Source organism: Lampetra fluviatilis, chromosome 43, assembly GCF_964198595.1.
Source record: "Lampetra fluviatilis chromosome 43, kcLamFluv1.1, whole genome shotgun sequence".
Classification (NCBI taxonomy): Eukaryota; Metazoa; Chordata; class Hyperoartia; order Petromyzontiformes; family Petromyzontidae; genus Lampetra; species Lampetra fluviatilis.
Genome location: NC_136317.1, coordinates 2,968,977 through 3,041,065, shown reverse-complemented (window position 1 = coordinate 3,041,065; position 72,089 = coordinate 2,968,977). Strand labels below are relative to the sequence as shown.

At 48.7% G+C, this 72,089-nt stretch overlaps 1 protein-coding gene across 6 annotated transcripts; it reads left to right on the top strand.

Moving 5' to 3' along the window:
* Positions 1-24,352: 24,352 nt before the first annotated feature.
* EMSY (EMSY transcriptional repressor, BRCA2 interacting) lies at positions 24,353-60,131 on the top strand. 6 transcript variants are annotated; one of them, XM_078876153.1, is made up of 20 exons: positions 24,354-24,662; positions 25,741-25,835; positions 27,203-27,377; positions 28,507-28,682; positions 29,881-30,147; positions 31,211-31,647; positions 32,063-32,312; positions 32,804-32,968; positions 34,219-34,359; positions 34,539-34,670; positions 35,463-35,620; positions 40,759-40,941; positions 44,306-44,480; positions 45,816-45,986; positions 48,160-48,290; positions 49,154-49,384; positions 51,934-52,053; positions 55,115-55,365; positions 56,385-56,487; positions 58,048-60,131. In XM_078876153.1, the coding sequence occupies exons 2-20, from the start codon at positions 25,766-25,768 to the stop codon at positions 58,420-58,422; spliced, it is 3,711 nt and encodes a 1,236-aa protein (XP_078732279.1). In that variant the 5' UTR covers positions 24,354-24,662; positions 25,741-25,765; the 3' UTR covers positions 58,423-60,131. The 6 variants fall into 6 exon arrangements, with proteins under 6 accessions (XP_078732283.1, XP_078732279.1, XP_078732278.1 ...); XM_078876152.1 differs by having other exon boundaries at positions 34,216-34,359; positions 34,542-34,670; XM_078876154.1 differs by having other exon boundaries at positions 34,216-34,359; positions 45,816-45,923.
* Positions 60,132-72,089: the final 11,958 nt, after the last annotated feature.

Sequence of the window (72,089 nt, the reverse complement as noted above, 5' to 3'; positions counted from 1 at the left end):
GTTGTCTGTGTGTGTCTGTCTGTGTGTGTGTCTGTGTGTGTCTGTGTGTGTGTGTCTGTGTGTGTGTGTCGGTGTGTGTGGCTGTGTGTCTGTGTGTCTTTGTGTCTGTGTATGTCTGCGTGTGTGTGTCTGCGTGTGTGTGTCTCTGTGTGTGTGTCTGTCTGCGTATGTGTCTGTGTGTGTGTCTGTGTGTGTGTGTCTGTGTGTGTGTGTCTGTCTGCGTGTCTGCGTGTGCGTCTGTGTGTGTGTCTGCGTGTGTGTCTGTGTGTGTGTCTGCGTGTGTGTCTGTCTGCGTGTGTGTGTCTGCCTGTGTGTGTCTGCGTGTGTGTATGTGTATGTGCGTCTGCGTGTGTGTGTCTGTGTGTGTCTGTGTGTGCCGTACCGGCCTTCATATGTGCTCGCTAACAGCACTTGCCCCAGCAGTCTTGTTAAAGGCTACCCGGGGGTTCTTTGTATTTGTGACCACATCAGTGATGTCTCTTCTCGGCAGGGTTCTTGGCTCGGATCACTGAATGAGTTTCATTAAAGTGCGCGACGGGCCTTTCATCTATTTATCATCTATCTATCGTTTATTTGAATACTACTCACAGGTAAATACAAAGACACAGACCCCCCCCCCCCCCCCGTATTAGCCTTTTAACAGGCTGCCGGGGGGCAAGTGGGCGGTGTCCCCAAGCACAGCGCCCGGCCGCCTTTGTCTTCCCAAGCGGCGATGTTTTTTGCTAAGTCGACCTAGGGAAGGCCAGACATTCGTCGTCCGCGAGCGGGAATCGAACTCGGGTCGCCGGGTTCGCGTGCGAAATGTTTCCAAGCCGCTCGAATTACGGCTCCAACGAGCGGGTGGGTGAAGAAGCCAACGTTTGTGTGGCTCGCCACAAGGCGCCGAAATGCCGAATACGAAACAAATGTTGGCATCTTTCAATCGTTAAGATGTCTAAACGATTGAAAGGGTCGGTTTAGTCCCACAAGCAAGTGAACTTTGTAGTATTCATTAAAATCGAGTTTTTTTTGTTGTACATATTATTTCGATTTAAAGCTTTCGTGACTGCAGGGATTCATCTTCTTGGTTCTTTCGGTAAAGTCACGTAGAATGGAAATAATAAAATAATAAAAATAAAACATAATCAAATAATTCTCACGACGTTTCGGCCACAACGCAAGCAGCTGTCCTCAGGTGGAGAGCAGGTCTGTCGAGTAGACAGAGTCTACGTGACTTTACCGAAAGAACCAAGAAGATGAATCGTTAAGATGTCTAAACGATTGAAAGGGTCGGTTTAGTCCCACAAGCAAGTGAACTTTGTAGTATTCATTAAAATCGAGTTTTTTTGTACATATCATTATTATTAAGTGTGTTCATGAAGATTACTTTGTAACGGTTGTTGCCAGGGTCGGATTAAGATGTTGTAGGCCCCTGAGCTACAGGGTACTGTGAGCACCCCCCCCCCCCCGCCCCCCAGTAATATTTTCAAAAGGAAAACAAAGTTAAAGAAACATAAAATGTATTTTTACAAGGCTAACAACAAATACAATTCAGCATTCACGAATGAAATCACTTTTTACTTCATCTCTGCAGGCCGCTCCAGCTGGTGGCGGCTTCCTGGTCTGTAGCCCCTAAAGCCCCCCACGCCTGAATCCGGCCCTGGCTGTTGCTTTGTGGTCAGGTCGAGATGATTTCGAAAAGTGTTTTGGTTTAGCCATGTTTGTTTGTTGTAGTACAGAGTTAGACTGATGGCCTTAATCTAACGATCTTAAATTTGGAGCTTTCGTGACTGCAGGAATTACTCTTTGGTTCTTTCGGTAAAGTCACGTATAAAGATAAAATAATAAATTAAAGAATAGTATACGACGTTTCGATTGCAACACAAGCAATCATCATCAGGTATAAATGAAATAGCAACAACAATCTAACAAGAAAACTATAGACAGACATATAAGCAGACAGATATTACCAAGATACATAGAGAGAGAGTAACACAGGCTAAGTTGTCTTGTGGTTGTTGTTGGTTGTTTGACTTGCATCACACTGGGATTTTTTCACAGCGTTGGTGTACGGTGATTTTTTTCTGCGATATTTTGCTGTCTTTTCTTGGATTTTCTGTTTGCACTTAGTCACATATTCACTTTAAGATTTGTTTTGTTCATGTTTTTGTTTTTTGTTTGTTGCGGTTGCACCCGATTCAAGAGCCGAATGGCTCACAGGGCTATACCTAATAAATAAACTTGAACTTGAATCGTGACGAGAGGCGCAGATGCCACCACCGCATCTTCTAACGCCTGATCCCACAGCAGCAGCTGCTGCTGCAGAGTCGAGACACGCAGAGGCCTCTCCCAAGATCAGCCCTGACAATCATCTCTCACCGCCGTCTCAAGACAACTTGGTTATTTTTCTGGAGGGTCTCGCCTGGATGGGCAACGCGGGGGAGGAGAATGGAGCCACGTGTTTAATCCCAAATGGTGCCACGTGTTTAATCCTCAATTGAGTGACACGCAGGATTGAGATGTTTGCCGTTGTGCGTGTTTTCATCCCTTCTTTTTACAGTTGCACTGTTACGATTTTTTTTTGCCGATAGGACGAACCCAGCGAACCCGGATGAAACCCATTGCAGAACAGAGGGGAGAGGACATTTAAACTCGATACAGAAAGGCGCCCGATTCGGGATTAGAACCCGGGAAAGTGTTGCTGTGAGGCACGAGTGTTACCACTGCGCCACCGTGCCTCCAAAAGGTTTACTGCGGGTAAACCCGCGGTCTTTTCACGAACATTCTTCCCTTATCAAGATTCAAGACCCGAGTTGCAAATATCGGCCAAACACCGCTGCTGATGCCACCACGAACACCGCCACCACCACCACACCTCATCGCCTCGTCCCCCACCTCGAGATCTCACAGCTGTCACTGCACAGCAGCAGCAGCAGAGACACGCAGCGACCTCCGAGGCCACCACCACCATCTGTGCGTGATCCACCAACCCTCGCTGGACTCCAGGCAGCAGCCACGTGCGGTGATTGGCAACGCGCCGAGCACTCCGTGTTCCAACGAGCAGGAGACATTCGATATCTTTGCAAGCCTGATGCACACTCGCCTCCTTTTTCTCATTGACAAAAACTATGTAGCATGTTTCCCACTGCGTCATTGCCCAGTTCCAACTCGCATTGGAAATAAGAGTGAGTCTTGGGATACCCCCCCCCCCCATATAGACACAATCAGTTGGACCGGAAATCCACCGTCATAATGATGATGATTGCTATTTGTATCATCATCATCGTTTGGAATTATAGTCATCAATATCGTCATTAATCTAACACGTACAGGTCTTCGCAGGCCACGTCAAGATTCGTCTATGTTTATTTTTCTGGGGAGGGGGGGGGGGTGGTTAGGCCACGAGATGATCTGACAAAATTTGTGTCGTCAATGACCCTACACCACCCGACGTAGCTAAAGAAATTGAAATTGTGACGCGCAGAAGCCTTTAACGGCGCAACAATTATCACCATCGCTTGAGTTCGCTCCCCGGCTCAGTCAAACAACGGTCCTCAAAGCCAAACTTTAGCAGCGATGAGATACCGCGACGTTTCGCGGCAAGCATCATCAGCAGGGCAAGTTCCAGGAGAGTCAGACCGGCAGTGTTGCGGCGTAGGAATTGCATCTTAATTTCTAAATCAGACAATTGTTCAGTCAGACAATTGCTCAAATTAGGCGTTACAAGTCTCCCCTTCGTCGATGTCCCCCGGCCTGGGCCTGCGAGGTTATTCGGTGCGGACCCAAATGCGACCACGTGCACTGCCATCGTTGGGGCTTCACCATTGGTGCTCCGTGCAACACCACGTGGTCGCTGCGCACGTGGGGAGCGGTGGCGCAGCAGTTAGCGCGCGGGCTGCCGCAAACTCGACGTCGATTTCACGCTCGCGGTCGATATCAGCGAGGAACATTTTGAATCGGACTTGGGCTTCCCCTTAGTCGACTCAGTCTGAAACTAGTACCTGGTGCGGTGCGTAAGCATCGGCAATGGGGGGACAAAGGCGGTCGGGCGTGGTGCTGGGCACGCACCCCCTTCGCGTGCCGTGCCGACCTTCACAGGTGCTGCTTGCTAACAGCACTTGCCCCAGCAGTCCCTTGAAGGCTACACGAGGTGGGGGGGGATCTTTGTCTTTGTGTGCATCGTGGTGTGCGTGTCTCTTATTTATTTTGCCCGCCAGATTGCGCACTTCAAAGCGTCATTTTTGAAATTCATGACGGTTCTTCTATCAGCAGTGGGACCGAATAGATAATGTTTAATCTCGATGGAGACAATTCTGTCATTTGTGACAACACACGACCCAAGACACTCACACACACACGAACAAAGACGCACACAGACACACACACAGACAAAGACACAGACAGACACAGACACACAGACAGACACATACAGACGCACAGACACACACAAAGCGACAGACAAAGACACAGACACACACAGATAGACGCACAGACACACAGAGCTACACACAGACAAAGACGCAGACACACACAGACACACAGAAAAAGACAGACGCACACAAAGCTACAAACAGACAAAGACACAGACACACACAGATAGACGCACAGACACACAGAGCTACACACAGACAAGACGTAGACACACACAGACACACAGACAGACACAGACAGACAAAGACAGACGTACAGACACAGACAGAGCTAAACACACACAAATCCGCAGTCAAATACACAAAGACACACACACAAACGCACATACACAGAGACGCACACACACATAGAGCCACACACGGACATAGACAACAAAACAAAAACACCCGCGCGGGTGCGAAACGAGAAACGCATCTTAATTAAAATCCAAAATAATAAATAGAAAAAGAAAACACAAATGTAAATGTGGTATAAATGTATATACATTTCGCTGGGAGGGGGGGGGGGTGTGAGTGGTGGGGGGTTTGTGGGGGAGTTAGTGGAGGGGGGAGTGGGGAGGTTAGTGGGGGGGGGGTGGTTAGTGGAGGGGGGTTAGTGTGGGGGGGTGTGAGTGGTGGGGGGTTAGTGGGGGGAGTTCGTGGGGGGGAGTGGGGAGGTTAGTGGGGAGGTGGTTAGTGGGGGGGGGGGGGTGAGTGGGGGGGTGAGTGGGGGGGGGTGTTAGTGGGGGCGGTGAGTGGGGGGGGGTTAGTGCGTGGGAGTGGGGTGGTGTTAGTGGGTGGTGATAATGGGGGGGGGGGTTAGTGGGAGGGGGGTGAGTGGGGTGGTGTTAGTGGGTGGTGTTCGTGGGGGGGGGGGGTGAGTGGGGGGGGGGGTGAGTGGGGGGGGTTAGTGCGTGGGAGTGGGGTGGTGTTAGTGGGTGGTGATAATGGGGGGGGGGGGTTAGTGGGAGGGGGGTGAGTGGGGTGGTGTTAGTGGGTGGTGTTCGTGGGGGGGGGGGGGGTGAGTGGGGGGGGTGAGTGGGGGGGGGGTTAGTGCGTGGGAGTGGGGTGGTGTTAGTGGGGTGGTGTTAGTGGGTGGTGATAATGGGGGGGGGGGTTAGTGGGAGGGGGGTGAGTGGGGTGGTGTTAGTGGGTGGTGTTCGTGGGGGGGGGGGTGAGTGGGGGGGGGGTGAGTGGGGGGGGTTAGTGGGGGGGTGAGTGGGGGCGGGGGTTAGTGGGGGGGGGGGGTGAGTGGGGTGGGTGTGTAAGGCGTTAATCATCTCTTCCGCGCCCTTGTACCACGAGGAGGGGGGGGGGGGTGGAGGGATCGCGTTTGATATTTCATGGCGCTCTATGTAATAATATCGCGAATGAACAAAAAATGTAACCGATGATTGTGGCGGTGATTTGGACAAAGCGTGCGTTTAACGCGGGCGGGGTGACGGCCGCGCGACTGGAGATTGGCTTGGCAAATCTTCTCCGGCGTTTGAACATAATCCGTCTGAGTTGTTTTTTTTATTTCCTTTGCCGAGCGCCGGGGAAAAAAAGAGAGACTGAGAAATAAATGTCCCGCTGATCATAACACCGATTCCCTCGAGGCTAAAGGCTTCAAAACCACATGGCTCTCATATTCCCTTCTAAAATAAAAAAAAGACTCCTTTGATAACGACCGCTCCTCCTGATATTCTCGATATTGAATTCCCACGATTTGTACCCCACCACGCGAGATTATGCGTGTTGCTGTTGCTGCTTAAGTCCTGGCAACAACAAACGAACCGCACGTCGTTTGGACGTGATCGTCAGCCAGGAAGTCAGCCAGCCAAACCTTTTTTTTCTAACGCTCTATAGAAATAAATATGAATAAATAATCAACCCTTGCCGTGTTCGTCATTAACGTTAGCTTATAAATTTCACTTGTTGTTCTTTTTTACTCTGAACACATTCCTCAATAACACTGCGTGTGGCCTTAAAATTTAAAAATATATATAACAGGCGACGTTTCGGACAATGGTTCTGCTTCATTGCACACAAGTAATGGCCCCTTCATACGCTGTGAAGAAAGGTAATTGATCGTCTTGGTTCTTTCGGTAAAGTAACGTAGAAGGGAAATAATAAAATAATAAAAATGAAACATAATAAAATAATTCTCACGACGTTTCGGCCACAACACAAGTAGCCATCCTCAGGTGAAGAACAGGTCTGTCGGAAAAGCTGTCTTGTGTTGTGGCCGAAACGTCGTGAGAATTGTATTTTATTATGTTTTATTTTAATTATTTTATTTTTTCCCTTCTACGTGACTTTACCGAAAGATCCAATAAGATGAATCCCTGCAGTCACGAAAGCTTTAAATCGAAATTTAAAGGTAATTTATTTTTTATAACGCGTTGAGTGTTGACTGTTGTTGACTCTGCTTGTGCACTACTACCAAACGCGGCACCAACAACGTCACCACGACATAGGCAGACGTTCCAGGCAATGCCCCTATTTCAGGAGTTTACATTAGAACAAAAAAAACTCATCAGGACGCTTGCAACCCTGTACGCATACAAACCACCTGTTCATAGTTTGTGCAGTACACAAAGTTTACAATTACGAATAGCACCCCAAGTCATGTCGAATGTGCAAGTCGGTTTGACCATACTTCACCACGCCAGTCAGTTTGCGTCGGTGGCGTGGCGGCAAGGGTCAGTGAAGAAGTCACTCGCCACTGATGTTATGTCAGGAGCCCAGGGAATTGAACTTATCTTAATTTGGAGCTTTCGTGACTGCAGGAATTATTCTTTGATTCTTTCGGTCAAGTCACGTATGAAGATAAAATAATAGTATGCTATTATTGAATTTATTATTTTATCTTTATACGTGACTTTACCGAAACAACCAAAGAGTAATTGAACTTATGTTTCCACGTTCATTGAGCAGTGCGCTACCACTCCCACAAAACGTTTAACAATTCTTAAATCATCATCATCATCATAATCAGCCGTGATATATCCACTGCTGGAAGAAGCCTGGACAAAGGCATCGCCAATTTCTCACTGCCTCGCGATGCAATAATCCAACCAGCGCCTGCACACGAGCTGATATTATCGCTCCGTCTCCGTGATGGTGCCCTTCCCGGCGTGTCCCTTCAATTGGCTGCGACTCCCTCATTAGTCGTGACCAGCGGTCATCATCCTCCCGCACCTCTGATTAGCAAGGTTGGCTACGTACGGTGTGACAGAAGTTCAACATCCTGCAGAACCCCTGTTCACGACCACCCCTGTTAATGACTAATCGCTTAACGACGGGCTTCCATAGAGCCCAATGTGTAGTGTATAGTGTAGTGTATAGTAGTGTATAGTAGTGTATAGTGTAGTGTATAGTAGTGTATAGTGTAGTGTGTAGTGTATAGTAGTGTAGTGTATAGTGTAGTGTATAGTAGTGTGTAGTGTAGTGTGTAGTATATAGTAGTGTAGTGTATAGTGTAGTGTATAGTAGTTTAGTGTATTGTATAGTGTATAGTAGTGTAGTGTATAGTGTATAGTAGTGTAGTGTATAGTGTAGTGTATAGTAGTGTAGTGTATAGTGTAGTGTATAGTGTAGTGTATAATAGTGGAGTGTATACTCATGTACAGTAGTGTATAGTAGTGTAGTGTATAGTAGTGTATAGTAGTGCATAGTAGTGTCGTATATAGTAGTGTAGTGTATAGTAGTGTATTGTATAGTAGTGTAGTGTATGGTACTGTCTAGTGTAGTGTATAGTGTAGTGTATACGAGTGTATAGTAGTGTAAAGTAGTGTAGTGTATAGTGTAATGTATAGTAGTGCAGTGCCTCCATAGAGCCCAATGTGTTCACTTACCGACCATTCCCCTGTTAACTCCGGCAGTAAATATCAATGCATTGATTAACCATATTTATTGTAATATTGTGTTTAATAATGTTGTTAGTTTATTTTTGTATTATTATCTATTGCTTAAATATTATAAAGTAAATTTTGATTTAAAGCTTTCGTGACTGCAGGGATTCATCTTCTTGGTTCTTTCGGTAAAGTCACGTAGAATGGAAAAAAAAATGAAATAATATAACAAAATTATATAATATAATAATTATTTTATTATGTTTTTTTATATTTTTTATTTTATTACTTCTATTCTACGTGACTTTACCGAAAGAACCAAGAAGATATTATAAAGTACGTTGTTTTGGTAAAAAAGGGGTAACCTTTGATGCCATCGGAACGAATTAGGCCTTAAACACATCTCAAATACTCGCTAAACGACCAAATCACTGAACGACCGTTTTCGTGTAAGCAATTAGCGTCGTTAGGAGGGTCTTCTCCTGGACACACATCGACTTCAACGATCGACGTGATGCCCCTAACTTCGACTGTGATCACGAAGAGCTCGGAGTTTCCACTCAGAGTGCCCCACGTGGATCAGAGGAGAGAATGGCTACAAACAGAACTTGATGAGTGGCTTTCACCGTCACGTGCGTGCCTGCTGGATGACATCACACGAGGTCAAGATGGCATCACGCCTCGCCATCGCGATCTGAAATTCAAGTCCTTATCGGGCGGATGAAAATGCGCAAGCTGTTGTGTTGGTTACCGTGTGGTTTTTCTTTTGCCTTTCTCGCTTTTCGCATTTTTTTTTAATCATCACTGCGCCATCGGTGTTACGCAATTAGATGAAGAATCCACACGGTTGTCTTGCTTTAGTGTGAGGAATTGGCCAGCGGAAGTGGATACCACAGAACAATTCTAGATTTGATGCTTTCGTGACTGCAAGGATTCATATTCTTAGGTTTTTCGGTAAAGTCACGTAGGTAAAAAATTAAAATTAATACAAGTAAAAATAAAATAAAAATCACGACGTTTCGGAGGCAACACAAGCTTCCGTCTTCCGTCTTCAGGTGGAACCTACGTGACTTTACCGAAAAAACCTAAGAATATGGACCACAGAACAACTTCGAAGATCATGTCACGTGACCTCTGTTACACTCAGTCTGGGGCGGGGGGGGGGCAGCACTTGTCAACCCACCCCTGCCACACAGAATAATGTCCTCCACATGACAGTCAAACCGATACTCTTAACTTTCAGAGCTCCGACATTAAAAGAGGAACCAAAAATGCTTCATTTTTATTGTGCAGTCATTGGTGACTGGGCTGAGGCTATGAAATCGCTACAACTGAGTGCTCCGCTCAATCTTAGAACACTGCCGACATGTGTTTCTGTTTCACAGCATTAAAAAAAAAACGAAATGTACCTGCAAATATTTTACATGACGTTACTTTTTAACAAACATCACTACAAACCACAACAAATGGAACATGAAATTTTGATTTAGAGCTTTCGTGACTGCAGGGATTCATATTATTGGTTCTTTCGGTAAAGTCACGTAGAAGGGAAGTAATAAAATAATGAAAATATTAAACAATAAAATTTTCACGACGTTTCGACTGCAACACAAGCAATCATCATCAGGTAATGAAATCCACAACAAGAACATTTTCAAATTTTCACGTAAACGGAACGTGGCCAATTCGTCACTAGTACAGCACACTGGTGTGTTGAAGAGCCAATGGACAGAAAGGATAAGATCATAGGGCTCGCATAATGCACATTAACAATGTACTTTGACTCATTAATCCTCCCCCCCTCCACTTTGCGCAAGAGCGCAGAAGCGTGCTCAACACATCTACGCCTCCACATAAGGAACGAATCAGGTGGACTTCTCCACAAATCTTGCTGTCGCCTGATGAAGCTAGTTGTAATTACTGGCGAAACGTCGTACTCAGATTGTTAATGTTGTGGCTTTGCTCTTGAAATGTGATGTTTCTCAGGGGAACTCTGTTACCATTTGCGCTTTAATGCCTTATTTGCGAGATGTTCTTTAATCATAATCCTCACTTTTGTTAAATATTAAAAAATATTATTTCGTAATATACTCTACATTGTGTGATTTACACTATGAGACCTCCTTTACCAGTGGCAAAATATAGTGATAGGTTTTTACCCTTTCAACTGGTTGTGTTGTGGTTATTGAAAACATGATGTCTTGTATAAAGGTGTCAGTTTTTCTACCAGTCGAAAGGGTAAAAACCTATCACTGTATTGTGTGATTTGTGGCCATTAGTCCCCCTTCACTATGTATTTATTTGTATTATTCTTGCGATACGTTCAGTACGTTATGTTTGCCAGGGAACCCGACGTTTTTGTTGATGAAACCCGATTCAAGAGCTGCTTTGTTCACGGAGTACTTCAAAATAAACTGAAACTAAGACTGAAAGTGACATCAGGATCGATATTGGAATGTGAGTCAGACAATAAGATGTGTTCTCACCAAAGACCCTCACAGTGAAACGAAAACACGTTTTCTGGACGGTGGATAATGTAGAAAATTTAGAATAATCTTTGGACGAAATGTATATTGACAAGCTGAGATTTAAGTGCTTGTGGGTGGAGTGGTGGCGCAACGGTTGGCGCTCTGTGCTATGAACCCATCGGCCAAAGTTTTATTCCCAGCCACGGTGACCATCAGTGACGTCTTAACCGGACGTAGACATCCATCTTCAGCATCCGGCACTGACCAGCGTGGTGAAGTATGGTCAAACAACCCGCACAACCACCATGCTATCATCCAACAAGCTGATTGATAAAGTGCTATTACTGCAATAATATAGACTAAACTATTATTAATTTTACCAGGTCAGGCACCACTGAGCTGTATAGCTCTTTTTCAGAAGCGACTTGGCCACAAATGATAGCTCAACGAAGTGGCTTATCACGTGGACATTTTCAGCAGTCAATACTCTCGACGAGTGCTGTTGATTCTAAATGTGGAGGGAGAAACCGGAGGACCCGGAGAAAAACCCACGCGACCACGGGGAGAGAGAGACACGCAAACTCCAAATATACTGCAGGCGTCAGGGTCGAGATCGAACCCAAGACCTCCTGTAGACCAGGCGAGGTCATTAACATCTACTAGCCACCGTGATCATGATGAGAGAGAGACACGCAAACTTCAAATATACAGCATGCGTCGTCAGGGTCGGGATCGAACCCACGACCTCCTGTGTACCAGGCGAGGTAGTTAACATCTCCTAGCCACCGTGATCATGATGAGAGAGAGACACGCAAACTCCAAATATACAGCATGCGTCGTCAGGGTCGGGATCGAACCCACGACCTCCTGTGTACCAGGCGAGGTAGTTAACATCTCCTAGCCACCGTGATCATGATGAGAGAGAGACACGCAAACTCCAAATATACAGCATGCGTCGTCAGGGTCGGGATCGAACCCACGACCTCCTGTGTACCAGGCGAGGTAGTTAACATCTCCTAGCCACCGTGATGATGATGATGAGAGAGACACGCAAACCCCAAATATATAGCAGCAGGCGTCAGGGTCGGGATCGAACCCACGACCTCCTGTGTACCAGGCGAGGTAGTTAACATCTCCTAGCCACCGTGATCATGATGAGAGAGACACGCAAACCCCAAATATATAGCAGCAGGCGTCAGGGTCGGGATCGAACCCACGACCTCCTATGTACCAGGCGAGGTAGTTAACATCTCCTAGCCACCGTGATCATGATGAGAGAGACACGCAAACCCCAAATATATAGCAGCAGGCGTCAGGGTCGGGATCGAACCCACGACCTCCTGTGTACCAGGCGAGGTAGTTAACATCTCCTAGCCACCGTGATCATGATGAGAGAGACACGCAAACCCCAAATATATAGCAGCAGGCGTCAGGGTCGGGATCGAACCCACGACCTCCTGTGTACCAGGCGAGGTAGTTAACATCTCCTAGCCACCGTGATGATGATGAGAAAGAGAGAGACACGCAAACCCCAAATATATAGCAGCAGGCGTCAGGGTCGGGATCGAACCCACGACCTCCTGTGTACCAGGCGAGGTAGTTAACATCTCCTAGCCACCGCCAAAGGGAATTAACTGCGAGCAATCGTTGAAGAGCTTAATGAAGACGGCTGCAAAGTTGGGCTCAAGATAAAGACGAGTACTGCAAAGGTCGCGTTCTGATATCCAACTCGCGGATTACGTGGAACAAAGATTGGCGCACGGCATGATCATTTTTACCCTAAGCCGGATTAGGGAATGTATTTCATGGAGTTTATCAGCACAGACAAACAAAGACGAACATACCCCGTGTCGCCGATAACATGCTGTTAAGGCAAGTGCTGTTAGCGAGCACCTATGAAGGCCGGCACGGCACACGAGGGGGTGGGTGGACAAAACCACGCCCGGCCGCCTTTGTCTCCCCGGTGGCGATGTTTACTACACACCGCACCAGATACTCATTTGAGGCTGAGTCGACCTAGGGGAGGCCCAGGACCGGTTCAGATAATCGTCACTGGGTGTTGGCCGTGAGCGGGAATCGAACCCGGGTCGCCGGGTTTGCAGCGCAGCGTGACGCTAACCGCTGCGCCACCGCTCCCCACGGACAAACACGCCCCCCCCATGTCACACGGCCTAAGATTAATCTCTGCAAGCGTGGCATGTTCTGCACAACTTGAAAAGTTGTTTTGCCGAGACGGATAGAGGCAATGCACCTCAAACACCAAAACAATCGCCAAGTTCAAACATCTGAATTCGGGGAGCGGTAGTGTAGCGGTAAGCGCGCTGCACCACGATCTGAACCGGGTGCCTGTACGTCCTCCCCGTAGGTCGACTCAGCCTCAAATGAGTCACCTCATGGCGCGGTGATGTCATCATCGCCACCGTATCTCTTCAGTGATACGTCACGAGGTGAGGGGGTCCTCAATGATAACTGCTGCTCGAAGCCACCCAGATGTCGTCAAGGAGCCGTAGACCATCATCACGCAAACTGCGGTCATCGCAGCAGCAGCAGCAGCGGATGTTGGCTGCTGGGCCATCGAACAAAGGCGGTTGTCACCGCATCATCGCACGGCGCTTGCAGATTGCGCTTCTGCGGCCGTCTGGAACGCTCTTCCTTCCGACATTAGGAAAGCCACTGAAGCTATGCACTTTTAAATCATCATCATCGAGATTGACAAACATATTTATTTAAAACTGCTTTTTGTGTTCAGTTTGTTGTCCTTCCCTCCGCACATCAGATTACCATGCTTGCCTACGTACGGTGCGAAAGAGGTTCAACATACACACACGGCACGGTTGGCTACGTACGGTGTGAAAAAAGTTCAACACGCAACGCACCCAGCGGAGTCGGCGGTGTTTCAAGCACGCCGGCGAACAGCTGACGCCAACAAAGTCGAGCGAGTCACTTTCATTGGGAAAGTGGTGAAAGGCGAAGGGGGTGGTGCAGGCAGGCGGCTCGACAATGACAGCTCTCTGACACGAGATTCTTTTCAACACCTCCAGTGAACTCACCTCTACGTCTCTGCAGTCAAGTGGGGGAGGGAGGGGGAGGGGGGGGGCGGCAATTGCCGCTTTTTGTTGTGGCAACTTTGGGGAGGTTATGGAACGCACGCGAACTCCAAGCCCGACTTTGCTGACTGCCCCCGAGGCAGGCGTAGCAAAGACAAAGCTCCCCCGTGTAGCCCAGACGGACCGTTGGGGCAAGTTGCTGTCGCACCTATGAAGGCCGGCACGGCACACGAGGGGTAGTGACGTGTCGATCAAGACGCCCGACCGCCTTTGTCTCTCCCCACTAATGGCGATGTTTACACAGCGCTCCAGGTACACATTTGAGGCTGAGTCGACCTAGGGCAGGCCCAGGACCGGTTCAAATTAACGTCACACTGCTTTTGGCAGTGAACGGGAATCGAACTCGGTCCGCCGGGTTTGTAGCTAAGCTACACTTCTGCACTCCCCCACACACACACACACAGGTACACACAGGTACACACGCACACCCACAAGGTATGGATAGAGTGGTATTTCTTTTTTATTAAATCCTTTATATTAAGTTCGCTTGCTTGCTTAGGACCGTGCAAATCTTTCGGTCGTTTTTTAACCCACTTCCCGTGATCCAATCGAGCTGACATTTTGCACACAGACTCGTTGTGCGTGACAATGCATTTTCGTGAAAAATGTTTCCAAAATTTTACACTGTTTAGGGATTTTTTTTTATAAATATTTAATTACCAATTGTTTAATGCTGCCAGACAATTATCTGACCCATAGGTGGCAGCCATCTCAAGCCAGAGGACGAGAGGACTCTAGCCGCCCAGATGCCACGCATATAAAGGATTTATAGTGAAAAACTTTGTTTTTACGGGATATTTTTTTATCTCTATGGGTATCTATGTCTCTATGTATTGGGCAATATGTTCAGGAGCTAAATTGGCAAAGTCGAGGTCTCCTGCTGGCCACAACAAGAGAGCTTCAGCAAAGAGAGAGAGAGAGTTCGTGTCGCTGTTCCTCCTCCTCATCATCATCGCTTGAAGGAGCGCAAACCACCGTGGGTTTACTGCGTCGTCCAATTTTACGAATAATGCAACATTCAATGTAGTGATACACTCGCTATGTTGATCGTGGACGTCACGGTGGCGAGATGTTAACTACCTCGCCTGGTATACAGAAGGTCGTGGGTCCGATCTCCACCCTGACGCTTGTTGAATATTTGGAGTTTGCGTGTCTCTCTCTCTCACATTATTCATCGTGGTGGCTAGGAGATGTTGACTACCTCGCCTGCTATGCAGGAGGTCGTGGGTCCGATCCCCCACCCTGACGCCTGCTGAAAATTTGGAGTTTGCGTGTCTCTCTCTCTCTCCCAGTGGTCGCGTGGATTTTTCTCCGGTGTTTCCACCTCCACGTTTAGAATCAACATCACGCGTTTAAAGTAATTGCCTGCAATAAATGTCCACGCGATTATCCACTTCTTTGAGCTCTCGTTTGTGGCGGACAAGTCAGCAGGGGGCCTTACCTGGTGGAAAAAAAAAAACACCATAGCTGTTAGAGTTCATCTTATAATGTCACATTGGCAGATGGTGGCAGTCGAGAGGAATGGAACGCGTCGAGGCGGAATCGATTGGCGGAGACGGAGCGGGGATAATCATCTCGCTGCGCTGCAACTACGATAGACTCGGTCATCCCCCCATATATGATGTGGATCGCTCACCAATATTAATTGTATCGATCCCGCTCCAGTCCATCGGTCATCAAACTTACCGTGGTTCACCGTCATTTGTGGGTTAATCGCCGCGTCCATTTATTGCCAATGGATCCACAGTTCGTGTTGCGACGTGACCCCCCCTCCCCCCCTTTCATTTGATTGGCTAATATCAGCGAGATCGCTGATTCCGTCACGGTTCGCTTTTATTGCTACCGCATCGCCCAGGTGGAAGTGTAACGTCCCAGGGCCGCAGTGGTTGACCGCGTGGTCCGACAGATCCTGATAATGCCATGTAACATTTTCTTTTAAAGCTTTCGTGACTGCAGGGATTCATCTTCTTGGTTCTTTCGGTAAAGTCACGTAGAACGGAAATAATAAAATAATAAAAATTCAACATAATAAAAATAAAACATAATAAAATACATTTTTATTTATATTTATAAAAATGTTTTTTATTATGTTTTATTTTTATTATTTTATTATTTCCCATCTACGTGACTTATTTTATTATGTTTTATTTTTATTATTTTATTATTTCCCTTCTACGTGACTTTACCGAAAGAACCAAGAAGATGAATGCCACGTTCACTGCAGCAATGCAATCGCCTTCTTGTCAGACCATTTCGCTGTTTGTTCAAGTACACGTGTTAAACTGAAGGATGGCGATTTGATGGTGGTGGCGGCCTTGAGGAAGGGGAGGCCGTCATCCAGCAGTGGAATCTGAAATCGCTTCAAATTTCTGTTCCCCCCTCCCCCCCCCCTCTATCCACGCCAAAAACGAGCGTCGTTGATTGCCCTGCAGAGAGCGTTGCAAGTGGCTGTCGATCACACTCGGCAGTTTGAAGCTTCGCGGGTAGGGGGTTTTGACGCCAAGTGATGGAAACAACATCAAACAAAACACAAGACGGAATTCAAGACGATGCTTTTTGGGCGTGAATTTTCACCCTCCAAATTTTGAAACACGCCTTCAGACTATTTGGATTATTCTGCTGCGATGTAAATGTACAAACGATAAGCCACTTTGTTGAGCTATCATTTGTGGCCGGGTCGCTTCTAAAAAAGAGCTACATAGCTCAGTGGGCCTTACCTAGTAAAATAAAACACATCACGCGTTTAGAGCATTTGGCTGCTATACATGTCCACGTGATAAGCCACTTATTTTAGCTATCATTTGTGGCCAGGTCGCTTCTGAAAAGAGATATATATATTACCTGGTAAAAGAAAAAAAAGTTCTAGCTAGTTTCTTAGTGAACGATGATGACCAAACTGAGTCCATCAGCTTTCCGCACTTGAGAAACTCGGTTGCACTACGGATTCTTGAAACCCGGATTCGAACCGAGGCCATCGGCAATGCAGGCTCAGTGTGTTTGACTCATGACCCACGTGCCCATGCACCCCAGAAAGATGACCAATGGGTAAAGAAATTACAGCGCTTGATTGTAATCACAATTTAAAAAAAATGTATTCATTCACTCGCCGCACAATACAGATCCCCAAGGATAGATGTATGGAGTCTCGGGAAAAGTGCTGTTAGCGAGCACCTATTAATGCCAGAACAACGCCCGGTCACCTTTGTCTCCCCAGTGCCAATGTTACACACCGCACCGGGTACTCATTTATGGTCGAGTCGACCTAGGGGAGGCGCCACGGCCGGCTAAGATATTAGCCACTGATGTTAGTCATGACTGGCAATCAAACCCACGTCGCCGGGTTCATAGCAAAGCGCGCTAACCACCACTTCACGTCTTCTTCTTTCCTGTGGCTGATGTAAATGCAGAGCAGCAACGACGACAATTTCACATTCGGGTGGCCAAGCTCAGATAACCGCATCAGCAGGAACAGCGGAGTGTGTCGCTGCATGTGACGATGTCTCCTTCGTATTTGTGGATCGGGCCTTGCGTCCTTGCACGTTGCACGGTCTGTTCTGGATGAACGCAGTCTCGCACACAACTGGACAGTTTTCATATTTTTCATAAATTTTCAACGAAAAAAAACTTCTCCAGTGTGCGACTTGTGCTCATTCAGAACACTTCCCATACTTCCTGCCCACGCATAAAAAACAGACAAAGACCCCCCGTGTAGCCTTCACAGACTGTTGAGGCAAGTGCTGTTAGCGAGCAACTATGAAGACCAGCACGGCACACGAGGGGGGTGGGTGGCCAACACCACGCCCAGCCGCCTTTGTCTCCCTAGTAGCGATGTTTACACACTGCACCAAGTACTAATATTAGGTTGAGTCGACCTACGGGAGCTACAGGATCGGTTCAAAAAATCGTCACTGGTGTTGGCCGTGAGCGGGAATTGATCCCGGGTCGCCAGGTTCGTAGCGCAGCGCGCTAACCGCTAGACCACCACTCCCCCACACACACGTACGCACGCACATTCTCACACATTGTATCTATCCACACATACGCACGGTGTAAGTCTATCCATCTATCTATGGACGATGTGGGTTGATGGTGGCAGGTCCAAACTTAGCGGGTGCTGGGATGGGTTCCCCTTTGAAGTGCTGGGGTCTCTTTTCATGTCACTTCAAGGTGGGAATTCCTGTCGTGATAAAGTGTGACATGTTCTCCACTCCCAACCCCCAAACACCCCCGGGGCTGAGTCAGATTGTGCCCCTTTAACTCACCACTCTAGCCTGAGTGAGGATGAGTGTGTGCGCGTGTGCGTGTGTGTGTCTTTGCAGGTGGGGAGCGGTGGTGTAGCGGTTAGCGCGCTACACTGCGTTACGAACCTGGCGACCCGAGTTCGATTCCCGCTCACGGACAAAATCAGTGACGATTATTTGAACCGGGCCTGGGCCTCATCTCGGTCGATTCAGCCTCAAATGAGTACCTGGTACGGCCGGGCGTGGTGTTGGCCACCCAACCCCACTCGTGTGCCGTGCCGGCCTTTATAGGTGCTCGCTAACAGCACTTGCCCCTACAGTCTGTTAAGGCTACACGGGGGATCTTTGTGTTTCTCTTTGCAGGTTAGATCGGTCGGGCGTGGTGTTGGCCACTCACCCCCTCGTGTGCCGTGCCGGCCTTCGTGGGTGCTCGCTAACAGCACTTGCCACAACAGTCTGTTAAAGCTACACGGGGGGGTCTTTGTCTTTGTGCAGGTTAGATCTCCTGCCAGAGAGCCTTCGGCACCGCACGTGGCCTCAAAGTGCACTTCGCCTGTCACGAGCGCTGCGGTGCCAACACCGCCAATTTATCTATCTGTCGCTAATGCAGGTCCGGGTGCACTTGGCCAAACCCTCATTGAATGAGGAAGAGCAGCACACACACCAATGCGCCTACTAAAGAAGGCAGTGCTTCTCTCTCTCTGTTCCAAAAACGCGAGACACCGCCGCACACGGCAAATGGAACAGAGGCTGCAAAGTGTGAGAAGTGTGACGCGAGGCGAGGCGCGTGCTTGGAATGGAACTCAGGAGAGCAATGGATCGGAGAATATACGAAGAACATACGAAGAACATACGAAGAACATACGCAAGTTGGAGACGTCACGTTGGTTTTTTTTGGCGGGGGGGGGGTATTAAGTAGGCTTGGACAGGACACGCCACGAGAGGGCATGCTGGCAGGTGGTGCGCATTGGCTAGCTGCGTCTTCCTTAGTAAGTTCGGGTTTGTTGACCTGCTCCCGCACCTCCAATGAGCACGGTTGGCTACGTACGGTGCGAAAGAAGCTCAACGCACGTACGTACATACATGAAGGATAAATTCTAGATTTGAAGCTTTCGTGACTGCAAGGATTCATATTCTTAGGTTTTGTCGGTAAAGTCACGTAGGTAAAAAATTAAAATTAATAAAAGTAAAATAAAAAATAAATAAATAAATAACGACGTTTCGGAGACAACACAAGCTTCCATCTTCAGGTGGAACCGTCACAGCACGATGAGCTGTATCAAGTGACTTTACCGAAAAAATTTAAGAATATGAAGGGTAAAGGCTAATGAGGGAGGCGATCCCCAGCGGAGATGGGGCCGAATATTTATTTTCTTGGTTCTTTTGGTAAAGTCACGTAGATAGAATAGTTGAAGAGTTCAACGTGTGTGCCATGCATGCAAGCGCTAGATGTATGGCCGTGAGAGGTGGACCTTTATCCTGCAGTGGATATACCATGGCTGACGATGACGAACCGCACGCGAACACAGCAGTGTTTTCATTTCTCAGCCTCTACTGTTTATTAAACAAAATCCCGGGGCCGTAACCGAGGGGTGAGATTCTGCAGATCTGAGCGACTGCAAGCATCTCTCGCCCCAAGCAAGCACGTTCGGCATGACGCGTATCGAATCACTGCCTCGAGACGGTTTTTTTTCAGTTTCATTCATTAGGTATAGCCCTGTGAGCCATTCGGCTCTTGAATCGGATGCAACCGCAAGAAACAAAAAACAAAAACATGAACAAGAAAACATCTTAAAGTGACTATGTGACTATGTGCAAACAAAAAATCCAAGAAAAGACAGCAATAGATTGCAGAAAAAGCACCGTACACCAACGCTGTGTGCAAAAATCCCAGTGGGATGCAAGTCAAACAACAACAACAACCACAAGACAACTTAGATTAAGACTATCAGTCTCACTCCGTTCTACAACAAACAAACATGGCCAAACAAAAAAAAACATTTTCGAAATCACCAAAATAAATCCATAAAAGCAATGTAACAGTGATCATAGGAACTGTGACCGAATTTTCACAATGTGAGCACTTGCTGTGGAAACTTGCAGAGCACCAGGCGCTTCAGCTCAGCCGTGCTGCACTTTCAAAGTGCCACTGGCTCTGCTTCCCAAAACCACAATCCAGGAGCTCACTGCACCATTTTCTGGCTTGTGATGAAGTCGACAATAATAATGACGTATGTATGTTTGACTTGTTTCGCACCGCACGTAGCCAACCGTGCTAATCGGAGGTGCGGTGGAAAGACAACAAACTAAACACAAAAAGCAGTTCTACAGAAATGAGTTTGTCAATCTAAGTGATGATTTAAAAGTGCATAGCTCCAGTGGCTTCCTAATATCGGAAGGAAGAGCGTTCCAGACGACCGCAGAATCGCATCTGAAAGCGCTGCGCGATGCAAGTGACCGTCTTTGTTCGATGGCGAGCAACGACCATCCATTTAAATTTCGATTTAAAGCTTTCGTGACTGCAGGGATTCATCGTCTTGGTTCTTTCGGTAAAGTCACGTAGAAGGGAAGTAATAAAATAATAAAAATAAAACATAATAAAATAATTCTCACGACGTTTCGGCCACAACGCAAGCAGCCGTCCTCAGGTGAAGACCAGGTCTGTCGGGGAGACAGCGTCTTCACCTGAGGACGGCTGCTTGCGTTGTGGCCGAAACGTCGTGAGAATTATTTTATTATGTTTTATTTTTATTATTTTATTACTTCCCTTCTACGTGACTTTACCGAAAGAACCAAGAAGAAGACCATCCATTTGTCAATCCACTGCTGGATGATGGGCACAGCCGGGCGGAAGTGACGCACACGCACCTGTATTCCAGCAGTGTCGGTGGGCGTAGCGAGGGTTGGTGGGTCACCGCAACAGACGCCGTGAAACTCCCTTCCCGTGGGCTTCGAGGAGGGGCCACGAGAAGTCGCGACATGAATAATGTGGACTTCCACCTGTTCCCTTTGTGTGGGATAGAGTGTTGCACCCTCGCACTTGTGGGTTTTCGCCAGGTGCTCCGGTGTCTTTCCACATGTGAGAATACTCATTCATATGTCGATAACACCTTCATATGTTGAGGACCGCAGAGCTTTGGAGGGGGGAAATCTAGCGCAGGCTCACTGCCTCGCTGCCGTTCCCCACTCGTCTGCGGTTCCTCCTCGCGCCTCTGCGTCGTCATCTCCCGTGTACATCACACGGTGCACAAATAACAAGAGCGCTCAGACACATTCGTCATCAACAACGTGGCCTTAAAAAGGAACGAGTATATCGTTAGCCACGTTCCGGGCATTGGCCACGTTCTTCACAGCACACACAGAGGCCAGGGAGGTGGAGTGGCCTCTCAACGTGCTGCGGTAAAGGGGCATTGCCCGAAACGTCTTTTTCAGGCAGTGTGAGTGACGAATGTGTCGAGGTTGTTTCGGCATAGAGCAGTGGTTTCTTAACCTGGGGTGTTCGCTGTACTCCCTAGGGGTGCGAGATGACCTCCTGGGGGCGCGAGATGACCTTTCTGGGGGGGGTGCGAGACATTGCCAGATTTTATTAGAAGGTAAATCATCGAAACACAAATTAAACACGGGCACGTAAGTAAAACTACTTTATATTCGTGGTTCTTTCGGTAAAGTCACGTAGAAGGGAAATAATAAAATAATACAAATATAAAGCATTAAAAATTCTCACGACGTTTCGACTGCAACACAGGCAATCATCAAATGCTGTGGATTTCACACCTGATGATGATTGCTTGTGTTGCAGTCGAAACGTCGTGAGAATTTTATTGTTTGATATCTATATTATTTTATTATTTCCCTTCTACGTGACTTTACCGAAAGAACCAAGAATATGAATCCCTGCAGTCACGAAAGAAGCTTTAAATAAAAAAATAAAACTACTTTGTTTCATCAAATCCCTACGTATTTATTAACATTATACATAAAAAATAATTACGATTGACAATCAAAGGGGTGCAAGGCTGCAAGTAAAGGTTAAAAACTATACTCTTTGGTTCTGTTGGTAAAGTCACGTAGGTATAAAATAAAATAAATCACGACGTTTCGGGCGCAACACAAGTGTCCGTCATCAGGTGGGAAAGCATGGTCTGCTGCTAAGGCAGACTGTTTTAAAAGGTTTGAAATGGGTGTAGCCCATTTCCTCTACAATAGTTCAATCAATAGTTCAATAGTCTACAATAGTTAAATCAACTATTGTAGAGGAATCAAAAGTGTACGTGGAACTCGCTCGCCATCTGCTGGCCACATGGAGGCTTTGCAAGTTTAGAATTTTTGGCAAGGAAAATTGCACAAGATCCTGTGCAGAGCCATCGTGACCCCACAAATCCCAGGGGGGGTCTTTTCGGGCGGTCAATTCCACAAAAGATTGCGCAGCGAAGTTGCATGATCTCTTCTAGGCCTCACACGTTTTGCCAACGCCTTGGCAACTTGTGTGTTTTGTGCATTTGTGGTTTAACACCGAGGAGGCTTTCGCGACCCATATCATTTCGTAATACAGTTTTTTGGGGGGGGGGGGTGAGATCGCGTAAATTTAGAAATGTGTCGTTAACCCTGCCACCATGCGACACGGCCAATTAGTAAGGTTTGTCACGTAAACAGAACGCGACAATTCGTTACTAGTACAGCACCACCGGTGTGTTGGAGAGAAAATCCACAGCATTCACATTTGTCAATTATTGTTTGCTAAATGCAGACGTGCTAGAAAGGATTGTGCTGAACACTCCACTTGTCACTAAAACCTTATTACGTGTTTCTTCTCAGGATGTTAAACTCCACAAGAGAGCACGAACCTAAGAATTCACGATCATGTGCCGTGCTCTGTAAAGCAAAATGCCAAGGTTTTGAATGTGCTGCACGTACGTTCCTATGTCAGGGACCGAGCCTACCCAGAGGACAACCACTGTTGCATTCTAGCAAAGTGGTACTTGTTTTGTATGTACGTATGTTGAACTTCTTTCGCACCGTAAGTAGCTAACCGTGCTAATCGGAGGTGCAGGGGAAGGACAACATTCTAAACACAAAAAGCAGTACTAAAGGAATTAGTTTTCAATCTAGATGATTTAAAAGTGCATAGCTTCAGTGGCTTCCTAATATCGGAAGAGCGTTCCAGACGGCTGCAGAAGCGCAATGCTGTGATCGTTTTTGTTCGATGGCCCAGCCATTGTGGGTTCGATTGTGGCAAAGCAACTTCGTGTGTAACGAGCTTGACCTTTTCATGTAATCGTGTGGCAACCGGAGGCCAATAAAATCTAAGAAGAGGTGCGGGGAAAGGTCAACAAATTAAACTTAACAAATCAGTTCTAAAAAAATGAGTTTTCAATTTGGTTTGACGAGTGTGATGAACTTGCGTGTTGGCCAAGCGACGAGGGGTTAAATTCCACAAGGCATGCAGACTGATTCACGAGGTCACATGTCCAAATAGGCTCGTGTGGCAAAAAGTTAACAGTGCATTGTATTCGTGTAGTCCTTTGTTACATTTTCGCGAGATGCATTGTGGTCCTTGTCACGTGTGTGATTAAATTCCATACAGCACCACCTACGAACGTACAAGTCCTACAAAGCAATGGGTTATGTTATACTGTACTGTTATGGAGCTTCACGATTCCCTGTGGTCCTTGTATATTGTGGAATTACATCGCAAACGGCGTCACCAAATCAAAAGTACAGGTCCTACAAAGTACAGCGGTGTAAGGTTTCGAGATACCATGTGGTCCTTGTACCTTGTGTGATTACATTCTACAAATGACCACAACTAAAAGGACAGGTCCTACAAAGCACAGCAGTGTATTCTTTCGAGACCCCTTGTGGCCCTTGTACCGTTTGTGATTAAATCCCACACGGCACCACCACCAAATCAAAAGTACAGGTCCTACAAAGCACAGCGCTGTAAAGTCCCCAGATTCCTTGTGGTCCTTGTACCTTGTGTGATTACATTCCACAAATTACCACAACTAAAATGACAGGTCCTCGTGGTCCTTGTACCTTGTGTGATTACATTCTACAAATCACCACAACTAATAGGACAGGTCCTACAAAGCACAACGCTGTATGATTACATTCCACAAATCACCACAACTAATAGGACAGGTCCTACAAAGCACAACGCTGTATGATTACATTCCACAAATCACCACAACTAATAGTACAGGTCCTCGTGTTCCTTGTACCTTGTGTGATTACATTCCACAATCACCCCATCTAATAGTACAGGTCCTACAACGCACAACGCTGAATCCTCTCTTGCCCTAAGGGACTCCCTTTGACTCCATCCGGGTCCTGTTTGGAGGGTGCCACTAACGGCGGCCTTTGCCTCGTTCGGAGTGTTTGTTGTTTGTTGTTGTTGTCGTACACGCAATTAAGGAGCGTGCAAACCCGGGCTTGGATCAAGCTTCGCCTCCACTTCGTCTGCCTGTAGAGACCGCGGCGTCTCGGTTAAGAAGCTGACGCGCTCGGGATGTAACCGGGAACGTTGCACTGGAAAAGCCCGACTCCCGCCGCGGAGCCTCGGCCTGGCCTAGACCGCCTACCGAGTTTGGTGCGAGGAAGGCGGCGGGCCGCGCGGGCAGAGGTGAGCGGTTTGGCTTATCACCCACCACCTCGTGCCACCATGACCCGTGGTTTATCCTCGACCGTATCAGGGATATTGTTGTACTGTAGTGCTATGTGTGCGTGAAGGGGGTGGGGGAGACATACGTGGTGGAGAGACACGGGAGAGTTCTGTACAGAGAGACGCAGAGAAGGATTTAGACATCGAGAGAGAGACAAAGGTGTCTTTGGCGTGTGGACGGAGGGAGAAGAAGAGAGTTTGATGTAAACACGGGAAGTTGCACCCGAGAGAGATGGAGACGTGTGTGTTGACCAGGGTGGTGAAGCATAGTCAGACAGGCCGCCACCACTCGGCCATGGAGATACGGGGACATGCCCCGGGGAAGACGAGGGGCTCACGGTCGGAGATTGACAGATGCGGAGACGAGACAACCACATTACGACATCTACAGAAGCCAACATCGTCAGACAGAGACACAGAACCACAGTGGGACACACACAGAACCACAGTGGGACACACACAGAAGCCAACATCGGCAGACAGAGAGACAGAACCACAGTGGGACACACACAGAACCACAGTGGGACATCTACAGAAGCAAACATCGGCAGACAGAGACACAGAAACACAGTGGGACATCTACAGAAACCAACATCGTCAGACAGAGACACAGAACCACAGTGGGACATCTACAGAAGCCAACATCGGCAGACAGAGACACAGAACCACAGTGGGACATCCACAGAAGCCAACATCGCCAGACACAGAGACACAGAACCACAGTGGGACATCTACAGAAGCCAACATCGGCAGACAGAGACACAGAACCACAGTGGGGCATCCACAGAAGCCAACATCGCCAGACACAGAGACACAGAACCACAGTGGGACATCTACAGAAGCAAACATCGTCAGACACAGAGACACAGAACCACAGTGGGACACACACACACAGCACCAGTGGAACATGTAAACACTTGCCGTATAAATGGAATGACAGCTGGGAATGAATGTTGTCTGTTAACCAAACGCAACCGATTTGCCCTGTTTTGACCTTACACGCAACGTGCACTCCGATTGCGTTGTGTGTGCGGGTTAGGTTCGTGCAGCACTGTGATGCCAAGATGCCGACGGTATGGCCCACCTTGCTCGACCTGGCCCGCGAGGAGTGCCTGGGCATACTTCGCAAGCTGGGTGAGCGGGGCTGGTGGGAATTGGTGGGAAGTCACTTTGGGAGATGCCGGGAACGATGGGGAGATGTTACGGTTGGAGATATTTTTTTTTGTAGATTTACAGTGGAAAAATTTCGATTTAAAGCTTTCGGTAAAGTCACGTAGAAGGGAAATAATAAAATAATAAAAATAAACCAATTAAATACAATTCTCACGACGTTTCGGCCACAACGCAAGCAGCCGTCCTCAGGTGAAGAACAGGTCTGTCGGAAAGACAGCGTCTGAATGAACACCACCAAGCTTGGCAGCGTATATTTAAGCTGGGTTAGAGGGGGAAGAGCGCCTTGACGAAGGAATTTGCATATCAACAGAGGAATTTAGCATATTTATGGAAAATGCAGATATGGACAGTGGAAACACAAGCCTTCAAATTTTGACTTAAGAACAATCTGCACCCACATTCAGTGGCGTAAGTTTAAACTGGCAGCTGTGCAGAGTGTGGATGCGGCAATTGGTTCAGGTGCCAAAGCCAAACGTTGACTGCTCTAATTAAATTAAAATAAAACGTGGAATGTAAATGCGAATGGCGTTTTTGTTCTTTTACTCTGTTGAAAACATTGTGGTTGTCAAAGGGGCCCCATCTAAACTAAACTTTTTAAAATTTTACCCAGGCATTCTTCTCACGCCTATCCTACCTATTACCTATAGGATTTTCCTCTGGGTCCTCCGGTTTTTCTCTCCACATTTAGAATTAACATGCGCTTAGAGTATTTGGCTGCTATACCTTTCCATATGATAAGCCACCTCATTGGGCTATAATTTGTGACCAGGTCACTTCTGAACAAAACAAAGCTATATAGCTAAGTGGGCCTTATGTGGCAAAATAAAATTAGTTTAAACACGTTCCTTCGGAGTGGGCAGGTAGGAACTTGGTTGGACAGCGCATTCGTGCACGACAGACAGACAAATAATCCCTGGTGGGCAGTGTGGAACCTGTTGTTCCTACCTGTATGTATAAAAGATAACTTGACTTTAGGTAGCCAGGCAGACAGCCCCCTTAACTATCGCCCCCCCCTCCCTTAGGCCCCTCCCCTGACCCCCCTTCCCTTAGGCCCCTCCGCTGACCCCCCCCCTCAGGCCCCTCTCCTGACTCCCCCCTTCCTTAGGCCCCTCCCCTGACCCTCCTCCCTTAGGCACCTCCCCTCTCCGTACCCGGCAGTAGGTCTCCACCAATCAAAGAGCTGTTTATGTTATATATTTATTTATGCACGACAGACAGTCAGACAGACAGACAATAAATCCCTCGTGGGCAGTGTGGAACATTGTTCCTACCTGTAAAAGTAGCCCTCACCGCGCCGCTGTCTGCGTCGTCGTGGTTTTTGTGCCCAGAGCTGGAGGCGTACGCGGCGGCTGTGAGCGCCTTGCGCGCTCAGGGCGACCTCACCGTAGAGAAGCGCGATCTGCTCAGCGAGCTCGGAAAGGTGTTCAGCATTTCCACGGAACGGCACCGCGCGGAGGTGCGCAGGGCTTACAACGATGAAAGGCTTTCCACCATCGCTTTCCAGTGAGTACGCTCGCAAGATGGGTAACTATGCCCCATTGTTAGTTGCCTTGCCACGACTTGGTGTGCTCGGGACTTCACGAAAGTAATTTATTGAGGAGGCCAAGTGGCTCCGTTTTTTTTTCCTATTGTGGTAAAGATGGGAATTGCAGTGACCTAAAAAGTAGTTCTGTGAAGTCTTCTTCTTCAACCAATTCTCGAACACGTGGTGTTACACCGCTCGCCGTGACAGTCCATAAAAATAATTCCTCTGTCGCGTGTCATGACGCTGATAGCAGCACAGTTGGATTATAATTGGGCAAAACATTATTTTCTGTCTTTTATTTTTCACCTTTGCCATAGACCAGAGCTGCATGTCTTCCCTTCGTTACAGTTAATGTGGATTTCGTATAGAGGAGGTTACGTGGTTGGCAGCAAAGGGCAGTGCAGCCAACTCCATTGTGGTAATTCTAGATTTGAAGCTTTCGTGACTGCAAGGATTCATATTCTTAGGTTTTGTTTTTTTTCGGTAAAGTCACGTAGGTAAAAAATTCAAATAAATTAAAGTAAAATAAAATAAAAATAAAAATAACGACGTTTCGATTGCAACACAAGCAATCATCATCAGGTATAAATGAAATATTGTGGTAAATGCCTATCTACACTGTCTACTTTTTACAAGCCAAGCTGAACAGCTTGGCGAAGTACGGTCAAACACCCCCCACAACCCACATGGCATGGGGAGGCTCTTATCCAGCCGTGGCTTGACAGAGAGGCTGTACATGTTACATAGAGGGGCACTGACTTGCCCTATCCCTTTCAGATGCGCCCTCTGCGGCCATGTGGAATGCTCTTCTGATATTAGCAAGCCACTATAGCCTTGCACTTTTAAATCTAGATTGAAAACTCGTTTCTTTAGAACTGCTTTTTGCGTTTAGTTTGTTGTCCTTCTCCCTGCACCTCCCATTAGCGCGGTTGGCTACGTACGGTGCGAAAGAAGTTCAACATACTGTACATACAAACAACTCTCATGACCCACATGGCATGGAAAGGCCCTCATATGGCCGTGGCTTGACAGAGAGGCCCTACATGTTACATAGAAGAAGACTGACTTGCCCCTTCCTCCTCTCCATCGCTCCACCCTCCACCGCAGCGTGTCGGGGCCCAACAGCGGCACGGAGTGGTCCATAGAGGGGCGCCGGCTCGTCCCGCTGCTGCCCCGGCTGCTGCCCCAGACGGTGCTGACGCGCTCGGCCAACTCGGCTGCCCTCGCCATGTCCGCCCACAACGCCACGCTTCCGTCGCCGGGACTCACGGGCAACAAGGAAGGTGAGGGAGCCTGTTCCAGATTTTTGAGTTTTGAATTCCAGATACTGGATGCCCAATTCGGGATTCTGCATTCCAGATTTTGGAAACGGGGTTTTATATGCCGAATGCCGGGTACCAGATTATATATCCAGATTCTAGTTTCCGGATTCTGGATACTGGCAGGCTCGGTGAATCTTAATCAGCTCCACTCGTTAAGTTGATGGGTAAATAGACACTGACTGTATGCTAAAGTGTTCCAGATAGGCTGAGTACTGGGCATTTCACTCATACAATTCAAACCTAGTGCATAATAATACTCATTGGGGTGTAGCATTGAGAACATTTCCCAGCCAACGTTTACGTCAGCGGTTAATGATATCTCATACCATTCCTTGGCGACTCCACTTTACCAGCCCGCACGAGCTAGCATAGTGAAGTATGGTCAGACCGACACAGCGTGGGGAAGGTTTATTGAGAAGGTCTGCAACTATATTGCTTTTATTATTACACGCAGAAATTTGCAGCGCAGCAAATTGCTACATGGTTAGATCCCCGGGGCCCGTGGGTGGCCATTTGGTAATGTGCACCGCTAAACTTCGGAGTATGAAGTTTTTTTTGGACTAAATTCATACAATACTTAATGAATAAAATGATTTTGAAAGTTTCTCGTTTGGAAACTCTCTCGGGTCTGTGAGACCAAGGGTTTCGTGCAGTCGTACCACATTGCTGTACAAGAGTTCAAAGTGCCGTTTGCAGTTCAAATGTTTAATATGTACCCCGTAAGTTAGCATTCGCGATTGTACAGTAATTATCAAAATTACTCGTGGCTTCAAGGTAATGTCACATGCTGCGAGGTCGGTATATGTCTTTTTGGGTTGTTTGATGTTGAGCTTGTATGCACAAGTGACAATGATTATCAATTACGCACGCCTACCTACATGCAACCCTTACGCCGGGCACCAGCAGCCGCGAAAAAAACGTTCATCAATCCACGGAGAACACGCGCTGGCTGCTGCTACATTCAGTGCCTGAAGAAGCTCCTCGGCTCGTGGAGCGAAACGTCGGACATCGTGTCGAATTAAACATGCGGCACGACCCGAAAACACATCGGGGGGGTCTAGCGAACGCCGTGCGTGACCACGGCCGGCACTCGCCTTCTCTAACCGATGCGGATGTATTCACTCGAAACCAATAAAGCGGTGGACGTTTGTCATTGCAGTGGTGGTGAGCTACAGCTATGCCAGCCCGTCCCCAATCTCCCCGACCGTGTGCACCTCACCACTGGGTGGCGCCAGCAGCAGCAGCAACAACAGCAACAACAACAACAGCAGCGGTGGTGGCGGCGGCGGCGTTGGGGCGGGTGGAAACGTTGGGGCGGGCATTGGGGCGGCAGCAGCAGCAGCAGTACCCACCAAGTCTCCGCGTCCGGCCAGTCCGGCATCGAGTGTTGTCGTGCTGCCCAGTGGGAACACCGTCTACGTGAAAAGTACGATCGCCGCAATACTATTTTTGTCACGATCCGACGTGACGTAATTCTGCACGGTGTAGATTATAAAACGCGTTTTTTTTCTGTATTTTAAAGCAAAAAGCTGGGCTTTAAGAAGCTTTCTGCGTACAATTATGGCTTGCATCTGTATCGTTAACGATCTATTGTCGGGTGTCACACTTTGGACACGTATGTATGTTGAAATACTTTCGCACCGTACGTAGCCAACCTTGCTAATCAGAGGTGCGGGGGAAGGACAACACATTAATCACAAAACAGCATCTAGAGAACACATTGGTCCTCCTGGAAGGCGTGGTTTATTCAAGTTGTTGAGATCTTTTCCGGAAGATGGTTCTCGATAGCAAAATATATTACCACCCAAAAGAAGGCCAGTACCAGCTGATCACATAGCTGATCAGATAGCGTTAATATTCATCTTCAGGAGATGACTTTCCGTACTCGTACATTATCTTCAAAGAGAGAATCTGTGATTCTCACAGGATTGTCCAATCCAGGAGAGCCTGGATTGACAGTCTTAGCAAGGCTGTCCTGGGTAGAATCATGATTTTATATACAGCGTCATGCTAATTGCATCCCACAGCGCTGTACATTAATTATATACGAGGGCCCAAATCCTATTTACAGCCACACTACCAAGCAAATGAAAATCCTCCGAAAATAAAAATGAATAAATAAATGGCACCAAAACAAAAAAGGGCACGCACATCACAACAGAGCAAAAATTAGAGCCCATTGAGTCTCCACATCCAGACCACAATCTCAACATCTCAAATGTCCAAAATGTGGTTTCCTATTTATCAGCATACGCCCGGATGAATGAAATGGCCTTCAGTTCGGTATTGAATAATGTGCAATGGAGCAATTTGGCGAATATCGACATTTCGTTCATTTTGTGTTTAGTTTGTTGTCCTTCCAGCGCACCTCCGATGAGCACGGTTGGCTACGTACGGTGCAAAAGCAGCTCAACTTGCGTACATACACGGGACACACTTAGTCCTGGTAACAAGACATCACCCATTCCACCGGCTGCGCCCTTTTTCAGGCGTCAGCTGCTCCGAGGACGACGAAAAACCCCGCAAGAGGCGTCGCACCGACTCGTCGAGCTCCCCGTCGCTCGCTCTGAGCGATGGCACCCTCCGGCTCGCCACGTCGCCCTCGCCCCAGCCGCCGCCGGCGCCGCTGCCGCCTCCGCAACCACCGCCGCCGTCTCCCGCCACCGCTACCGCCACGCTCACCAGCCCCACCGCCGTGTCCGCGGGCCACCCAGCCTTGTCAGGGCCGAAGGTCGGCGTCTCCGTTACGGCCGGGTCGCTGTTTTCTGGTGGCAGCGGTGGCGGCGGTGGTCAAACGCAGCAGCAACAACAGCAGCAGCACATGTTGAAGCAGCAGCAGCAGCAGCAGCACACGCACCACATGTCGCCCGTGAAGATTACGTTCACGCGGCCCGTCACGCCCACCACGGCGAGCTCCACGCAGAAGGTGCGCGACGTCACCGTTTGCTCATGGTGTCTCGGGGAAGAACGCGGTGTGTGCGTGCGTGTGTCTGTGCCGTTGTCTGGAGGGCCTTTGAGGCGGATGCCTGTGATCTGGCTTTGTGGAGCCAATGGTTGGTGGATTGCGTTTAGATTTGTGGAACTGACAAATGCGCTCTTAGGTCCGCTAGGCGGGCATTAGATGGCAGTACATGGAACGGCCGTACATGCACCCAGTATATAACGTTTTTATTTTGTTTTCACAAATTTTTCTCTAGACGCTCCGGCAACAAAACAAGTTTAACCTTTTAAACTCTCACCAATTTCTCCCGGTGCCACCAACCAACTTCCCTCTCTCCTCCGCTAAGCCCCCTCCGCTCTTTCTCTCCCTCGTGTCTCTCCCGTCGCCACGTCGACTCTAGGTGATAATCGTGAGCACCACCGCGGGCCCCACCTTTCTGCCGGGCATCCTGTCCAAGCCTCACGGCCTCGTGCAGCCGGGCGGTGGCGCCGCCGCTCCCCAGCACCGCGCGCCGCCCGTGCTCATCGCATCCAGCTCGGGCGGACACGGCGGCCAGCCTCTGCTGCTGGGGGCACCCATCGCCGTGGCAACCGGGTCCTCGGCCGCCACCGTTTCCGTGGCGACGAGCTCGCACGCCGCCCTGCACCAAGGTGACCAAGGTGACGGGGGCTTGAGCGGTTGGCGCCGCCGAGCTACGAGCCCCCGGCCAGCCGAGTTCGATTCCTGCTCACGGCCAACACCGGTGACGATTATCTGAACCGGTCATGGATCCTCCCTTAGGTCGACTCAGCCTTAAGTGAGCACCTGGTGCGATACGTAAACATCGCCGCTAAAGGGAGGCACAGGCGGCCGGGCGTGGTGCTGGCCACCTACCCCCTCATGTGTCGTGCCGGCCTTCATAGGTGTTCGGTAACAGCACTTGCCCCAACAGTCTATTAAGGCTATACGGGGGATATTTGGTGGAGCAATGGTGTAGTGGTTGGCACAGCTGCACTAATATTGGGAGGGGGATGGGGGGAAAACAAGTAATGTAATTCTAGGTGCGACATCATTCCGCGCGTTTGAACGGCTTGGAATGAAACGTCGAAACGTCGGGAGCCGAAGTTGAATGTGACGGACGCGCGGGTTGCGGCCGTGGCAGGTCTGAGCGTGGTGGCGGGCGGCAAGGTGGGGCCACCCACCAAGGCGCCCGTCATGGGCCCCGCGCGAGCCGTGGCAACCAACCTGCCACAGCAGATGGGCACGGGCAGCGGAGGCGGACAGAGTGCCGCTCAAAAACCCACCATCCAGATCAAGCAGGAGTCGGGTATCGTCCGCCTTCACTCACTCGTTCTGCTCGCACTTTCATTCACTCATGCACTGGCACTTTCGGAAATTCATTGTATCACTAATGTTTATATTTCCTCTCAATATCACTCAAATCACTGACACTTTCAGTCATTCACCTCATTTGTTTATGTGTAGTGGTGGTGTTGACGCGCGCCGACAGTGATAGATCACGGGGCGGCGCGGGGTGCGTGGTTGTGCGCGCTGACACAAGGTGGGAAATAGGATCGTGGGCAGCGCGCAGTGATTGGTCAACTGGGGTGGGTGCTCTCAGCGACGTCCGCATGAAAGATTATAAAGGGGGACGCGCGGGAGCACTCGGGGAGTTGATAACCAGTTGAAGATCGAAGACGGAGTTGAAGAGGTAGGGCCCTGAGACCCCTAGTCCCGCTGTCCTTGTAAGGGCCGGGACCCTGTGTGGCTCGGAGGCGAGACTGTGGGACCCGTGGTCTGACGTCCATGTGGGACGAGGCTGTGGGACCCAGAGTCGAGACGGACACCCCAGCCGGGTGGGTTCCGAGAAGCTACGGGGCGTAAGAGCCCGTGTGGGTGTAGCCAGGGGAACCCCGTGGGTTAGGCTGCAGTTAGCCACCCATGTAATATAAGTTGGTGTTAATAAAGAGTGTGCTACCCGTAAAGTTGTCTCCCGCCAAGTTACTACATTACATATGCACGCTCTCATTATTCCTTTAGTCTACTCATTCGTTCAACATTTCATTCGTTATCCAGAGATTCACTACCTCGTTCGTAATTGCATTCGCTCCTTCTTTGACTCATTAATTAATATTCTTGCGCTTGAATTCACCTGCTGCTTCATTCAAACACGAATTCTCTCGTCTCTTCACATGTTCATTATTGCCTATTGTCACTCGTGATTGGGTTGTGCGTATTTTTATTGTCATGCTTTTCCTGAGTACAACAACATGCGACGACAAGCAGAGTGAAGGTTTATCGAACGACCCACACGGCCGACGCGCCACGGGGGCCTTCATCCAGCAGTGGATTGATTGACTAAGGGCGGCTCTAAATTAATATTTTCACTTGCGCTTTCGGTATTGTCACACAAGACAAAATGCGCTTCAATTCGGAGCTCTCCACACTGTGTCCACCGGTGAAGCCCCTGGAAGGTGCCGTGAAAGAACTACTTCTCAAGTCTCTTTGCTTGTTTGTCGTCGCCCACACCGTCAGCGTTTAACGCGAGTGCGCGCATGCACTCCCACACTCAAGCAGGCGTGAAGATCATCACGCAGCAGCTGCCGCAGAGCAAAATCCTACCGAAGCCGGCCGGCGTGGCAACCACCGCGGCGCCTATCATGGTGGTGAGCAACCCGGCTGCCGTAGTGACCACCCGCCTCGTCACCGCGCCAACGGGTACGCACCCCCCCTCCACCCCCATCACACTGCCCCGGCCTCGCGCTACTCACGCGCGTCTCGAGACGGTTCAATTCTCCCGTGGAAAGAAAGCGCACGTTGGAAAGCGTTGTGGAATTTACAAGCGAAAGGCGACGTCCGTCCGCGCGTCCGTCCGTTCGTGCGTCCGTCTCGTGCAGCAGTCAGCTCCCGTGTGGCGTCGCCGGGTCCCACCTACCTGAAAACGACCAGCGGCAACATCATCACGGTGGTGCCCAAGTCGCTGGCGTCATCGCTGGGCGGAAAACTTCTGAGTTCCACCGTCATGTCCGGTGAGATTCGTACAACCTGAGATGCGGGGCGATGCTTCGCCCGTCGGATGCACATGCAGATGCGCGCCCTCCTCGGTTGCGTGTCCTCCCGCTATGTGAGCGGAAAAACGAACGAAGCGAAAAGCGATTTCCCCCCAGAAATAATGACACACCAAAACTTGGTGAGATACGATGCACGCACACCGCGCACGGTAAGGTGGCAGGACGAATAAGTTCAGGGTATGCCGACGTGTGACTGTATCACTCCGCGTACTGTATCGTAAGGCTCGGCCTCGCAGTTGGAGAAAGCAGTTCGTAGTCGGTACCGCTCGGGATCTGCGTTATAACGGTGCGCGCTCCGCATTGTGTGAGAACCACGTGAAAGCGAGAACGCGTTGTGTGGACAGCGACGAGTCAAACGGGGACTTAACCTTCGATTTAAAGCTTTCGTGACTGCAGGGATTCATCTTCTTGGTTCTTTCGGTAAAGTCACGTAGAATGGAAATAATAAAATATTAATAAAACATAATAAAATAATTCTCACGACGTTTCGGCCACAACGCAAGCAGCCGTCCTCAGGTGAAGAAGAGAGTCTGACTCTGTCTTCTCGACAGACCTGTTCTTCACCTGAGGACGGCTGCTTGCGTTGTGGCCGAAACGTCGTGAGAATGATTTTATTATGTTTTATTTTTATTATATTATTATTTCCATTTTACATGACTTTACCGAAAGAACCATGAAGAGGGGACTTAACCGTACACGTTTGGCGTTGGCCGTCTTGTTTATTATTTTCGTCGTCGTTCAACAATGCAGGCACAACAACGAAGATCACGACCATTCCGGTGTCGATGGCCTCCAAGTCGAACGTGATCGTGGTGCAGAAAGCTCCCGGCAAGGGAGCCTCCATCCAGGGTCTCGCGGGGAAGAGCGTCGTCACAACGCTGCTGGGAGCGGCCGGCATGGGAGGAGCGGTGAGTCTCCGCTCGCGTGTGATGCCCAACTCCCTCCCACCCCCTCTCTCAGTTTCATTTTCATTTCATTTACTTGGTGTAGCCCTGTGAGCCATTCGGCTCTTGAATTGGGTGCAACATGAACAAGAAACATCTTAAAGCGACTATGCGCAAATAGAAAAATCTAGGAAAAAACAGCAATCTTCCAGAAAAAGCACCGTATATCAATGCTGTGTGCAAAAATCCCAGTGGGATGTAAGTCAAACAATAACAACCATAAGACAATTTACATTAAAGTTAGCAGGCTAACTCTGTACTACAACAAACAAATATGGCTAAACCAAAACGTTTTCGAAATCACCAAAATAAAGCTATAAAAGCAATGTAACGGTGATCATAGGAACTGTGATTGAAATTTGACAATAAACAATATACATAACATGTACTACCAAACTTTTCAGCCATAAATTTCGATTTAAAGCTTTCGTGACTGCAGGGATTCATCTTCTTGGTTCTTTCGGTAAAGTCACGTAGAAGGGAAGTAATAAAATAATAAAAATAAAACATAATAAAATAATTCTCACGACGTTTCGGCCACAACGCAAGCAGCCGTCCTTATGCAGCCATAGCTGGTTGCATGAGTCACTCCGTAACATCTCTCTCCATACATCGTAGCATACACAACAAGCCGGGCAAGGCAGCCCCAGTTCAATAACGGAGCCTCCAGCATGGACATTAAGAAGCGCACGCAACTTTTATCGTTCATTCATTCACCGCGCATAGTCAGCGAAGGACCCTTGCGCGCCAAACGTGTGACCTCTTGCGGCAGCATTCGCTTAAACTGCTCTTGGCTGCCATCCATACACCGGCGTTTCAAGTGATTTGTTTGATACACGGATCACGGGGTGGGGGGGGGAGGGGTTGGCGCCATTCCTTTGAAGGTCGCGGTCCATTTCAAAGCGTGCAATTTGCTTGAGTTTGCGCAATGTTATGAATAATCCATTCGAAACTCTTATGGGGCAATGCGTCGGCCCTGTGGTAGAGAACGGCCCATCGAAGCGGTTATTTTAAAGCCGCCTCTTGAGATCGAGAGGTTTTTGGTTCACGCACTAGGGGGCAGCACCTCGTCACCCACCCTGCTGCTGGCTTTCAAAATTCATACTTGACATTCTCAGAGCCGGGAATTGACCACATTTTAAGTGCAAAATCATATTTAATGTGATGGGTATCAATATATATATTTTCATTTAAAGCTTTCGTGACTGCAGGGATTCATCTTCTTGGTTCTTTCGGTAAAGTCACGTAGAAGGGAAGTAATAAAATAATAAAAATAAAACATAATAAAATAATTCTCACGACGTTTCGGCCACAACGCAAGCAGCCGTCCTCAGGTGAAGAATGAAACACCACCAAGCTTTGACAAAATTATTTTGTCAAGGCGCTCTTCTTCTCCCCCTCCAACCCAGCTTAAATATACGCTCCAAGCTTGGTGGTGTTTCATTCTTCACCTGAGGACGGCTGCTTGCGTTGTGGCCGAAACGTCGTGAGAATTATTTTATTATGTTTTATTTTTTTATTTTATTACTTCCCTTCTACGTGACTTTACCAAAAGAACCAAGAAGATATATATATATATTTGTTTGTGTGCAGTCATTGGTGAACGGGCTGAGCCTGTCAACTTGCTGCACTCGAGGGAAAACCGGTTGTCTAATCGCAGCAGAACTCTTACCCGGATTCGAACCCAGGAGCTCAGCTGTGCCAGCTCAGCACGCTGGATGCTCTTGAGCCACTCGGCCAACATCAGCATTCATTTGTTTTATTAAAACGTGCAGCAGTAAGTCTATGGAAGGGGAGTGATGGCTGGGGGCCCGCACCTCCGATTAGCACGGTTGGCCACGTACGGTGTGAAAGAAGTTCAACGCACGTAGAGACGGAGTGGCAGCCAAGGAACATTTCCGTGTTAACGTCCGCCACGGAGATGGAGTGGTGAAAATCATCTGGCGCGTGGTGGCAAGATGAATTATTGCATTGCACGACCATGGTTGGAAAGAGATCATAATCGGAATATTTAATTATACTGCAGGAATCCGAAGAGCTATAAAGCTCTCTTTAACAGATGTCTAGTGGTTCACATATGTCCAATAAATCTTGGTTGATGATGATGAAAATGATGATAGCAATAACAACACCTCACTCTGAAATCAGTTAAACTCATTTCCTTTCAGGCAGATTCAGAGAAGCGTCAGAATTCATGGCAACATTTTCCCTGTTGTGATTTACATTGAGTAGCACTCCTCTGCATTTACGGCTCCTAGTCCGAGCCGGTGGTGGAAATTCCACATTCCAGGCAGGTACCGCTTTGTAATTGTCAATGTCCCACATTGGATCGGAGATCAGGGCCATCAGTGGAGAGGATCAATGCTGGCAGATGCAACACTTTCGCTTGTGACTGACTTTGAGGATGTGATGAGTCACACGGTGAAAAGAAAACCAGTGTGGTAAGCTTTAGTAAGCCGGTGACGCATCATCAGTGTAAACATACAGCCCTCTTGTCAGACCACTGCCGGATGAGAATATCCGCGTGCCATGCGGCTTGCGGCGGTTCACTCTGGCTTGGTGAAGCCGGGATGCATAGAGGTGGGAGCATAGGGAGTTCCATACAATATTGGAGTTTGATACACTGTCCTCTGCTGCTCACGATGTTATCCCCACAGCCAATAACAACTTGCCGTGCATAATGGTTTCCTGTACCAGACTTCCCCTTCAGCTCGCCCTTACCGGCATGGGGAAGTACGGTCAAACAACCCCATGACTGATACTCCGTGGGGGGTGGGGGGGGAGGGAGGGCCGTCATCTAAGAGTGGATTGACAATGGACTATAAACAAATTATTATTATTCCTGTGATTTCCACTCCGTCACAGATGTTCCTACCCACTCATTCATTTCCTGTTTTGCAGGAGAAGCCTCCTCTTGCCGTCAAGCGCCTTGAGTCGACGTTTAATTTCGCGTGATCGCGCGGTTGAACGGGTCGTGAACGCTCGCTCGTTGTGTTTTTCCGCACGGCAGCGGTTGGGTTAATGGGAAACATCGGCGGCAGGAGCGTGGCTTGCCACGTTCACTGCCGTCCGGAGGCTCCACATGGTACCAGTTAGTGGGCTCGGCGCCGTGGCTGTTTTTCATTTTGACGGGTTTTCTCCGCCTCTCCGTCTGAGCCCTAACTTCCGTTGCGAAGGCCCCACTTTGCGTTGCGGAGTAACGTCGTGACGCAGCCCGTAGACACCCCACTTTTTCACAGTGCTCACGTGCCGTCCCGTCCGTCTGTACGCCGTGTTCGGCCTGTGATTACTCGGCACGCTGGCTGATCACATCAGTGGACTGTGATCTAATGTAACATCATGGCCGGAAGAATTGCGAAACATTGTTCGCGGTTACATTTCACGTAATTTCCACCTTCCCCTGTATACGCGCACAGCCCTGTTGTGTCAATCCACTGCTGGATGAGGTTCTCTTCCCATGTCTTGGAGGTCGTGTGGGTTATTTCACCGTGCTTCACCGTGGAGTGGGGGGTGGGGGGGGCAGTAAAAAAAGTTATTTCTCAATTGAGCATCGCCTCTTCACAACACTGAGCCAGTGGTTAAAATTCCTCATTCCTATGGTGGGGGCGAGTTTATCCATACGCACAAGTACAACATTATAATGTCTGCAACGTAGCCTCAACCTGCTGTATGCATGGCTATTACTCATCTAACCACCATCCAAGCTCTAACCCTACTTATCTCCTGATGAGATCGGGTGTATTCCGGGTGATACGGTAATTTGGCGCAACTGAAAATCAAACTTAATGGTGCTGCTACTTTGGCCCTCGCGTATTTCCAAGCGTACGCCAAAACATTTACCCTGCTGTCTGGCGCAAGCGTTGTGATGGGCGATGGCTGCGTCGTGCCCTTTACGAGGGAAATCTGGGTGTCCCGAGGGTCGTAAAAAGAAAACATTTGGATGGCCAGGCAGCTTAAGCGGTCAGAGCATCAAGCCGGCAAGTTTGTGAGCTCTTGGGGTGAATCCAACTTTCAGCCGCCAGTGATTAAACACTCACCTAAAGTGTAGCGTGTTGATGGGGCACTACGCTGGTGAGATGTTATCTCCCTCGCTTGGTAGGCAGCAGGTCGTGGGTTTGATCCCGACTTTGGCGTCTGCTGTATATTTGGAGTTTGCCTGTTCTCCTCGTGGTCGTGTGGATTTTTCTCCGAGTCTTCTGGTTTTTCGCTCCACATTTAGAAACGACGTGCATTTAGAGTATTTGGCTGCTATGAATTTCCACGCGATAAGCCACTTCGTTGAGCCATCATTTGTGTCCAGGTCGCTTCTGAAAAAGAGCTACGCAGCTCGGTGTGGGGCCTTACCTGGTAGAATTAAAATTGTTCAGTTACCAGTGACGGTGCACAACAAACCCGTGACGTCACACGTGGGTCTATCGCTCTTTAAGTTTGGATCAATTCAAGGGGGTTACGCGAAGGGATCTCCGTAGTAGTTGTACGGTCATGTGTCTCGGTTGACGTGGCCCATTCTCGAGCGCACGGGGTGATGCGCCGCTCTCTGAATGGATAGTTCATCGCACGACACGACGCCGATGGAGCAATTGCGAAGAGTGAAATTGTGAAAGCGACAATTGATAAATATGTCGTGAACCTCAAGAGCGTCTCACTTGTTCAAAAACAGGGAGGAACGTGCTTGACGATGACGATAACGATGATGGTCGTGGTTATGAGGCTAACGATGATGGTGATCACGTTAATCATGGTTATTTATGGCGATGACGCCAGCAATAATGATGTTGATACTGTTGATGATGATGATGATGATAGTGATGTTGGTAATGATTTTGACGATTGACATGCTTTATAATGGTGCCAGGAATAATGATGATGGTGCTGCTGGTGGTGATGATGATGAGAATAATGATTAATGATAAGTGCTTTCTATGAATTATTATTAACTAGAGATGTTAAAAAAAAATACTGCACGGCTCTCTGAAGCTCTTTATTGGGGTCTGCTGCATCTTATATAAACGTAAATAATAATGATCACAACAGTGACGGTAACGCTGATAACGTTCTTGTCGGTGGTCGCGACGGTGACAACGATTGGTGACGGTGGGCAGGGCGAGAAAGGGCTCCAAGGAACGTCGTCGGGGCCGAAGCCCACCATCCTGACGACGGCACGGTCCGGTATCGGCGGCGGCACCATCTCGAAGATGATCGTGACGCAGAACAAGCCGGGAGGTGTGCCTCCCATCCCCGCCGCCAAAATCCTGCCGCCCAAAAACCCTTACACGCAGCCCCAGGTGAGCCGAGTCGTGTGCCTGTGGCTACCCAAGGCCAGCTCACAGGGCCGTCTATAGGGGGTGGGGGAGAGCGGCAGAGGTCGCAACCGGGTACCCGATACCCGTACCCTACCCGATACCCGGCTACCCGTACCTGGCCAGGTACGGGTACGGGTACCCGTTTGCGACCCTGGTGCGGCCGGGTACGGGTACAGGTAAGGAATCAAAACCTGTTTGCGACCTCTGGGGAGCGGTGCGGGGCCTGGGGCAAATCACACCGCGTGTGCCCCCTCCCATTTGCGGCCTGGTCGCTTCTGAAAAAGAGCTACACAGCTCAGTGGGCCTTACCTGGTCAAATAAAAACATTTTTATCGTTTAAACTGCAAGTATTACATCTGTGACATCGACGCGTGTTCCCCCCCCCCACCCCCCAAAGCGCATTAACCCCTGATTCACCGTGCGACCCTAGGAGACGGCTCTGCCAGTTCACACCTCCGGTCTCCCCCCCCCATCCCCCCGCCTTGTATTTCGCGTCGCGACCTCAGACGACAGACAGTTACCTCTGCCGGGCACGAGTCTGCCGCTCGCGACGACGAGACGGACGATTTGAAATCGATTGCCGGTGTCGCTTTGAGAGCAGCCGGCTGAGCCCAGGCTTGTTCATGAGCATCCTCTGAATTTGTTTTTTTTTCCCCAAGCCTGTGCCAAGCGCGGGGGTGTGCGCTTGCGGGCTTTGCGTCGGCACGGCGGATAGCGCCTGTGCTTCAAGCAACACGCGTGTAGGTGCGCCAAAAAGCAACCACAGTCTCTGTACTTACGCAAACGCCATCGGCATATCCTGAGCAAATCTCACTGACAGCAGCAGTGGATGCAGTGATAGACAACGGTGGACTGGTTTCGTCCTTGTTATGCCTCATCAGCACAGTTTAGTCACCGCAGTGAGCAGTGAAGGATGATTGTCTTTGATGCTACACAGCAAATACGTTACAGTGGGGATTTTCATATCGAGACTCTTTACAATGGCCGTGTTTATTACGTAGAGAGAGGCAGGCAGGCATAGGGAGAGGAAAAGAGGAAGGTCTTGAGTCTTGGACTTGAACAGGGAGTCGACAGCATGGATGGCTGGGCGAGGGATTTCCACGCTTTATAGGGGCAGCAGAGGAGAATGAGCGACCTCCCACTAAGCGTCGGTTGAGTATGGGCTTCGATAGAAATATGTGGTGGCTGGGGCAGAGAATGCATAGAGGGGAATGTACTATATTTATAAAAATAGATTTATTTAACCAGGTAAGGCCCACTGAGCTATATAGCTCTTTTTCAAAGCGACTGGCTGCAAATGATTGCTCAACATAGTGTCTTATCAGCGTGGAAATTTATAGCTGCCAAATACTCCAAACGCACGATGTTTCTAAATGTGGAGAGAAAAACTGGAGGACCCGGATAAAAAAATCCACGGGACCACGGGGAAAAGAAAGAGACACGCAAACTCCAAATATCCAGCAGGCGTCAGTCAGGATCGAACCCACGACCTCCTGTGTACCAGCCGAGGTAGTTAACATCTCCTAGCCACTGGTGCCCTATATAAACCTCGTCCATTGGTGACGTTTTTCTATCCACTTGCTCGGTATGTCTGAGGTTAATAAGCAGCGGTGTTCCCGGTAATATTTGTAGACCGTTACGGCAAATGCGGCATCGCTTAAATACTTTACAGTTCGGGGCAGTGGTGTTTTTAATCCAGCGCTCCTGGCAGAAAGTGCTCCGAGTCTTTTAACATAAACACTAACAAAGCGTGACTTACAACCATTACCTTATAAAGCCCCCCAGAGTTAGCACAGGCTCGCGTCTGTGATGTTTGACGCTGTGTTGAAGTTACGATCGCTCAGCTCGGCTCGTCGCCAAAATGGGAATGTTCGGGCCTCTGTCAAGAGTTCACGTTGGGTTCGATTTGGCTCGGAACCCTAACTCTTTGCATTCCACATCCAGACCGTCTGCAAACAAACTGTAAATCACTCCCGGCCCACGTGCTCCCTTTGTAGCGATGTTGTGATCATTAGTCAAAAGATCCAGGTGTCATCGTTGCCAAAGCCATCGCGAGTGATTAACAGCGTAATGATTTACAGCTCTCTCAATCCACTGCTGGATGCAGGCCTCCCCCGCGCCCGTTCATCTGTGCGCGTTGGCAGTCACTGGCATTGCTTCATTTCACTTGTACTTTGTTGTTGTTTTCAATTGGAAAACCCGTTTCAACAAACGGTGGCTGATTTTACAGCCCTTAAACTTGTACACGCACGCGCCGCTAGGATTGGAACAAGGCATCGGTTCTGGGCTACGCTTAGGCATCGTGGTGGGTCGCGGGTGAATTTTACGATGGGTCTGTGGGTCCCGAAAGTCACTCTGCGTTCTGCCAGAGCGAGCGGGCCATCTTGTTGTTGTGCAATGCCTCACGCTCATTCCAAAAAGAAATAGGAAATGAAGCGCTGACACAGGAAGTTGCCGCTTCCGCAGATTTTTTTTGAGCAAACTGAACATTTTTCCCAACGGCCCACGTGACTACCGCTCGGCTGAATTCGTTTTTCTCACTCAGTCCACGGCCGGGTCAACCCATCGACGTTCACACGACACCAGCTGCGCGCCGGTGGCAATTTATTTGGCCAGCCCAAATGTAGCTCGGGGTCTGCAGTTGATGTTTAGCACCCCACTGATGATAATAGTTTTTTTACCCTTTTATCTGGCATCAAAATTGACACCTTTTTTTACAAGGAGTCATGTTTGCATAGACCACAATACCTGCAGTCGTAATGCAAACAAAAAACATAACTGATAATGTATGCATTGCCCTTGAAGTTGATTGGTCCACACCCGAGACAGCTTTCCTTAGAGCCTAGTCTCACATGGTGTTGGACCAGATGACGCCAAAAGGTGTCAGTTTTGTTGCCAGATAAAAGGGTAAAAAACCAATTATCATATTTTTTTTCTGGCAAATGAGGTTCCAATGGTGTAAATGTTCACCCCACTGATGTTGTGAAACGTAGCGACTTTAACGCCGTAATGCGGGACTATTCAGCCGGTAGTCCGGCAGCCAGATATGGCCTTGGGGAGAGGCCCACTGAGATGGCATATGTATGTACGATGAAATTATTTCACACCGTACGTAGTCAACCGTGCTAATCGCAGGTGCGGGCGGAGGGGCTCGCACTTGTATTGAGGATGATTCGTTCATTGTTGATGATATCGCTGCTGCTGCTGCTGCTGGTGGTGATGATGATGGTGATGATGGTGATGATGGTAATGATGGTGATGATGGTAATGATGTGGTGATGATGGTGATGATGGTAATGATGGTGATGATGATGGTAATGATGGTGATGATTTCCCGTGCTTTCAGGTGCTGATTAAGCCAAAGCCCATTGCCACGACGATGTCGATGGTGGGCGTTTCCGTAGCGACGGCCACGCATGATGCAGACAGTACAGGCGCCGGAGATGCAGCAGCAGATGAGGACAGGGGGGAGGAGATGGATTCTTCCGTTGCCATGGAAACGGGCACTACCATCTTGCAAGGTGAGCGGCGGTGGTTGCGCCCACTTATTCGCGTTGTGCAATAACCTGACGTGACGTTTGTTTATTAGGTAACCACCGCGCTCGTTTTCACCGCGTGCATTGCGCAGCTCTTGAAATTTTGAGGTTTATTGTTTTTACACTATGAGATCTCCTTTACCAGTGGCAAAATATAGTAATAGGTTTTTACCCTCTTAACTGGTTCAAAATCTGACACCTTTATACAAGGCATCATGTTTGCAATAACCTCAACACAAGCAGTCAAAATGCAAACAAAAAGAAACAACTCTGATGATGATAATGATATGCACTGTCATGAAGTACGCCTTTTGGCGTCATCTGGTCCAACACCAATGGAGACTAGGCTCTAAAGAAAGCTGTCTCGGGTGTGGACCAATCAACTTCAATGACAGTGCATATCATTATCATCATCAGAGTTGTTTCTTTTTGTTTGCATTTTGACTTCTTGTGTTGAGGTTATTGCAAACATGATGCCTTGTATTAAGGTGTCAGATTTTGTACCAGTTAATAGGGTAAAAACCTATTACTATGTTTATTGTTTTGTTTACCGAATTCAAACAAAAATAGCTCCTCTTCTGAGTTTTGGTTTGGTCTGTTTCACCCACCATTTGGACCCAGTTCTCTTCGACATGAGAGTGCGGCTGGTTGTATGATGAGAAAGACATCGTAACAAATACCCCGTGGAGGAGGCTCCCTCTCGTGCAGGCTCACCTGCCAGCAGTGGCGTAGGCGAGCAATTGCGGGGCTGCGTCTTTATCTGTAACACACGACACGGCCATCGTTAACTCCCAGAGTTATTTCGCAGCTGCAAACAAATTAGTGCATTTGGTACTTGCGACCAGTCTTGCGCAACAAAGGCGCAACAGTTTATGTTTCGTTGGCTTTACAGAACATTTCCTGACTTTAGTCTTAGGCAGAACTGGCGGAGAGTCGGTGGCAAAATCGTGGACAGGGACCCGGCAGCGCAGATGGCTCGGAAACCGCAAGAGTGTGCCAGTGGGTGGGTGGGTGAGTGGGTGAGCGGGTGGATGAGTGAGTGGGTGAGTAATTCAGTGAGTGAGTGGGCGCTGAGTAGTTCAGTATATGGGTGAGTGAGTGGGTGGGTGAGTGGATGGGTGAGTGGATGAGTGAGTAGGCGAGCAATTCAATGAGTGAGTGGGCGCTGAGTAGTTGAGAATATGGGTGAGTGAGTGGGTGGGTGAGTGAGTAGATGGACCAGACACCGCAAATCTGGGGGGAGGGGGGGGGGCCCGTATCTCGACGCTCGACGCCCCTGCTGCTCGTGTGCCACGCCGCCGACCATTCGTCTCGTCAAAGAGTGCGTGCCAGGCTGGAAGGACGCCATGGACGTGAGCGAGGCTTCGGCAGCCTCCCACTCGGCAACCTCCACCATCCGGGCCTTCATGGAGATGCAGAAGCCTGGAGGCGTGTACCCGCCCCTCCCTCCTCACTGCCTGCTGGGAACACTGGGCAGCAAAGCGTCCCGCAGTGTGTTTCCGCGCCGCGCTGCCTTGCAGGGTCCTCGTGCGAACGCGTGGGGTTTGGGGTTCGTTGTGGGTGCCCGCGTGTACTTTTGGAGGGCGAGGGGTTTGGCTGAAACGGGGCACGTTCAAAGAGGGCACTTGCCAAACCCTCCTCCCCTGCTGGGCTGTGATGTGGCCACGTGGTGGCGGTACAGCAAGTGGGTTCACTCATTAAAAACAATTTAACACGTGGGCTTTCGCGACCAATATTGTCTATAATAGAGGTGTTTTTGGGTTAGATCGCGTAAGTATAAATGTGTCGTTAAACCCGCCACCACCCGACACGGCCAATTAGTAAGATTTGTCACGTAAACAGAACGTGCCAATTCGTTACTTGTCCAGCACACCGGTGTGGTGGGGAGTAAATTATTGGCGAAATATCGTACCCAAATTTTAAATGTTGTGGGTTTACTCTCCAACACACCGGTGTGCTGTACTAGTGACACATTGGCACGTTCTGTTTACGTGACAAACCTTACTAATTGGCAATGTCGGGTGGTGGCGAGTTTAACTACACATTTATATTTTACGCGATCTAACCCATAAACCTCTATTGTGGACATTAAAAATGGTCCAGAAGTCACAATGCCCAGCAATCACTGGAAGTGGGAGTCTTGATGCTGAGTGAGATTTTGTTGAGTAAATATATTCAATAATTTTTATCACAAATGTAAGATGATGGTTTAAATGTAGGTCATGGTCAATATAACTACAACTTTATTGTGACCACTACCCATATTATAATAGGTCATGTGCACTTTGTAATAGAGTATATATATAAAACAAGTGAATGATCTGGTCAATGACAATTTCCTCTGCTCAAAACGATGGCTGGCTCGGTTTTTGAAATGTACATTTCGAATTGTAGGAAAATGTGATTATCGATGATGATGACGGTAAAGTGTGGGTTTCTATGTTGAACTTCTTTCGCACACTGTAGCAAACCGTGCTGCTATTTTCTTTTACCACAACAACGCAATTCCTGTCCTCTAAAAGATATATATATAAATCACTGACTAGTTTACAGTCGTTCAATAACAAACAAAATTCAAGGGTAATCAAAGGGTTGCTGTGTTTTTTGTTTTAAAGCGTATGGGGGAGTGGTGGCGCAGTGCTTACACTACGAATCTCACAACCTGGGTTTGACTCCAGGCAATGGCTAACATCAGCGTGAAAGCGATATACGAACCGGTACTGGGCTAATCCTTTTTTCACCATTCTGGCCTGACCAGCATGGTGAAGTATGGTCAAAAAAACCCACCTTATGCATGTTGAACTTCTTTCGCACCGTACGTAGCCAACCGTGATAATCGGGAGGTGCGGGGAAGGACAAAAATCTAAACGCAAAGGAGCAGTTTTGTGTTTCGTTTATTGTCCTTCCCCGACAGCGTAAACCTTCATTCACTAGTATATTTAGTGACTAATGGCTGTAATTACCATTATTAGTGTTAATAGCGACTGTTATAATTGTGTCTGTGGCCATAACGGTCGACTCGCAATCTGAAAGTTGCGAGTTCAGTTCTCAATCAACTCAGCCCATCATCACAGCTGGGTGGATAAAAACGAGTACCCACTATTTTGCGACAAGTAAACTCCAGTCATCTTGTACAGAGGCTTGTTAGCCGCCATGAGAATGTGAAATTTCCACGATTGGCTAAGGGATGCCGATGTATGCAGGTGCCGTGCCATTGCTCATTTGAGAAGCGGGACAATGAGTAGATTAAGTCGACCAAGAATGACGATCGACTACTTCGTTTGTGGCCGATTACTCGGGACCCCTTTTTAAAAAAATGGCCACCCCCCGCACTCATGCTTCCCGAAGGCTGGAAACCCCCAAACAATCCACGAACAGCGCGGTGCGGCAGACGATTCCGATGACGTCAAGTAGCCCCCCCCCCCGGCCAGTCAGCCGCAACCTTCTTTTGCAAGGTGTCAGTTTTGTTGCCAGATAGAAGGGTAAAAAACCAATTATCGTTGAGGCTTTGTTTTTCCCAACTTTTGAACGTTTAGTGCGATTCGTCGAGTTGCCGAGCCGACGGTCGATTTACGGAAATAATTTGATTTGGGCCGAGCTCTAAACTTTTAATCGCTGATTTTCCTTCGCCCTGACCGGCCCCCCCCCCCCCCCCTCTCCGCAGGTCGGGACAAACCTCGCATGCCAACCATCGACCTGAGCCACATGGTGATTCCCGTCGCCAGGGGAACGGATGTTGTCGTCACGACAACCACGGGCGACCGGACAAACCGCACGGTCACGGCCAGCATCAAGGTACGTGTTGACGATTGGATAACCGCGCAGCGCTCTTTCAGGGCGCCACGGTTGCGAGATGTTAACTACTTCACCTGCTATACAGGAGGGCATGGGTTCGATCCCGACCCTGATGCCTGTATATTTGGAGTTTGCATGTTCTCCCTGTAGTTGTGTGGATTTTTCTCCACGTTCTCTGGTTTTTCCCTCCACATTTAGAATCAACACGCATTTAGAGTATTTCCTCATCTTGAAGATATGCCACTTCATTGAGCTATCATTTGTGGCCAGGTCGCTTCTGAAAAAGAGCAGTATAGCTTAGTGGGCCTTACCTGGTAAAATGAAAATAGTTTCAGTTTTATCTTAGTCGTAAGTCAACGGCAGTCGGCCTACGAACCTACTGGCTCCCAACTGCGGGAATGTGGAATTTTAAAAGCTGTTTACAGGCCACCGGTAGTTTCGAGTTGCTGCCTTATGTGCATTTGAAGCACGGACATTCGCAAGATGGAATAAAAGCCGAAAAATGTGCAAAGCAGAGAGGCGTGGTTGGAATTACACGGAGAGACGGGACGAGGAAGGCGTAGATTAGAAACATGCTGCCACGAGACACGATATTGACCGTCACAAAAGTAGATTGGCCTGGGCGGGACACGGCGGCACTAGAAGGTGGTCGAGACTGGCGACGTAGTGGCAGCCAAGGGAGGGAGCATGCACGGGGTGGATGTTCACGGCGTAAATGGACCGTGAGAGATCGTGCGATGGTTTTCGCGACGCATTAATGCAGCCCAGCAGTGGATGTATCGTGGCCGGTTACGACAATGGTAATATTCATGGACTTTGGCGGTAATTGTGTTTTTTTTCTTTGCTCGCCACAATGTTCTCAGACACAAGAGGGGGTGACCATGGTGGGCACAAGGGCCCCGAGCGATCACGACTACCCGGGAGGCGAGGACGGAATCCTGGACCCGCAGACGGGCCTGTTTTACCGGGCTCCTCTCTCCCGCCTGCCCGTCGCCGCCACAAGACAGCCCACCGTCATCGCCTCCACCTCCACCATCACCACCACCACCTCCATCGGCACCAGTAGCACCATCAGCAGCACCATCACTGTGCAGGTCAGCGTTACAAAATAGACACCGCAGAGGCGCAAAGTGAAAAGCAAAATGAAAAGTGGAAAGGCCGTAACTAGCCCTAGCTGTAACCGCACCAGCCAACCAGACGATGGCCCTGTCCCAGCCCTTAAACACATTCCTGCGGAGGGAGCTGGTAGGAACGTTGGGGTTGCTCGGTCAATGGCCAGGGTCAACGGCGGCGTGGTGTATTCCGCAAATATGGCCGACTGTGAGGGCGGGCACAAGCCGGCGTGAGTAGGTTAAACGTTGAGTTTTATAAGGGCACCACGGGGTGACCAGCCGCTCCCTACCCAGCCCCACCCCACCACCCACCCGGCCCCACCACTCCCCACTCAGCCCCTCCCCTCCCCACCCAGCCCCTCCCCACCCTCCCCTCTCCATCCAGCCCCACCCCTCCCATTTTTGGATGCACGACGGACGGACGGACACAATAATCCCCTGTGGGCTGGTGTAACCAGGAGGTTCCTACCAGTATCATACGAACCAAACACTCTACCTACCTCACTCCTTCTCACTCCTGCCTAAATCTATAAGTCAACACCTCCTGCTGCTCAACTTGGAAACTCATCACTCCTTCAGCTCGCCACTCTTGCATCAGCGACGCTGCCGCTAATTTAGGATAAAAACGTTGTCCTTGACCTTTCATCGCTTAACGTTCACGAAACCAAAAATATCAGCCCCCCCCCCTCCCACTTGCATCATCAGCATGAGCAGCGTCATCACAAGCAGCATTATTTGTATTGGTACCATCGGAGCCAGCTAGAGCATCCTGAGTGGCTGCAGAGTCACAGATATGGGTGTAATGATTCCATACCTTTCAACCCATACGGTCCAGGGAAATTGAGTTTTCAGGTCCGTACGTCGTACAGCCGTTTCAATACGGGCAAAATAATAATTGTATATTTGTTTGTGTTTCTCCCTTGTGATGGGACTTTGTAGGATGAACGTTGAGATTTATGAGGGCACGGGGTGACCAATAAGGTCTGAATTGGTCTGTAATAAGGTAGGGCACTGATAAGGGGTTGACAGGTATGCGATTAATCTAGGATTGAAGCTTTCGTGACCGCAGGAATCATGACTTGTGATGACGTTGACTTAGGTACAAGCCATCAGCAGGATATTCAAAACCACTCGCAGTATCATCGTCGTCATCATCATCAGCAGAAACAGCAGTATGATATGGCATTCCCTTCAGCAGCACCGCCATCAGTAGCAACAACAGAATCAGAATATAGTCGATTATCGATTATCCGGCAGCTTCCAACATCCGGCGGTCCCAGGCTGATCCGGCAAAACTGCTCCAAATGCTGTAACCATTATGGCGATCGGCACCGTGTGAATGACACAAAAAAATAGCTACGCTTGATTATAGCATTAAATATAGGCAGTACATTATACACCACATACAACAACTTAAACAATGAAAATACTGCACATATATACGTTTTCATGACTATTAACTTCAGGAATAAAAACATGAAATATACACGGTGTGATCCGGTGAAAAGTGCCATGTGTAATTCGGAGTTTGCTGGAGCGCCGGTCTAAAGGTTGCATCGGTCCGGCGATCGTCCAAGACAAGTTGTTGAAACAAGAGCGTAGATGTAGGAGTACGGATCATCACCCCATGATATACAGAGTCTTCGAGATTGGAGTGGTTGCAAGTGCGGTACGGTCAATACAGTAACTTTTTACAGTGGGATATTTATTTTTGTCTATTTGGATGTTTATGCCAATTTCACTAAAGTAAACAAATTTAAAACGCTAAAAAAACATTCAAAAGTAAACAATTTAAAATAATTACAGTGATTAGCCGGCATTTTAGAAAAAACGGCGCCCCGTCTCCCCCCCCCCCCCCCCGAATCCGCTGGATATTCTGTGATCTACTGTAATCGGAATCATAATATTTATTTACACTGGTGGAATCCGATGAGCTATGAAGCTCTTTTACAGATGTCCAGTAAACATCCAGTTGACAGTTTAACACATCGGCTTTCGTGACCAATATCACCCATAATAGTTTTTTTTTGGGTTAGATAGCGTAAATATATAAAGTGTCGTTAAACCCGCAACCACGTAAACTAGTACAGCACACTGGTGTGTTGGAGAGCAAAGCCACAACATTTACAATCTTGAGTACGACGTTTCGCCAGTAATTACAACCAGCTTCATCAGGCAACAAGTCAGATTTGTGGAGAAATCCTCCCGTTTCGTTCCTTCACATCTCACCGTGGGCACACCAAATCCTCTCACCTCCGCCACCCCAGCACCACCGAGGGTTAAACGCAAAAAAAGAAACGATTTCCTGCATCCCTTTTGTGGTCGTTTTATTTAAACAGGCGATGAAAAAAAAGTGCCAAATTGATGTCAGACCTTCTTAAAAGGTTGGGGAAACCACACGAACCACAACTGAGAACGAGAGCATTTTTCCTGCTTTCATTCGAGTCAACGACTCTCTCTCTCGCTCCCTCCCTCCCTTTCTTCTTTAATGCGCCTGTCTCTCCTCTTTTTTTGCGTGTGTCTTCGCGCAGCCTTTGATCACCAAGGGGGGCGCGGTCCCCAAGATAAGTTTTGCGCCGTCCGTGAACCGAACTGAGGTGCACACCCTCTCGTGCCGGCCTGCTCTGCCGAGTCAAGGACAGAAACCTCTGGTGAGATGATGCCACACCTGCACTCACGAGTGAGCGTGCGTAAGGGTGGTGTTGGCAACCCATCCCCTTCGTGTGCCGTGCCGGCCTTCGTAGGTGGTCGCTAACAGCACTTGCCCCCAACGGTCTGTTAAGGCTAACACGGGGGATCTTTGTCTTTTGTGTATGTGGGGAGCGGTAGGGTAGCGGTTAGCGCCCTGTGTGCTACGAACCCACCGACCAGAGTTCGATACCCACTCGCAGCCAACACCAGTGATGATGATCTGAACCGGTCCTGAGCCTCCTCTAGGTTGACTCAGCCACAAATGAGGACCTCGTGCAATGTGTAAACAGCACTTGCCCCAACAGTCTGATGAGGCTGTACAGGGGATCATTGTGTGAGTACATACAGAGGAGCGGTGGCGCAGTGGTTAGCGCTCCGCACTACAAACCCAACCGACCCGAGTTCGATTCCCGCTCATGGCCATTACCAGTGACGATTATCTGAACCTATTCTTTTCCTTCCCCGCTGGGAATACAAAAGCAGTCGGGCTTGTGGCCTACTGCCTACGTCCCTCGCTCGTGTACAGTTCCGGCCTTCATAGGGGCTCGCGAACAGCACTTGCCCCAAATGTCTGTGAAGGCTATATGGAGCTGGGGGGTGGGGGTGACATTTGTCTTGTCTTTGTGGGGTGTTAGAGACAGTGGATATCGTGATGAGCTGGCATACCCCTGGCCACGGCTAACATCGGTTAGCGAGTGATGTATGAACCAGAGGTCGCAACCGGGTACCCCATACCCTACCCGATACCCGGCTACCCGTACCCGGCCGGGTATGGGTACGGGTACCCGCTTGCGACCCTGGTGCGGCCAGGTACGGGTAGGCCGTGAGTCACTGGTGAGTCACCGTTTGTCACTCATTTCCCAACGTCTTGTTTCTTCTCACAATTCAAGTTCCGAGAATCAACCCACCCTCGCCTGCAACATGGCTTCATCCCAGAGGTCGCAATCAGGTACCCGTACCCTACCCGTACCCGGCCGGGTATGGGTAGGGTACGGGTACGGCCGGGTACGGGTACCCGTTTGCGACCCTGGTGCGGCCGGGTACGGGTAAGGAATCAAAACCCGTTTGCGACCTCTAGTATGAACAGATTCTGTACCACACTGACTGCTGTGATGAGGTGTAGTCAAGCATCCCCCTCACAACCAAAAGGCATGGTGGGGGGGGGGGCATTGTCCAGCATGGCAGTCACAAAGGGCTGCAGCTAAAAATAACTTACCATCAGCAGAGTTGGCCAACACTGTGCGAGACAATCTAGTGCATCGCTGACGTGGTGACTGCTGCTTTTGTAGACGTGATGACATTTCCTGCCGCACCGCCCAGGATGTTCTCGGTTAACAGTAATCAGCGTAAATTTCGATTTAAAGCTTTTGTGACTGCAGGGATTCATCTTCTTGGTTCTTTCGGTAAAGTCACGTAGAATGGAAATAATAAAATAATAAAATTTAAACATAATTAAATAATTCTCACTGAAAGGCCGTAGGATTTCAGACAAAAAACGAGCCAGTTTGTAGGTGGGGGAGTTGATAGTAGAGACAATGGGACGAAGAGGTGTATCTTCTTTATGTATCTTTGGCAAGCCATATAATCTTGGTGGCCTGGCTGCAGAAGGCTTCAACGAGAACTGTTTGGTTTGATAGTAGAGACAATGGGACGAAGAGGTGTATCTTCTTTATGTATCTTTGGCAAGAAGATACACCTCTTCGTCCCATTGTCTCTACTATCAACTCCCCCACCTACAAACTGGCTCGTTTTTTGTCTGAAATCCTGCGGCCTTTCAGTGAGAATATTTTATTATGTTTGAATTTTATTATTTTATTATTTACATTCTACGTGACTTTACCGAAAGAACCAAGAAGAGTAATCAGCGTAATATTGATTAATATTTTTAATTCATATTAACATTTTTGTTTCTCAATTCCCTGCTGGATGAATGCCTCCTCGAGTTGCGTTGGTCGTGGGGGGATTGTTTTCAGCCGTACTTCACCACGCTCGTCAGTGTGGGTTAGTGCAGGGGGGTGGGGGGGGTGGTAGGTAGGTAGGGGCGGGCGGGTTCCAGGACCTGTTCGGCTAGGATTCATTCCCGATGTTAGTCGTGTCCGGCATCGAACTCGGGCCGTCGAGAGCGCAGTGTGCCACGCGTGCGCGCAATTGTACGCGAGAAAGCCGTTTAAGTATTATCGACCGCCGGCTCATTGCGTGCTGCGTGCTGTGCACGTGTCGGCAAGGTCGCAGGGCTCCTCGTGATTTGACGGCTGTGTCACGTTCCGTCGTTGGGGGGGGGGTCGACGTCGAGGGTGCACTGCAACTGATGCCTTCATTTCACTCGGCCAAGCTCGCCCCACGAGACCCGACACTTCGAAACGGCACCGCAAACAACAATAACTCTCCGTCACCGCCCTGACACCTTTAGCCGCACTCTTCTTGGCAACGGAGGTGAATGGCGCCGCGGTGGCGAGACGTTAACTCCCTCGCCCGGTCTACAGGAGGGTGTGGGTTCGATCCCGACCCTGATGCCTGTATGTTTGGAGTTTGCGTGTTCTCCCCGTGGTCGTGTCAATTTTTCTCCGTGCCCTTTGGTTTTTCCCTCCACATTTAGAATGAACGTGCGCTTCAAAGTATTTGGCTGATTTCAACTTCCACGTGATGAGCCACTTTGTTGAGCTACCATTTGTGGCCAGGTTGCTTCTGAAAAAGAGCTACATAGCTCAGTGGGCTTCACCTGGTCAAATTGTGTTGTTATTAGTTTGTGAACGTTTTGAACCTGGCAGCAGTGCCCCGTTTCTAAGTCTAGCACCGCTCGGTCACTAGCGTCGCTCACTGCGGAGAGATCTCTTCGCACTCCGGTCGGCACGGGACGTCGGTTTTCCACTGTGGTGTGCGTTGATGGATAGCGCCGCGGTGCATGTCAACGTGCGATTGCCCGCCAGAGTTTTTGTTTTGTTTTTTGGAAAGTCCCATTCGGCCCGAGGACAGGAAAAAAGGTTCCCCGCTCGCTGCTCACGGAAATGTTTACGGCTGCAGGCGGGGGCTCGCGCGACAGACATCCTGCGGATGTCGATGCTGGAAGCTCGCCTGGACGTGAGCGAAGCGGCCAGGGAGGCCGCGAGGGCGGCGGCGGTGGCGGCGGCGGCAGCAGCGGGCAAGGGGGGGGCAGGCCACGGGCAAGGTCAGGGAGCGGTAACAGCCGTCGTCGGCAGCGGGGGCGCGGCGGGAGACGAGAAGAAAATAATAACCGGGCGAATTATCGACCTGCAAAAGTCTGGCGTCCTCAGGTGAGGTTGCGTGCGTGCGTGCCTCCCTCCACGGTGGGAAGGCGTGTGCGTGAACACGCGCGGTTATGTTGTTAATCGTTTAGTAGTGGCGTGCGCGGCAAGTTTTTCATCTTTGGGCAAAATTTGGACCGTTGACGCCGGCACGCAACGGCCCACTCGCGCGCACGCGTCACAGCGATTCTTCATCGTCCGTTGGTATTTGCGAATAGTTCGTGGGTCATACTCTTAGGTTTTTTCGGTGAAGTCACGTAGGTAAAAAATAAAAAAATAAAATAATAGAAATTATAATAGAAATAAAAATTATAAATCACGACGTTTCGGACGCAACACAAGTCTCCGTCATCAGGTGGGAGCGTCACAGCTAGATTTACTGTATACAGTGAGGCGAGTTCGTGGGTCAATTTAATAAAAATTGCCAAATTTTGACCATTGACGCTGGCCCGCAGTAGCCAGATGACGTCACGGGATCTTGTAACGTCCTTTGTGGAGCAGGACGGCACACGGGGTGGTCTTTTCGATGAATGTGCCCGCAGTGTTAATCAGGGCGGCCGCTGAAATTAGAATCGTTAAACTCTGCAGCAAGCGGAGAAACGCGCTACCACCATGGCTGTGTGAGAGAGCGTATGCTCGTTCAGTTAGATTTTATTTATTTAATTTTATTCAGCAGGAAGGGCTTAATGAGCTGTTAGACTCTTCTTCATGGGCATCCTGCGACGGTACGGATGTTATCTGGTGCAGATGTTATACAGGACAGACCTTGGTTATAATCAAGTAACAATGAGTTTCAGCATTTGCTGCATTGGCCATCCACAGCTTTAGGAGGCCTTCATCCAGCAGTGGATTGACAAAAGGCTGTAGAGTTATATTTTCATCATTGTTTAGCTATATACTCCAGTGGCAACAGTTTATAAACAATATTTTTAAAGACAACTAAATGTAAAAAAAACGCTGCAGTAATCGTAGGAATACAAAAACCGCCGCTAACCTCCCGGTTATTCCCGTACATCACCCAAATAAAGCGGGGAGCAAGGCATGCTGGGAGTGCGACTGGTGCCGACCACGGCGCGGGCATCCGGGAAAACGGGCGACATTGCCATCACCGTAGGCGACATCATCCCTCAGGTGAGCGCCACTCCACTCTATCAGCACACCCCCCCACGCCCTCTACACCAGGGCCGCTCCAAAACCCCTTTGCTCGTCGCATCGCCCCTTTCGGGGGGACCGGTGGCTCAGCGGTCGAGTGATTGGCGGTCGATATGAACCGTCGTCACCTCTGGGGTCGATGGAACGAGTCCGTAAGCGGTTGTCCCTTTGGATGGACTCGCCTCCACCCTAGGAATGTGCCATTTCCACCACCACGATTACTATTTACTTATACAACTAGTTTTGTTTATCTTACCAAGTAAGGCCCACTGAGCTAAATAGCTCTTTTTCAGAAGCGACCTGGCCGTAAATTATAGCTCAATGAAGTGGCTTATCACGTGGAAATTTATAGCAGCCAAATACTCTGAAGCGCACGTTGATTCTAAATGTGGAGGGATAAATTGGAGGACCCAGAGAAAAATCCACGTGACCACGGAGAGAACATGCAAATGTACAGGCGTCAGGGTCGGGATTGAACCCATGACCTCCTGTATACCAGGCAAGGTAGTTAGTTCACATCTCGCCACCAGCCTCGTGGCGGACTAGAGTTTGAGAAATGCTACTCCTAAACAGTGCAAATGATAAAGAGTAAACGTGTCAAATTGGTGACGTACAAATGACCATATCTACATTTTAATTAACGTAAACAGCGCCTTCAGTTAATGCAAAATGCTGCTTGCGTCAAGCATACTTGGTGATGTAAAGTTAGCTTGCTATACAGCAAGTCCATAAATGTATCTTCCATTATTAAACAATTATAATTAGCCAGGCGGTGGTGGCTATGCGCACCTGTAATCCAGCACTGTGGACGAGTGTGGACTAGCATCGTCTATCCCACATCTATAAACACCAATTAATTGGCTGAAAGCATCTTAATGTATATAGAGAACCGCAGAGCTTGGGAAATTGTTGGTAGTCCCAGCTCACTGCCTGGCTGCATTACATCTTGTCGTGAGGTGTAATTTGCATGAACGGCACTATATAAAACCAAACATTGTCACAACATAATATGACTAGCCTATTGCCCGTCCATGGACGGGTGTATTGCAGTAAATCTTGCAAGCGAAAAGTAGACCGTGACATGATCAATTCGTGTGCAATTTGTAAGGGCGCGATGACACAGACCTATTTCATTTTAAGGTTATAATCCCTTGTTCATCATGACGTCCTTTTTACTTTGATGTCTCAACAGCGTTACGGAGATCGCGTGACGTGAGGGTTCTGCCTTTGTAGTGAGGGTTGTGAGTTGACGCTGAGGAGAGGGGAGGAGGCGCCTCGCCCCCCCCCCCCCCCCATGTGGAGTGACGTCACCCGCTAATTATTATGAATGGGGGGGTGTCCATTTGGAGGATGTCACCTGCTCATGAATATTATTGAGCGGGGCTGGTCGATGTGGAGTGACGTCACGAGCGTTAATGGCAGACATTCCTGGGTGATTCTAGTCGGTATGATTGTAACGAGCAATTCTGAAAAGCAGTCCGCAAAAACTTTCGGCTGACAACAAAAAACGTTCCGCGCGTGCTTCGTCTGCGTCGGCAGCGACTGGCCGGCTTCCCGATCGTCTGCGGGGGGACCATGCTGATGAGCACCAGCGGCGGTCGAAGCAGCCCGAGCGTCAGCAACTCCAGCGTCGCCGGCGGTGTCGCTGGCGGTGGAGGTATCACCGGCGGTGCTGGTGGTGGAGGTGTCGCCGGTGTCGCTGGCGGTGGAGGCATCGGTGTCGCTGGCGGCGGCGGCGGCAACGAGGGCGGGGCGAGGGCGCCAGCGGGTTCGAGCGGCGCCAGCGTCGTGGTGGAGCCCAGCGGGCTGCTCAACGTGACGGCCTTCACCAGCCAGCGCGTGCGCGAGGACCCCTTTGGGCGGCCGAGGGAGTCGACCGACTCGGCATCGGATGACGACGTCGACGAAACGTGATGTTTGCGTCGCGTCGAGCGCACGGGGAGCGTGGTACGTGTGAGTTACGTGTGAGTGTGTGCGCGTTACGTGTGCGTTACGTGTAAGTGCTTGCGCGTTACGTGTGCGTTACTTGTCAGTGCGTGCGCGTTACGTGTGAGTGCGTGCGCGTTACACTTGCGTTATGTGTGAGTGCGTGCGCGTTACGTGTGCGGTACGCGTGAATACGTACGCGTAGATGCGTACGCGTGGATGCGTACACGTGGATGCGTACGCGTGGATGCGTACGCGTGGATGCGTACACGTGGATGCGTACGCGTTACGTGTGAGTGCGTGTGTCGAGCACCACCGAGTGTGTCACGTCAAGTGCGTGCGTGTTACGTGTGTGCGTTGAGCACCGGGCGTGTTCCGTGCGAGCGCTTGCGTTGAGAGCGGGCGTGTTACATGCGAGTGCGTGTGCGTTTGAGTGCGTGTGCGTTTAAGCGCGAGCGCGCATTTATTGTATTTTTATTACTAACCGACCGCCAATGTTATTAAATGTACTTTTTTACGTTTTCAGTTATTTTATTAAATGCCTTCGAGTTGGTTTGGCAACGCGCACAACGTGCGCACCAACGGTAGGAAATCACGACTCTTGTTTGTACCCAGCCTGCACGCATCTTGCTCTTGTGCGACGGGATTTGCTCATCACTTACGTAAAGTGTTTGCAATCGAATCTCCGAGTTGATGGGTTTTTTTTCACGTCATATTATATTTTATTAAAGAGCGTTAAACAGTGGTCATTGCTCATCATTCACTCACGGTAGCCCTTTCATGTTCTGACAAAAGGGATTTTGCCGTGTTAGGCTATGGGGAAATGCGTAATGAACGAAGGTCAAGACGCCTTCACTGCCAGTGCCGTTGACTCCAGCGCACCTCCCGCCGTCCTGCCAGATCCCGCAGCAGTTGAAGGGTCGACATCCAAAATTCCAAGGTGCGATGAAACGCTCAAACCGAAGCAAAGCAGATCTATAAAGTTGCAGCAAAATTTTAAAGGCGGCCATCTCATTGAAAGCGAAACTGTCCGTTGGTAATCGCGTTGTTCTCATTGCGTTCCGATGTGGGCAGTAATAAAACGAGGTGTGGTTATATTTGCAGCAGCATTTAAATCCAATCCATATGGTCAAGACGCTGTACAGAAACCAGTTCTAAGAGTGTAGACAAAGTGTCAGAGTGACGGAAACTAGACTGGCTGGCTGGTAGTGTGTAGGGGAGTACATTTTCAAAAAATGAATCAACTCACGGTACCGACTAATAAAATCCCTGTGAACTCGTGGTGCGGTCGCTGCATTGATTCTAAACGGGACACGTTTGTCAGCTTCTGGTGAACGTCAGAGGAAAAATAACAATCCGTGCAGTTGACTTTCCCCCCGCCGCCCCGACCAACGTCTTAGTGACGCTGCGAGAGATCGCATTGCAAAGGTTTCTGGGGGGAAAGTGTTCGTGACGAGCTGCGTAAATATTCTGGTAAGCCAACGGAATGAATTGGCCTTCCTTGTTCCTCTGCCACTTTCCTATACAACTCTGTTGTCTTGAGTTTCGTCGCACTTCCCGTACTTTACAGATAGTACGATGAAGGCTTTGATGATCCTCTTTAAAGCTTTTCAATAGAACCCACAGAGGCATTCGGCACGTGAAGCTCATCCTTGTCTGTGTCATGATGACGTAGCATTAAACTTTTTCTGGCTATACTCAGATTTAAGTGTGAATTTGTGAGTTGCCTTGCAATGGTGGCTGCTTTGTCAATGCACTGCTGGATAGAGGACCTACTCATCAGGGTTGCCATCACCTCTCCAGGTTTGACCTGGACAGATGGGCTGGACAGTCCAAGAATTGGAAACGTAAACTCAACATTTCGATTTAAAGCTTTCGTGACTGCAGGGATTCATCTTCTTGGTTCTTTCGGTAAAGTCACGTAGAAGGGAAATAATAAAATTAAAAAAATAAAACATAATAAAATACAATTCTCACGACGTTTCGGCCACAACGCAAGCAGCCGTCCTCAGGTGTCTTTCCGACAGACCTGTTCTTCACCTGAGGACGGCTGCTTGCGTTGTGGCCGAAACGTCGTGAGAATTGTATTTTATTATTATTAATTTGTATTATTTTATTATTATTTCCCTTCTACGTGACTTTACCGAAAGAACCAAGAAGATAGTTTTCTCGGGTTAAATATTTCTGTTGCAGGTCCCTGCGGTGGCGACAATGTTAACTGCCTCGTCTGGTATACAGCAGGTCGTGGATTCAACCCCAACCCTGACGCCTGCTGCTGCTGTATGTTTGAAGTGAGCATGTTCTGTCTCCCTGTGGTCGCGTGGATTTTTCTCCGGGTCCTCCGGTATTTCCCCTCCACATTGAGAAACGTGCGTTCAGAGGATTTGACTGCTATCAATGTTTACGTGATAAGCCACTTCGTTGAGCTATCATTTGTAACAGCCAGGTCGCTTCTGCAAAAGAGCGATATAGCTCAGTGGGCCTTACCTGGTATAATTAAAAACAATAGTTTAGTTTTATCGTTTAGAGTTACACTTTTTTGCAAGCCATTTTAAATCAAGACGATCCTAGTGAAGGGACTTCAGTAACCTTCTGTGACCTCATCTTTTTGGGTCGTTCTCTAACCTGGGTGCGAATGCCGATGTGATGACGAACAATTTTGAAGTCCATCGTCGCCGCACGGGCGGGAACTTTCCTCTCTCTCTCGCGATGGGCTTCTCGCTAGTTTTACTGTAAGTGCCGCTGATGTGGTTTTCGGAATCGTTTAAAGTGGAGCTCTTCTGGGAAACGAAGGCGCTTTTTGATTCAATAAAACACAAACTCTGGCTGTTGTGGGAACGCCGTGGCCAATCGTCGGGGAAATCTAAAAAAGGGACCCTTCTGGTTGTTTTTTCCGCTGCACTCCCCATCTTTTGGAACGAAAAGAAAAGTTTGCTAAACAAAATTCCCCGGGGCATCCATTCGAAAGACCCCGGCAACTGTGCGAAAGATTTTCCGCAACCCTGCGGCCTATTTCACTGGAAGCGTTTTCACTTGCGGTGTCGAATTGTCCATAATGACCGCATTTAATTAAGAAAAATTACCGGTGTTTTTCCCCGGCGGTGACCTCCGATGAGCACGGTTGGCTACGTACGGTGCAAAAGAATTTCGATTTAAAGCTTTCGTGACTGCAGGGATTCACCTTCTTGGTTCTTTCGGTAAAGTCACGTAGAAGGGAAATAATAAAATAATAAAAATTAAACATAATAAAATACAATTCTCACGACGTTTTGGCCACAACAAGAGGACGTCTGCTTGCGTTGTGGCCGAAACGTCGTGAGAATTATTTTTTTATTTTATTATTTCCCTTCGTGACTTTACCGAAAAAACCAAGAAGGTGCGAAAGAAGTTTACCACGCGTACGTTCATGACTTAGGGATTTGCTGCGGTGACGTGCACGGAGATTATCCGTTCCGAAATTATGTCGGCGAAAGGAACGTGGCGAGTTGGTGCTGTAGGGTGGCTGGGTGGTAAAACTCGTGCCTCTCACCAAGAAACCCTAAGTTTGATTCCTGACTCGGGTGCCTTTCTGCGTTACAGTACTTTGAACGTTCTCGTCCCAGTTCTGTATGGCTTTCCTCCGGGCTGTCCCGTTTCCTGCCATAAAAAAAACACTGTGACTGGTATTGGCCAAACGTCCCACTTGCCGAAAACAATGCCTGCAATTACTCAATTGCGAGTACACACTGCAACATCGCCCCCCTACTACAAAAAACTTGGCAGGACCTTGCTCAAAAACTTTATGCTTTTCTGGGTAAACCAAGTGCAATAGTAATTAACTAAAACGTTTCGGTAACACATTTTAGTGGCAAGTGGGCACTGGGTTTTCACACGCTTAATTATTGACAATGTATATTTATCAATTTGGTGGTGTCTCTGTTTTTTTATTATAAATAATCATGCATGTGTTTTCTAAATAGTCCAGATTGATGGGACAATTGGCTAGGAGGGGTGACGTCCGATGGTCAAGAGTGGCGGTCGAGGAACGGAACGCGTCCGATGGGACGTCCAAACCGAGGCGATGCCGGGCGGATTGTTACAAGAGAGTTGGAAGTGGCTTGTGGAGGCCTTTACCTTGCAGTGGATGAACCATGGCCTATGATTACATATTTCAATTCTAGATTTGAAGCTTTCGTGACTGCAAGGATTCATATTCTTTGTTTTTTTCGGTCCTACATATTTCAACCCAGGTGGTTATTTATAACCGCGAGGGCGTGACACATTTATTTTGGCCCAAGCAAATCCGATTAAACAATGGGCGAGGAATTGAGATGCTGGTGACTTATTTCCCCCACCGAAGCTTCACGTCAGTAGAGGGACCCAGGCAAGGCCAATGAGTCAGATTCCTTCCGTAACCTGCTGTCGCAGGTGCTGGCTAAAGTATTGCCCCCTCGGGATAGAGTCGGCCTGTTTAGGTGACACTAATGCCCGAGTGAGTCATGGCGCAGGCACCTGGGCTGGAGTGATTGGAAGGCACGGGGCAGATCAGCTCAATAACAACGGCAGAATGCTGCTCAACTTCTGCGTGGCTCCGTGAACTTGTCATCGCCAACGCGCTGTTCCGGCACCGGCGCAACCACGACAACGTCAAGGTTGCACGCCGGGTCGAAGCAAGAACGGCTGCTGGACTACACAGCGACAAACCCCTGCCCCGGTCCCGACAGGCGTTCACAACCGTACCACGGAATCTCAGCCTAAAATGGGCTTTACCCGGTAGAAATGAATCAAAAGTTTTTTGTTAGTGATGTGCTCACCTTTCCTATACATCGCACTCATATCGTAGTTGTTTTTATTGTTTGTCGTAGTAACGTTCTGACCCAGCTCCCTACTGGACATCTGTAAAAAAAATAACTCTATAGCTCATCGGATTCCCATCAGTACGAATACAAAATTATGATTCTGTAAGAGCCCGCAATATGTCTAAGGGCATCGTCACACTGCGCGCAGCACCGCGTGGGTTGCAATGCCTCCTCCTCCGAGGAGGAGGAGGACGAAGGATCAAGCACAGCCGTTGCGTAAATGATGCATCGTGGCTCGTGAGTTAACCCCGCAGCTTCGTCCCTCCTCTGCACCCAGCACCCACGCTCTCTCCTCCAACATTGTTTTCCCCCACAAACATGGCACAGAAACTCCAGACACGGTTGTGATGGGAACCTGCTGTTATTTGAAAGCAAATTGCGGTTGTGGGTCAGCGCAACAAAAAGGCCAGTGCAAATGTTATATAAAATACACGCAGAAGCTATGAGACACAGGCAAATTGTATGGAAAATATGTTTAACGTGTTTCGCACCGTACGTAGCTAAGCTGGGTGGGGGGGGAGACAACACAAAATTGGTGTCTAGACAACGTGGCCTGCCAAGTCTCCCCTCTTTGGCCAGGTCTGCGATTGAGTTCATTGATGATGATTATTACAAATGTGACTGGCTTTGGCTCGGCGTTGCAAGTTAGAATACGGCTCATTCATGGCAAAGGCCGTACGAGGATTAACGCTTCAATGTTGGGGAAGAAAAGATAAGAAACCCCGTGACGTTTCGATGTACGTACGTTGAACTTCTTTCGCACCGTACGTAGCCAGCCGTGCAAATCGGAGGTGCAAGGGAAGGACAACAAACTATGTATGGGTCTCTGTGCGAGTCTTTGTATGTGTGTGTGTGTACGTTGAACTTCTTTTGCACCGTACGTAGCCAGCCGTGCTAATCGGAGGAGCTGGGGGGGACAACAATCTCACACCCCCAAAAAGGGAATTTTGCACCCCTAGAAAGGGAATTTCGCACCCCCAGAAAGGGAATCTCACACCCCCCCAGAAAATGAATTTCGCACCCCCAGAAAGGGAATTTCGCACCCCCCCCCAGAAATGGAATTTCGCACCCCCAGAAAGGGAATTTCGCACCCCCAGAAAAGGAATTTCGCACCCCCAGAAAGGGCATCTCACACCCCCCCAGAAAGGGAATTTTGCACCCCCAGAAAGGGAATTTCGCACCCCCAGAAAGGGCATCTCACATCCCCCCAGAAAGGGAATTTGCACCCCCAGAAAGGGAATTTTGCACCCCCAGAAAGGGAATTTCGCAGACCCAGAAAGGGCATCTCACACCCCCCCAGAAAGGGAATTTGCACCCCCATAAAGGGCATCTCACCCCCCCCAAGAAAGGACATCGTCCACGCCCAGGCTAAGTCGTAGAAGAAGCAGAAGAAGCACTTGCTCTAGAAGCAGCGTCAAGAGAAGGAGCTCCTCTTCAGACTTTGCCTCGGCGTCTAACCCCCCCCCCCCCCTCTGTTTAGCACGTCGGCTTTCGCGACCAATTATGAATACAGTAATCCCCGCTCTGCCCGACATTGAAATGCACACGTGTCGAATTACGACACGGCGAACGTAATTGTATAGAGACAGCCGAGCAGGGGACGTCCAGGTGTAACACCAATATTCCTCTATGCATACAAATAATTTAAATGATTCGCGGAAGAATCGCGTCACGTCGGTTTGAAGCGGGTGATTGCTTCGGTGGGATTTAGTTTGTGTTCTCACGAACAGGAACTGAAAGTCGGTGGGACCTCCGCCCTCCCCTCCCCCCTGTGATCAACGTGGACCAGGGTTATGAGTTCACTTTTCTCCAACGTAGCACTCGGCTCGTCTCGTCTCTCTCTCTGACGTTTTGTAAAGCTCAACGGAGTAGTCGTTATTGCGTTACATCGGGGCCGGCCATAAATGACGTCACGCACCTAGAGGGGGGTCAGACATTTGTGACGATGTGTGACGAGGAAGGGGGGTTTGAGAAATGTGACGTCACATCAAAATGCGCAACTTTAAATAAATATATCAGAGTGCAGCGCCACATTAAATACGCACTACAATGACAATAGTTTAAAGCGGTTTGAAGCATGTTTTATATTTGGGGGGGGGGGGGCAGAGCTTTGTGACGTCATTATTGAGAGGGAGGGTCTGACTTTTTGTGATGCCATGTGACGATAGGGGGGGGGTCAAAAATCGTCCAAAATCACGTGACGTCATTTATGGACGGCCCCATAGTTGCTTGCGTTGTGCTAGAGAGAGCTTGGGAGGCGGAGGAGGGTCGGGGGTGGTCTTGTCTACGGCTAAACTCGTGGCGTAGTTCACGAAGGTCATTTTACTTGCACGAGTGACCCCCTACGATACACTGCGTCTCGCAAACGCCGGCACGACTCAACATCTTCTTATGGTTGTTATTGTTTGACTTGCATCCCGCTGGGATTTTTGCACAGAGCGTTGAAATAAGGTGTCTTTTTCTGGAAGACTTTGCTGTTTTTTCCTGGATTTTTCTGTTGCGTGTAGTCACTTTAAGATGTTCATTGTTCATGTTTTTGTACTGGTAGGAACCTCCTGGTTACACCAGCCCACATGGGATTATTGTGTCCGTCCGTCGTGGAGGGTGGGGCTGGGTGGGGGAGGGTGGGGCTGGGTGGGGTGCAGTAGAAAACCCCTCTTTAACGACGCTTATTGGTTCCACGAAACCGTGCGTTAAGCGATTTCGGCGTTAAGCGAGTATAGGGAATACACGTCAAAGGCTTAATTCGTTCCGATAGCATCGAAAGTGACCCCTTTTCACCAAAAAAAGTACGTTATAAAATGTTTATAATGGATATTAATACATAAATATACTAACATAAACACAATATTAAAAAAACGTGGTTAATCAATGCATTCATATTTACTGTACCTACAATTGCCCTTCGTTAAGCGAACTCATTGGGCTCTATGGAGGCACTACACTACTATACTCTACACTACACTATACACTATTATACACTACATTACTATACACTACACTATACACTACTATACACTACACTATACACTACTATACTCTACAGTACTGTACACTACCACACACTATACAGTACTGTACACTACTATACTCTACAGTATTGTACACCACTACACTACACAGTACTATACACTACACAGTACCAGAGGTGTGGACTCGAGTCATGTGACTTGGACTCGAGTCAGACTCGAGTCATGAATTTGATGACTTGCGACTCGACTTGGACTTGCATAACAATGACTTTGTCCCACCTCTGCACAGTACTGTACACTATACAGTACTGTACCCAACTACTATACAGTACTGTACACCACCACTATACAGTACACACTACTGTACACTGTACAGCACTGTACACCACTACTATACACTACACAGTACTTTACACTACACAGTACTGTACACCACTACTGTACAGTACTGTACACGGAGCGATGGTGGACACTAAAAAGGCCCACACAGATGGATTCAATAATCCACTGACGTTGCTGCTGCCATCACCTGGCTACCACGTGGCCCAAAGCTGCTAGCACAGCTGACTCCTGGGGCTAAACATTGTTCAGTGAATCAGCTGGTGAGGTCACCAAGGTGCAGTTCAGGGAGTTCCCCTCCGACCCCCATGTTTACACGCACTGTGCCGTCTATTGACAACTTGTGATTGGGTGTAGGTTTAACTTCTTTAGCACCGTACGTAGCCTACCGAGGGGCGGATCGATGAATTGGGGCTGGTTCGCTTCGATAATACGGTGATTTTTTTTTTCTGGAATTTTTCTGTTGCGTGTAATCGCTTTAAGATGTTTCTTTTTCGTGTTTTTGTTTTGTTGCGGTGGCACGGGGTTATACCTAATCAATGAAACTGAAAGAAACCAGAAAACTGAAAATGTGTTGCCTCGTGTCATTCCCCCCCCCCCCCCCCCCCGTCAATTTACTTCTCTACGTGATATTACTGGTAGGAACCTCCTGGTTACACCAGCCCACAGGGGATTATTGTGTCCGTCCGTCCGTCGTGCAGAGAGGGGCTGGGTGGGGAGGGAGGGGCTGGGTGGGGAGGGGAGGGTGGGGCTGGGAGGGGTGGGGCTGGGTGGGGGGTGGGAGGGGTGTTGCTGGGTAGGGAGGGGCTGGTCCCCCCCGTGGTGCCCTTATAAAACTCAACGTTTCACCTACTCACGCCGGCTTGTGCCCGCCCTCACAGTCGGCCATATTTGCGGAATACACCACGCCGCCGTTGACCCTGGCCATTGACCGAGCAACCCAACGTTCCTACCAGCTCCCTCCGCAGGAATGTGTTTAACTCGGGAATTCTCTGCATTGGATAACTCCTCAACTCGCTTGAAGCAAGCGGTGACTTTTAAATCGCCGTCTTTTCCGGCTGATGATCGAGTCATTAACTAGCCTCGGTTATCAAACTCGGAATATGTATCGATACCCGGAGGAATCCGATGAGTTATGCGAAGCTCTTCATCGCAGGATGTGTTCGAGTAGGCGATGATAGCACGTGTGAAGGCAACACGAAATGTTGTTGCTGCTGTTGCTGCAACATTTCTTTTACTGGACGGCTTAATTCGTTTTCTTCGAACTGGCCAAACGCCTCGAAAGAGGTGGGAATTACCCACACTTCACCCCACCACCACACCTAGTCTGTCATTTCGACTAAACTGATTTGAATGTACTGAATTTTTTTTCCCAGTACATGTATACACACTTAAGCGGTGTGCTTTCGCTAAGTTGTTTCCCCACCTGAAGAAGGACGCTTGTGTTGCGCCCGAAACGTCGTGATTCAATTTATTTTATTTTTTTACCTAGGTGATTTTACCGAAAAAAACAGAGTATGAATCCTTGCAGTCACGAAAACTTCTAATCTAGAATATACACACACACACAGTTGATCGGTAACCCTGTAGCGTGACAAGAAAAAACGTATCTACGCTTGATTTCAGTGTTGAATATTACGTACAATACATTATATACTACATACAACTGAATTAAACATACTGCACGTATATATACACACATTGGTCACGGCTAATAACTGCATTAATAAATACAGAACATATACACCGGGGAAGAGTGAATGGAATTCGCCGGTCTAAAGTCTGCATCTGTCTGGTGATCGTCAAACACATGGTTGTTCAAACAAGAGCGTTAGTAGAGTTAGTACATCACCCCATGATACAGAGTCTTCTAGATTGGAATGGTGGTCAGTACGGGGCAGTAAATACAGTCTCTTTTGTACATGTATGTATGTTTTGTTGTCTATTTGCATGTTTGTTTATGACAATTTCACATCGTAAACATTTAAAAACACAGAACAACACCTGAAAACAATGCCGTGCAAGAATGTGCAAAAACAAGCAATTTTAAATCATGATTTAGTGATTATCCGGCGTTTAAAAAAATCTGCTGCATCATCCCTCCCCCCCCCCGAATAATTGCTGATCGATATATTTATGTATTGATATTGACCGTACACTGCTGGGCGGACAGGAGACGAATCGATTTAGTAAGCTCACCGATCGTTGCGGTGATGCTGACTCTTTCATCATGGACACACCGTGGGCAACGCGGTTGAAAGTGGACACACATAACCTCCAATATAAATATATCTACATTCATTTGTTGCTGTCTTGGCCGGGTGCGTCCATCGTGGAGATGGAGTTGTGAAATCTAGCGACCTGCTAGAGCACTGGCACTTCACCTGGGGTGCGAGATGTGGCCAGATTTATTTTTAGAAGGTAAATAATCGAAACACACAAATTAAGCACGGACATCCAAGTCCACCTACTTTGTTTCATCAATTCCCGATGTGATAACAAGGTTGCGCTAAAGATGAAGAACCACTGCGCGAGACCATCACAAGTCCGCTGTGCTTAACCCACTTAATTAAAACCTTCACGATAGCGTCCCAGTTTCTCAGTAAAGGGTCGCGGCGGTGAAAGGTCGACGAGGCGAGAACAAACACACACCACGGGGGAATTACAAAAAAAAAACCAGATCACCATCATGACAATGACACGGCCAAAATGTTATTTGAGCGTCCCTGAAGACTCTTCATGGAACAACTCTTGTGCCTTCCAAAAAAGTACTGCTCATCTGAGCACGTGTATGGTAACCACCATTGGCTGAAAACATAATTTTTAAACTGAGTGAAAGTGTCAGTGCATTTGGGGGAACCCCCCCTAATCTCGCAGCGCGTAACTGTAGCAGTCTATGGATCATGACGCTCACAAATATACCAAAACAAAGCAAAAATACACAAATTACCCTCAATAACCACGTTTACACCCTACAAATATTGTAACGTTTTTATTTTTCCCTGGCCACACACCACACACCACAAAAAAACCCAACTCAATGTGAGTAAACTTAAGCCCTCGGTGCTAAACCAAACGTTCCACTGTATCACAATGTTATTGTTCATGTTATTTAAAAAAATTTACCCGTAAAAACAACGTTTTTCACTATAAATCCTTTATGTGCGTGGCATCGGTTTTATTTTATTATTCATTTCTGCTTTTCTTGAGTAAGAGTTTCATTTTTATCACATTGGTATTTTAAATTAAATATGAATTTTTTTTTCCTGAAAAGTGGAAAATTTTGGAAAAAACATTTTCACGAAAATTAATTGTCACGCACAACGAGTCTGTGTGCAAAATGTCAGCTCGATTGGATCACGGGAAGTGGGTTAAAAAACGACCGAAAGGTGTGCACGGTCGTAAGCGCGCAAGCAAGCAAGCAAGTGAACTTAATATAAAGGATTTTTAAAAAAAATGACACTTTACATGACTCTGTAGAAATATTCAGTTTCCTTGTAGTAAACCTAGGAATTTATTCTGCTGCTCGCAATGGTGTAGTGTACACATTTCCTCGCATGCTGTCTATTATGAGACAGAGATGCATCGTAATTATGATGACAGTAATACGCTGAGAGACATGCAAAAGATGAACGTGTGGATTCGTGAAGGCACGCAGGTCAGTCGGTGGCTTCACTCAAACCGTAAACAAAAGTCGGCAATTCTAGATTTGAAGCTTTCGTGACTGCAGGGATTCATACTCTGGCTTTTTTTCGGTAAAGTCACGTGGGGGGGGGGGGGGAATTGAGAAATGTGACGTCACTTCAAAATGCGCAACTTTAAATAAATATAGACAACACGTTCTACTTAATTAAATAGACTTTTTAATAAATACATCTTTTATCCTACAACATCAGAGTGCAGCGCCACATTAAATACGCACTACAATGACAATAGTTTAAAGCGATTTGAAGCATGTTTTATTTTGGGGGGGGGGGTGGGCAGAGCGTTGTGACGTCATATTTGAGGGGGGGGGTCTGACTTTTTGTGACGCCGTGTGACGAAGGGGGGGGGGTCAAAAATCGTCCAAAATCGCGTGACGTCATTTATGGACGGCCCCTTTGCAGGACGAGTGCGGTGGAGTGGATGGTGACATCTCGCGTTTGCGCGACGGACGGCTGCCGATTTAAAAAGGTCCCTTTAAATCCAACAGTGGAATGGGCACAATGGGGATCATTGTGAACCCCTGTAAACTCGCTCTCAGGCCTCGGCGACGTCACATCTCACGGTGTTTATGCGAAAAATAATCATTCACAAGCTTCCCTTTCCATTTCCCCACAATGTTTCACGTTTTTACTCGGCGATGCGCGTGCCCATGTCTCTATGCGGTGGAGGCGGTGGTGCAGTGGTTGGTCCACTGTGGCGAACATGTGGGCCTCCTCTAGGTCGACTCAGCCTTACGTTAGTAACCTAATGCAAGTGTGGGTTAAACGTCAGAACCTGGGAGATAAAGATCCTCCGTGTAGCCTTCACAGACTGTTGGGGCAAGTGCTGTTAGCGAGCACCTATGAAGACCGGTACGGCACCAACCCAGTTGTGGCCTCCAAACGGCGTCATTTTCATTCCACCCTCCTCTTCTCGTCCTTTCTCTCGGGGTGACTTACCTGGCTAACAAGCGCCATGACCTCGCCAACTTCGCCTGTGCTCAGGCGAAGATGGCGGTGTACAGAAAGATAACAAAAGATGCTGCAAGGTGACACTGACGGCTGCTCTGTGCTTCCAGTGTTCAGGGGCCTGCTCAAGGCGCGGCTCCGGCTAGAGCACGCCATGTACCACACACATGTCGGTGATGTGCAGCGCGTCTTCTTCGAACGCTGGGGAGCCGGAAAAGCCCCTCTCTGTACCAGCGTGGACGGCACCCTCGTGTTCACCTTCTGAAGCGCTCGCTCGTCACCGTGGCGTGCGCGATGACACCACAACCACGTGGCTTTTCTTTCGTGTTGTGCGCGGTGCTTTTAGCGCCACAGCGCGTGGATTTGTAGCGTTTATTTTCATTTGTTTGCTGGTGACTGTATATTTCATATCGAAATCGCCTCCAGTGCTGTTGCTGCTGGCGGCAATAAAAGTTGTTTCAAAGTCAAAGGTCTCTCTGTCTCCAGCTCCGCAGCGGGCTACGTCTCTCGTCGTCACGACAGCGTCCTGCCCATTTCCTCTCGGCCGAGTGTAAATCATCGTCCGAGCGCTGGTGAGACATCGACTGCGTGTTCCCACGTGCGCCGCTGCTCGTCTAGCGTCGAGAATATGCATCGTGTGTTTGTTACTTCTGAGCTCGGCTGCGACCACAAGACTCCCACTGGGTACCCCACTCATCCGAGGTCGAGGTCGCCAAATGAGTTGCGTTTCCCCCTCACTGCCTGGGAGATGAAGTCCAGATGTGCGTGTGGGTGGGTGTACATATGTGGTGTGGCGGTTAGCGCGATTATCTGAACCGGTTCTGGGCCTCCACTAGGTCGACTCAGCCTCAAAT

Bases quoted from the DNA above. Each gene is read 5' to 3' on its own strand.
- EMSY (XM_078876151.1), top strand. From the start codon at position 25,766: ATGCCGACGGTATGGCCCACCTTGCTCGACCTGGCCCGCGAGGAGTGC. The intron at 48,291-49,153 runs GTACGTGTTGAC...CAATGTTCTCAG, and splicing joins CGGTCACGGCCAGCATCAAG to ACACAAGAGGGGGTGACCAT. The intron at 56,488-58,047 runs GTGAGCGCCACT...CTGCGTCGGCAG, and splicing joins TAGGCGACATCATCCCTCAG to CGACTGGCCGGCTTCCCGAT.